Source organism: Panicum virgatum, chromosome 4K, assembly GCF_016808335.1.
Source record: "Panicum virgatum strain AP13 chromosome 4K, P.virgatum_v5, whole genome shotgun sequence".
NCBI lineage: Eukaryota > Viridiplantae > Streptophyta > Magnoliopsida > Poales > Poaceae > Panicum > Panicum virgatum.
Window position 1 is genome coordinate 21,379,222 of NC_053139.1, and position 72,089 is coordinate 21,451,310.

At 45.0% G+C, this 72,089-nt stretch overlaps 1 protein-coding gene and 2 long non-coding RNA genes across 15 annotated transcripts; 2 read left to right on the forward strand and 1 right to left on the reverse strand.

Moving 5' to 3' along the window:
• Positions 1 to 22,325: 22,325 nt before the first annotated feature.
• On the forward strand, positions 22,326 to 26,231 carry LOC120703473. Its single transcript, XM_039987578.1, has 3 exons — positions 22,326 to 22,583; positions 22,662 to 22,812; positions 25,826 to 26,231. Exons 1-3 carry the CDS (start codon positions 22,395 to 22,397, stop codon positions 25,882 to 25,884), a joined length of 399 nt encoding a protein of 132 aa, XP_039843512.1. The 5' UTR covers positions 22,326 to 22,394; the 3' UTR covers positions 25,885 to 26,231.
• Positions 26,232 to 26,793: 562 nt separating this feature from the next.
• LOC120703474 lies at positions 26,794 to 47,461 on the forward strand. 12 transcript variants are annotated; one of them, XR_005686983.1, is made up of 9 exons: positions 26,794 to 26,954; positions 27,217 to 27,352; positions 43,156 to 43,481; positions 43,553 to 43,941; positions 44,605 to 44,964; positions 45,640 to 45,878; positions 46,141 to 46,221; positions 46,324 to 47,104; positions 47,229 to 47,461. It is a non-coding gene; the product is annotated as an uncharacterized LOC120703474 (long non-coding RNA). The 12 variants fall into 12 exon arrangements; XR_005686982.1 differs by having other exon boundaries at positions 45,640 to 46,221; XR_005686979.1 differs by having other exon boundaries at positions 46,141 to 47,104.
• A 20,687-nt stretch (positions 47,462 to 68,148) lies between these two features.
• LOC120703475 lies at positions 68,149 to 70,454 on the reverse strand. 2 transcript variants are annotated; one of them, XR_005686988.1, is made up of 5 exons: positions 70,058 to 70,454; positions 69,581 to 69,615; positions 68,756 to 69,404; positions 68,556 to 68,644; positions 68,149 to 68,469 (listed from the first exon to the last, which is right to left on the reverse strand). It is a non-coding gene; the product is annotated as an uncharacterized LOC120703475 (long non-coding RNA). The 2 variants fall into 2 exon arrangements; XR_005686987.1 differs by having other exon boundaries at positions 69,482 to 69,615.
• Positions 70,455 to 72,089: the final 1,635 nt, after the last annotated feature.

Below are 72,089 nucleotides of genomic sequence, written 5' to 3' on the forward strand. Positions count from 1 at the left end.
CGTGCGCCCCTGACCCAAATCGACCGCCCCCAGTCACTACATCCCTCGCCCAGGAGTTCCTTGGCCTATAAAGACCCCCAGAACTCCACCGTCGCGCGCCTTCTCCTCCTTCTTCCTCCTCCCGCCGCTCCGCCATGACCGCCGAGATCCAGCTCGCGCGGACCGGCTAACCCAGTCCTGCATTGCCCCCTCCAACCACCGCAGCAGCTTCTCCACCTTCCATTAGAGCTCCACGCACGCGGAATCGAACCAAATCCTCCTCCCGACGCCGTTCCCCTTTTGCGCCGCCGCCGGCGAGCTCGGGCTCACCGCGGACCGGTCAGCTCCGAGGGAGACCGACCACGATAGCTACCCCAGAAGCATCCACAAGCTCACGCCGTGCTCGTGCGCGCCTTGTTCCCCTACCCCGAGCCCTCCTTCACCTCCAGCGCCGGCGAACCGAACAACCGACCCGCCATTGACGCCGACGAGCTCGAACCCGTGCACCAAACACTCGAACGTCGACCAGGGTAGGTGTTCCTCGATCCCTTCTCTCTCACGCGCCTCCCCGTGGCAGCCCCGGTAAGCCCTGCATCGCAGAACACCACCGGCAAGATGCCACGGCGGAGAAGGCCGGCGAATGACCCGGTTGTAATTTCTTTTTTTCGTTCAAGGGTGTTTCTGCAAGCTTTCCAGTGTATATCAGTGAAGTTCTAAAATGCGAAACAAATCACAGAAAAATCAGAAAAATGTAAACTCAACTGATTTGGAATCCTTGCAACAAAATCTATAAATTTTGTAACAGTCACATCGGCATAAACTCAACCGATTTTAATCTGAGAAAAAGAATAAGAAAACCACCTTATGCATGTTCATGAAGTTCTACTTAGAAAATGACTTTGATTTTTGGATATGTTATCACTAATGGAATTTTAAGATCACAAAAAAAAGATGACACCCAAGCAAAACAGTTATCATATTGGAACAATCAAGATTCTCTAATCTGTTGCTAACTTCCTCGATTTAATACTGGAGAATATGTACATGAACTTGCTATGGAATTTTTACTGCATACATGTATACCTTAAATCTTGTTAATCCATAAATTTCAGATTTATTAGAGTTCATTTGCTATATACCATGATTTATGCTTGTTTAATCAACTTAATTCTTCATATATAGTTCTTAGGCTCAGAAAAATCTATATTTAATTCTGAAGTCTCTTTTTAGCTCTGTGTTGTTGTCTAAAAATTTTGAGCTGCATTTACTGAGTTTTGCTTTGGTGAATAATCATGCTTAGTATCTTAGGGCTAGTTTTACTATTTTTGTTTTGAGTAATCTACATTGTTTCTGATCATGATTTTTGGGCATAATCTTGTTTAGAGTATGTTCTATCTGTAGTAAAAAGGTCATATGCAGTACTAGTTAAATGCACCTTGAGGAATTTATGCTAATTCATGTTAAATTAGATGCATAACTAATTTATCTGGTAGTTATAAAGCTCGATAATTTTTCTTGTGTATTTTTATCTCATGAATAGGCTCTGGTAAAAATTTGAGAACCATATCCCTAGTAAAACTTTCTGTAGATTTAATCTTTGTAAATGGTTTGCTGTTTTTGTTCTTTTTGTCACCCTTGTTGTATAAGTGTATAAAATCTGGAAAAATTTCAGTGCTGAGTATATGCTATGATGTTGCTCTCGTAAAATTTGTAGCACCAGAACCCATATTAAACGTTCTATACAAAAAGATGAAGCAACTAGAGTAATCCACTTGCATGAATAGTTATAGTTTTTGCTTTATGGTTAGATGCTGAAATTTATACCATGAATGTTTAAGTTTGGATCTGAGATACTTTAGTTTTTCATCAATAGCTCATTAGTAATTTTGTGGTTATGAAATAATGAAAGCATGCTATGTTCTAATGTTGGAAAAACAAACCAAACCCCCACTCATTCATGAAGAAACGTAGTTAGGTTTACTACTCTATAAATGACTGCCCATGAAATGAAAAGTAAAACCATCACTAAATCAACTTTGTTGAACTACAACTTTATCATGAAGGAAAGAAATTGTTATCCATGAATAACTCATAATCTTGCATTGCATATAGAAACGGTTAATCTCGCGGACGGTGACTACGAACTGGTGCCCGCGGACTCTCGTGCGGAGCAGGAGGTTAATCTGAATTGTTCTAACTTGTCTCAAGACCTGGGCCAAGCCCCAGAGGCTTTTCTGCCTGACAGTGCCCAAGAAGGCAAGCCCCGGAGCATCATCCCACTATTTTTCCGAATTATCTTTCCGCTATCTAATTATTGATGTATCGTAATATTTTGTTTTCCGCATTTAAGTTTTCTAGGCGTTGATCGAAAACCCTAGATGCATGATCCCTAGGAACCTATGTTTGTTACCGGATCTTTTATCGACTAGTTGCCATGCTAATAGGTACGGTAGAAGTCGAGTGGTTTCCTGCCTCTCGCGAGCAAATAGGAATTGTACTGACTTTAATTCCTGTTGAAATGTAAGGACAACGGGCGGGGTTGTGTAGTTGTGATACCCCGCTGGTACAGTCAAAAATGGCAAAGGTCGCGGTGTGTGGCTCATTTCGTTAAGCGTTTGAAAGTACTAGCCACATACCGAGAAATATGGTAATCGGTAAGCTTAAGTACCTGATTGGACCGGCGAGTGGAACGATCTCGCACCCTCCTGGTAGAAGTAGGGTTTATATTTTTGTCGTGACGTACGGGTACAGAGTGGTCGGACTCTGTAGTCGGGGAGGGTGTTCCGGATCCACGGACTGGAAAGAAAGGGGAAAAGTAGCGTGGGCGGGAGCGAAGTCGATCCCCATGCGTGTGGTCTAGGTTCCCCTGGCCAGGTTGAAATCCGATTCAGAATCGTCCGCCTCTCACGGCATGAGATTGCTTAATGCTTTCGGTCACACAGAGTAACAAGTGAAACATGATGATGATAATACTGCTGGATGACTAAATGGTTGTTCTACCATGTTTGTGTAAAGTTAGTTGCAAACTTAGAATGGTTAATCCAACTAGAATATGGCTAATTAAAACCTGAAAATAAGGATAAACTCTCAGTGGCATTTTTGGCAAACAAACCCCACCAACCAAAAAGCCTTGCATGTCTAGTTATCGGACTATGTTATATCCGGAGACGGGTCAGTCTTGCTGAGTATTAGTATACTCAGCCTTGCTTGTGGCACTATTTTTCAGGTACTAACTTTGAGGATCTGTTTGCAAGTCTTACTTGGCCTTGTACCTTGCCTCCGGGTTGGTCTGTTGAGTGGGATGGCCCTTCAGCTGGTGCTAATCACACTCCCGCTGAGTGACGCATTCGTACGGGCTTTATCGATGCGTTACGTTATTTCGCTAGTTATCTTTTACTGCTTCCGCTGAACAATGAAACTTGAATAATTGAGTAGATGGAACTCTATAGTACTTTACTATTCTGAACATGGTTTGTAATAAATTTCTTTTCCGCTGCAATCACTCTGAGATGTATGAAATGTTCTGTGTTGTAATCTCTGGGCTCACCTTCGTGTGAGTGTTGTCTGCTGATCCTGGAATAGCGTGGCTTTTATCGAGGCTTCACTCGAGGAACTACCGGTGAGTGCCAATTTGGGTCAGAGTTGCTTAGCAACAAAGATCAGTGCACCCGGGCCCAGTTAGTTTGGGTGGTTCCGCCACATATGGCAAGAACATTGGACGTTGCACGTTCTGAAATTCATCGAGACAGATTGCAGCGCTGGGATGAAATGGACATAACTCTCTTGTTCGGAATCAGTTTTGGGCGAATGAGAACTCGTTGGAAAGGAAAATTCGTGCACTTCGCAATGGAGGAATGTTTCGGTACATGTTTTGTTCTGGAAATTGAAAGAAAAAATTCGTGAAGATGAGGCAGCAATGGGACAACGAGGAATTGAAGGAGGCGACGACGATGTGAAGTAATAATTGGGACCATGACTTAGTACAAGAAGAAGTTGAAGGAAATTGAGGCAACAAAGGTGAAGACACATTGAAGATGATATTCATACACATGAGGGAAGGACTTCAAGAATTTCAAGATGGTCCATCTTCTCCTTCCGCACCTAGCATCATGCTAAGCATGGGGGAGGATTTCGTGGACAAGGGAGAAAGATCTCATGGGGTAAGATAATCACGGTTGCCACAAGATGCTCATGATTCTTCTTCCATGCTTAGCACAATGCTTAAGTATGGGGGAGGCCGTGCTACACTTCATTACGAGCATCGAGAAGGACGGTAATTCTTCCTCAACTCTCTCTTTTTCTAAATGCTTGTACATATATGCCTTCAATCATAGATGCAACCTTTGTATATATATCTCAACCTATCACATGGCTTCTAGGAGGACAACCTAGTTTTGTTTTTATTTTCAATAAGTGTAGGATCACCATCACTTTGTGCTCACAACATTGATATATTTTGGCAATGCCATATGCTTATGGAAAAATGATGAAATTTACTGCTTTGTTTTACCTACGCTATGTTGTATATGACTTGACCATTTGCTCTCAATTAAATGGAATTAAAATGATTAAATACCGACTCTTTTATTTGTGGAGGTTAAATGACTAAATTCTAAACCCACATATTCTATGTTGCTCTTTGATTTAAGTCTACCGATGACCTTACACCTTGTGTTGTTTAATTTGAAAACTTAATTCCTATGCTATCTATATTTGTGAATCTCTTGCAAAGTTCTACCTACCAAAGCCTATACATACATATTCTTTCAAGATGAAACCTTTAGTTTGCAAACTTATATTTTGATGTGTTGGATTAAGATCGATTTCTTTGGTATGAGACTAAGAAGCTGGTCATTCCGTTTTTTTTGTGTAACCTTCTTTTTGCTAGCCTATTTATCCATGCATTGTGAATTTCTACTTCGGGGAATTTTACAAACCTCACTGGATGTCCACCCTAAACCAAAAATATCTTTTTGCGATTACCTCCTTGACCACAACCCAATTTGAGTATGGATTATCATTTCGTCAGAATCAAAAGAATCAAGGGCACCATATAAAGAAAAGTCTTGGGAGACAAGGCTCCCCAGAGATTCAAGAGGTTCTACGAAGAAGAAGGTGAATTCGAGATACTTACCATAGCTAGTTGGTTCTCCCACTATTCATACTCGAGGACGAGCATTCGTTCAAGCATGGGGGGATGGCTGGGTATGTATTCTATGTTATCAAAAGTTCTAAGGAGCAAAAAGAAAGAAAAAAAAGAAAGAAAGAGAAAAGAAAAGAAAAATGAAAGAAAAAAAGAGAAGAATAAAATGCTCCTTAGCTCTTTTTGGCTTCATTAATTTTCCAAGTTACTTTGAAGAACTATTCCATACTCAAATCTTCCAACCATGTGCAATCCGATAACGAGAACTTCATTTGTGTCTCGGGATCATCCATTTGCCACTTGCAAATGTCCACCTATCTAAATATGTGTGTTTCATCTTTCTCCCTCTCCAATATTATTTTCCAATGGCCTTTTTGACTAGTCTCAGTAAATCTAATAGATCTCTCTCTTAGTTTGACAATATTTCAGATATAATGTTTTGCTAGGATTGTTTTTACCTACCAAGCTCCACATAAGCCTTCCACTTTTACATATGAGTAGAATAGGTTGAAGACAATCTAATGTAGGCTTGAGCGACTTGATGAGATGAGTGTTTACATGACCTTTTGCAAGAGAACCTCACTTATGTTTGATATGCATTCTTTTGAAAACTCTTCACGATGAAACAAGGTAAAAGTTTGAAGTTCGCTTAAGTTTGAGAGCATTGGATTTATTTATTATTGTGGCTTTTTCTTTAATTGCTAGTCTATCTTCCATAATGAAAAAGTAGCCGGTCACAATTTGAACTTCAATGCTAAATACTTGAGAGAGCAATATGTCTTGTTATGTATGACTAAGTGCAGAGAGGACATTGAGGGGCAACGCTGATTTTTTTATAAACAAAGCTCCTGGACTTACTCGAGGACGAGCAAGGTTTAAGCATGGGGGGAATGTTGGCGCTCCTTAAGTACCCCTTTTATCCCTTGTTTATCCTTGATAATGGCATGAATTTAATATCAAAATCACTAACCATCCTAACCCCGGCCTAATTATTGATCATTTTCACACTTGCACATATATTTTGGAGGAACTTTGTTTTTGCAGGTTTTTGGCCTATTTTGGAGCATGAAATGACGAGGTCCGTGATCGAGCGCTAACACGGAGAAAGACGAAGGCCAAAGCCCAAAGGAAGGACCAAAGCCCATGTTGATTCGAAGCCCATTCATGCACATCCATCCTCCAAGAGAGCCCAAAGGACCAAGCCCACAAAGATGAGATCAAGATACTTCGGGATTAAGCAAAGCAAATGAAGATTTAAGGAAGGATTCCCTATCCTATCCTTTCCTCGAAGATATCTCCAAGATAACGACGTCCAAAGGGGTGCAATCGTGAAGGACAGAAACTCTAGAAGATGTGAGGAGTCTACACGCGAAAGATGAGACCGAGGTGAGCCCGAAAAAGGGTAGGCCGGCCGGCCTAGGTCCATGGGGCCGGCCGGCCTAGCCCGTTTCTGAGGCGGTTCGGCCTCCCCTTCGACCGGTGGCTTCCTCGGCTTATAAATAGCTCGCACCTTATTCAACTCGAAGCATCCATCCACCCAAAACTCGACGAAAACCTAGGGTCAAGACCAGAGGGAGACGACAGCCGTCGCAAGTCTTCGAAGTTGTCTAGGAGATGGCTTAGGCCGCCCCTAGCTATCATGGCCTCCCTACGTGGTTGTGCAATGGTGGAGTTCATGAGCTAGTTGGAGTTGTCAATGGTATGTACTCGGTGGTGACGATCCAAACAAATCTATTATGTGAGTAATGATAATCATGTCTTCCGAATCTATTAGCGATCATGTTCTCTCTTTCGATTTCGTTCTTTTCTTTGGGTTTGCTTCATCCTAGATCTATTATCGAGATAGATCGCTTAGCATGATCTTGTGGTCATGGTGGCTAGAGGTTCATGGCGGAACTACCAAAGGGGGTTCGACTTGCTTCAGGGTATTTTGTTCAAAAGGTGGGCGTCGTGACAGGCCGTCTCCACAAAGTAGGCGGAGTATCGAGGGATCGGATTGGAGATTTTGAGTTTAAAGATGCTTTTGATTGAGATGCATGATTTATTTGCTCGTTAGCTTGAACTACAACTAGATGACGATAGGCCTAGTCATGTCTTTGGTTTTGCTATGATTAAGCCAATGTTCATGGATGAGATCAACCTTTACACATCACTCATATCTGTTAAAGGTTTACCCTTTATATGCAATCAATGCTTCATGTTAGGATAGATCCGTTAGATTAGATGGAAAACCTTAGGTAGTTCTTTGTCGATCCACGGATTGATAAACCTTGGGGGAATACTCTAAGGGAAAAGCTACACGAACCGTGCGCTTGCGGTATACAAATCGGGGCGCTAAGGAGCGTCAACATTGTTCAACATACACCAACTCGGATAGGGCGCCATTCAAAAATGCACTCTTCACATCCATTTGGTAAAGCTTGAAATCATGGTGAGTAGCATAGGCTAATAATATTCAAATTGACTCAAGCCTATCTACGGGTGCATAGGTTTCACCAAAATCTAAACCTTCAATTTGGGTGAAACCTTGTGCAACTAACCTCGCCTTGTTTCTTGTGACGACACCATGTTCATCTTGTTTGTTTCTAAAGACCCACTTGGTGCCAATCACGTTTTGCTTGGGGCGTTTCAAAAATTCTCAAAGTTCATTTCTTGTGAAGTTATTCAATTCTTCTTGCATTGCCACCACCCAATCCAAATCATCGAGTGCTTCGTCTACCTTAAGAGGTTCCAAATAGGAGACAAATGAGTAATGCTCACAAAATGTAGCTAAACGTGAACGAGTAGTTACCCCTCTTCGAATACTCCCAAGTATGTTGTCAACGGGATGGTCCCGTTGAATACTTTGATGGACTCTTGGGTGTGGCACATGAGATTGAGGTTGAATTGGTCCACCATCATCATCATTATCAACTCTAGGTGCATCTTCTTGAGTTGCTTCTACTTGAGCTCCCCCTTGATCATTGCCTTGATCTTGATTGTCACCAAGAGCTTGACTATGATCTTGAGGAACTTGAGAGCTTGGTGGTTCAACTCTTGTTGAGGATGATGGTTGATCCTTATTGCTTTGCTCATTTGGGGCTTGAGTGCTTGATTCACGTGGTCGCACTTCACCCAAGCCCATCCTCATGATTGATACACTTGGTGGTTCCTCCATATCTACAAGATTCTTATCAACTTGCTCTACTTGAGAGCCGTTGGATTCATCAAAATTCACGTCTACTGTGACCTCAACACAACCGATTGTTTTGTTGAAGACACGATAGGCATGTTCGTTAGTACCATAACCAAGTAGAAAATCTTCATCTATCTTTGGTGCAAACTTTGAGGTTTTGGTTTTATTGTTAAGTATGAAACACTTACAACCAAAAACTCGAAAGTAATGCACCTTAGGTTTGTTACTGGTGATTATCTCATATGGAGTCTTGCCCAAGTACTTGTGGATGTAGAGACGATTGATTGCATGGCAAGCGGTTTTGATTGCTTCGGCCCAAAAGCTATCCGGGGTCTTGTACTCATCAAGCATGGTTGTTGCGGCTTCAATCAAGGTTCTATTCTTCCTCTCCATAATGCCATTTTGTTGAGGAGTGTATGGAGCGGAGAATTCATGCTTGATTCCTTCTTCATCAAGAAATTTTTCAACATTTGTATTCTGAAATTTCGAGCCGTTGTCACTTCTAACATGCATGATCTTCAATTCATATTCATTTTGAGCTCTTCTAATGAATTTCTTGACTATTCCTTGAGCTTCACTCTTATCTTGTAAAAAGAACACCCAAGTGAAGCGGGAAAAATCATCAACAATTACAAGACCATATTTGTTACTGCCAATGCTTATATAAGTGATGGGTCCAAACAAATCCATGTGTAGAAGCTTTAGAGACCTTGTTGAAGTAAGGATGTTCTTGGCGGGATGTGGAGCACCGACTTGCTTCCCGGCTTGGCATGCGCTACACAACCTATCTTTCTCAAAAACAACATTTGTTAGTCCTAGGATGTGCCCTTCCTTTTGAAGCTTGGCCAAGTTCCTCATTCCAAAATGGGCTAGTCGGCGGTGCCATAGCCAACCCATGTCAGATTTTGCCACCATACAAGTCTTGGGCTCAACCTTTTCCGTTGAGAAGTCCACAATATAGATTTTGCCCTTTAATTGAACCGTAAAGGCAATAGAGGAAGTGTCCCTTCTAAAGACGGTCACACCCTCGTTAGTAAAGAGGCAACTATAGCACATTCCACAGAGTTGTGGGACAGACAACAAATTGTACCCCAAAGTTTCGACAAAGATAAACATTTATAATTGAATTGTCATGAGTTAAAGCAATCTCACCCAATCCAATTACCTCACCCTCGCTATTATCTCCAAAGACAATTGTTTTCTTTGGAATGTTGTCATATTCGATTGAGGTGAACAAATTCTTCTCTCCAGTCATATGATTTGAGCATCCACTATCAAGCAACCAAGCGGTGCCACCGGAGGAGTATTCCTACAAAACAAATTATGCTTGGAATTTAGCTACCCAAATTGATTTGGGTCCTTATAGGTTAGATGGATACATTTTTGGAACCCACACACTCATTAGGATCTTCTTCTTTGTGTAGGCACCAACATACTTGACCACGATTTTACCATTGTAGTCCATAGTCACCATGTAATCCGTAGTGTAGCTTGGTGAAGGCTCATGCATGGTGCTCTTGTGCTTGATGGGAGCTTTTACTTTCTTCTTGGCTAAAGTAGAGATCAAGGGGGTCACTCCATGTGCTATGTCCATCAATTTACCAAGATTACCACCCTTGGTAAAAGAGAGGACTTCCTTGCCTTTGACCACCTTTCTCTCATTTACCTTTGCTCCCTTGTAATGGCCTAGCCTGTATTTTATGGTAGGATATCTACCATCCTTGTAGATGACTTTGGGCTTGGGCTTCACATTACCTTTATAGCCATTCTTGACTATCATGTTGAGCCTCTTGATTTCACAATCTTTGGCTTTGTTCAACTCTTCTAGCTTTACCAAGTTAGCAACACAAGCTTGTATATCAAATTTATAGCATTTAGAGCAACCTTCACTTGTGGAGACTTTGGAGTTGGGAATTGCCTTGGAATGGGTTTTTGTGCATTCCAAAAGGGCATTATGGTCCACTTTAAGGTCTTTGTATTTGACCGTCAAGCTTGATAAGCTATCTTGAAGTTCACCATTAGTGGCCTTAAGGGAAGCTAGAGAATCACTAGCCATGGTGTTCTCCTTCATCAACCTCTTATTAGAGTCATTAGCCAAAGACAAGTCAATGGACAATTTCTCTACTTTAGCTCTTTCCTCAGCAAGGGACTTCTCTAATGCAAGGTTTCTCCCCTTTTCATGGATGAGCAAGTCTTCTTGCCTATTGAGTGTCTCTTTCTTTTTCTCCAATTTCTCCATAAGCTTTTTAATTTCTTTAAAACCTTTCTTACCAAATTCTTTGATCATATAAGCTTCATATTGTTTTTCCTCATCATCAAAATTATTTTGTACACTACTTGATGTGGAAGAAGGATGAGAAGTGGAGGAGGATGTTGCTAGTATCTTGTTGCCTCTTGCCATGAGACAAAAGTGAGTGTTATCCTCATCGTCGGAGATGTTGTTGAAGAGTCGTCTTGTGGTCTTGATTATGGCAAATGATGCCACACCTTCCTTGTCGGATTCTTCATGACTTGACTCCCACTGTTCACCAACATGAGCACGACCTTGATATCTTTTCTTGAAGTTCTTGCTCTTCTCCTTGTACTTCTTCTCTTCCTTTTCCTTGGTCCCGAGTCTAGGGCAATCAGCAATGTAATGCCCCAACTCTTTGCACTCATAGCATCTTCTATAATTTGGCTTCTTCTTGTCATAGCCATCTTTCTTGTGAAACTTCTTCTTCACGAACTTCTTGAAGTTTCTCATTGTAGCGTCCCGCCTCCCCGAGGCCAGACCCGCTTACATCTAGCAGCTTTACAAGACATAGACTACCACCACAGACCAATACAAGTCTTTTCTGCGCACTTTGTCCTCACTCGTGCGCATCCGGGAAAAACTTCCCGGTCGATCACCCATCCCCAAATTTCTCCGGGCCAAGCACGCTTAACCTCGAAGTTATTTGGAGATCGGATTCCGGAAAAGAAGTTGCAACTTGTTAGCATAAGTATTTTATCAATCCTATTAAGCCCTGGGCCGTTTGTCACATACTCACCCCCTTAAGAGACCGACGTCCTCGTCAATCAATCCTAAGCCAGAAACGTCCTCTCTTGGCCACCTCCCGAACATCCAGTGCAAACGGCTCATGTGCGACGTCCGTGTGTCCAGTGCCAACGGTCCCTGTGCCACGTCCGTACATCCAGTGCCAACGGCGCATCCCAGATGCCCGCAGACTGACCCGCCGCGCGCCCGTCCACCTGCCGCTGGCATCTGCGCCCCCACACGCCCGTGCTCATGCCCATGCACTTATGCCCGCACGTGCCCATAAAACTGTGAGAGTTGGCTCTGATACCATTCTGTAGGCATAGACTACCCTCATAGACCAACACAAGTCTTTTCGGCGCACTTTGTCCTCACTCGTGCGCATCCGGGAAGAATTTCCCGGTCGGTCACCCATCCCTAAATTTTTCCGGGCCAAGCACGCTTAACCTCGGAGTTCTTTGGAGATCGGCTTCCGAAAAAAAAATTGCAACTTGTTAGCATGTGTATTCTATCAATCCTATTAAGCCCTGGGCCGGGATGTCACACTCATGACAAGTGTCATCTCCTCATCGGTTGATCCTTCATCACTTGAATCTTCTTTGGTTGACTTGATTGCTTTGGAGCTTGATTCAACCGGGATGCTTGGAGTTGCATTGAGTGCAACACTCTTGGCCATTTTGTGGCTTAGTGATTTTGTCACATCCCACTCAACCAATTCTTGATGAAGAATTTCACCAAGAAGTTGATTTGGTGTCTTGGTCTTAAACTTGGGATCTCTTCTTATCATTGTTGCAAGTGTAGAATTTCTTGGAGTGAAAGCTCTAAGCAACTTCTTTGTAACTTTATGGCCATCCCACTCGGTGCTTCCAAGAGCGGCAATATCTGACACAAGAACCATGAGCCTCTCATACATTTGTGTCACGGTCTCATCATCATTCATAACAAAGTGCTCAAGTTCTCCTTGCAACAAATCCATTTTTCCTTCGTGGACTTGATCCGTTCCCTCATGAGCTTCCTTCAATGTATCCCAAATTTTCTTTGCAATCTCGACATTGCGGACCTTGTTGAACTCTTAGATACATTGGGAGCCAGTGATGACTCTTACGGCTTGCGCATTGCGGAAGTAGTCTTGTGCTTGTTCGGCCGTAGGCACACCATTGACGGGTGGAGTCACACCTACACACACAACCTCCCATACCGAAGGGTGAAGCCCGTAGAGGTGCATTTTCATATCAAAAGCCCACTTGGGATAGTCCGTACCATCAAAGTACAGAGCACGCCCCAAGTTGATGGATTGAAATTAAGAAGAGGAATACGCTTGTTGTTCGTAGTTGTGAGGCACTTGATGCATCCTGAAGAAGGGGTGCTTCTCCTTCTCTTTCTTGATTCTTTGGTTCATCAACTTTCTCGCCTTCTTCTGAATCTTCTCCTTCATCTTCTCTTTTCTTCTTCTCCTTGCTTCTGACATCTCGCCTTCATCTTCACTTGAACTTGATTCATCTCTTGATGCCGCATCATGAATGAAGGGAGGCCGGCTTTCGGAGAAGGGGTTGTAGGAGCTTCCGGCAGCTCCGACATTGACAACCGGCGAAACGGTTACCACATCTTGCGCAACTACAATGTTGGCATCGGCGCCATCCCCGCTTTGAGACATTGTTATCCCTTAGCGGTTAAGCCTAAATCAAAAAATTAGGCTCTGATATCAATTGAAAAGATCTTGGTGATGCCTAGAGGGGGGTGAATAGGGGAACCTACAAAACTTGAAAATTTCTTCGCAGCAATTAGTCCTGTCGGAACTTCCGACCCAGTGTAGGAAGTTCCGACCCTATACTACGGTTTGAACAAAATTCAAAACTAAATATGAAATTGTAAAAACTATTTGAATCAAAAGTTCACCAGTGCGTAGGAGAGCAATCTGCAAGTGATCTTGTGCACTAGAACAACTCAAGAGAGTAAATCGAGTCAAATTAAGTTCTAGGTCAACAAGAACAAGTAAGAACAAGCAAAGTAATGACACAATGAATTTGTTCTTGAAGTTCACACCCACAAAGGATGCTACGTCTCCGTTGAGGAGCTCACAAAGAGCCGGGTTGCCCTATAACCCTTTTCCTCACCCAATCCACCACTTAGGAGGATTGAGTACTCACTAGCTCTTGTCCACTAAGGACGGGGTAATACAAACTTCCTGGGGCGCTCACACACGAGAGGGCGCTCCACGGGCGATGCCAAACCATCTAGGAGCAAGCTCCAAGAGTAAGAAACACGAATCACCGGATGGAGATGCTTCTAGCGCCTTGAGAAGAACGTGGCTGCTCACTCTAGGTCAAGGACTCAAGCTCACTTCTCGTTGCTTATGCAATCATTATTCAGCATGTAGGCACACTATTTGATGACATTATTCATGCTTGCTTTCTATTGTTAGGAGGGCAGCAGAGCGTGCGAGCGGGTAGCGGCGGCGCGCGGCTGGATCACCGAGTTGAGTCCGCATTTTTTATTGGTAGGCAACTTATGCTAAATCAACTAGCATTTCGGTACAAATTATATGCATTTATAGGTAGAAATTAGGCAACAATATGATTATATATGGGCAATAATAGGGTTCCCAATAAGCATTTTCCCCATATGTAACAACAAAAATATCAACAATAGCTAAACATTTAGGCAACTTGTATGTAGGTATTAGGCAATAATAATATTATAGATGGGCAGTAATTTGATTCCCAATAAGCATTTTTCATGTAGGCAACTACATCATTTATTGGATTTCATGTAGGGCAACTTATGCTAAATGAACATGAAAATTATTCATTTTAGTTTAGCAGTTTTTATATTCTGAACATCTCACCTTGGTACTTGGATTGTAATCTTGCTAACTGTTAGCATATTCCGTTTATCTCCTATTTTCGTAGGTTTTAAGTTTCTATCATCATAGTTTGGTATTCTTTGTAGAGCTTAAATAAAATCTAGGGGCATTCGTTTTCTGGGCATGACAACAAGAGCCTATTTTTCTTTTCAGGTTTGGTTCCTCCTTGTTCCTTTATCTATGATAGATGATTTCTTTTATTTTTCTACATTTTGCTAAATCATTAAGCAATTTATTTGTATTAATTTAACATTTTTGCATTCTGATTCTAGCATTTTCTCCATGTTTCTACTGATCATTTTTTATTTCATATATGCAACTTATGCTTAATCAACAAGCAAATTAATCATACTAGCTAGACATTCTTATACCTTGATTTTTAGCATTTTCACATATTTTGACAATTTGCATGTTTTTTGTTGTTTATACTGATTACTGCGTGCAATTATATATGTACGCCATCTATGCTAAATGAGCAAATAAATTATTCATTTCAGTTCAACATTATTTTGTTCTGGTTGCACAAGTGCATATTAAGATGGTAACATCCTTAAGTTTGCAGGTGAATTAAAAGAAATGCAGATTACTCAAGCTAAATAAATCCATTCCAAAGATACAAAGGATCTTTTTTAGGAGAGGTACTGAGTAAATTATATTTCTTGATTATACCTTAAAATTAGTGCATGGAGTTACTATAATGACTAAATTAGTGTTGGTGCTTCACTACTTTATAAATATTATGATCAGCACCTGCTCACATGAATATTGGATGATGCTTGTCCTTTAAGAGTAATAAATGCGGCAACATGTTTTTCACTAGGCAATAATATTATTTTTCACTAGGCAATAATATCATTTTCATTAGGCAATAATATGGTTTTCATTAGGTAATAATATTATTTTCTATTATTTAATGATGTTACTTCTAGCTAGGCAAAAGTATTGCTCTCATTTTAGGCAAAGTGACATTATATGGTCATTTTTAAAATAAAGCACAAGGCACCAAATAGGGCAGGAAGCTTAGTCACCAACAGCTAACAAGATGCAGCGCATGGACTCAAGGTCTAGGCAGCAAGGAATTCCCCATGTCTGCAGCAGAGGATGCTTCTATTTTAGCTCATCATAGTCTGTCGACTTGCTTCTAGTTCCTTCTCTATTTGTTCATCTCATCTCCTCCCGGACCAAATCACTATCGCACCTCCTTACTGTGTTTAGCAATATTTTAGTCTACTATATTCCATTTTTACAATAATATTTTGGCACTATAACATTTTCTGTAATGATTTAGCATCACTAGGGATCTGTTTATCATGTCTTAGCATTTTTAAATTACATATAAGCAACTTAAGCTAAATCAACAAACAAGTTATTCATAATAGCTAAGCATTTTTTGTGCTTCTGTTAGTAGTATTTTCCCTGTTTCTATGGATTGGCCATTGGTTCTACAGGAATTCATTTTTAGGCAACTTATAACAAATAAATAGGTAATTTATTCATTTTTAGTTTAGCATTTGTGTGTTCTGACTTCAGCATTTTTTTCATATATGACGTTTAGCCCTTTGGATATGCTTGTGAAGCAAATGATCATATTTAGTTTAGTAAATTTATGTTCTAATGTAGCATCTTTTATGTTCTGATTATTTGGCATCTTTTGTTTTCTACTGATTCAAAGTCTTGTATGGTTCTAGGTTCCGAAGGAGGTGTGAACACTTATTTTTTATATGTTTAGATGACATTCACTTCATGGTTCGAAATGCTTTATGATGTCTAGCTCTAGCATTATGTGTTCTTTTCAAGGGAGGTGGGGGGTGAAACTGGAATAAACTGATGTGGTGAATGACGGTACTGTATTCTAAGGGTGGCTCATCATGTATGTTTTTTGCTTGATATTTGTGTTCTAAAATACCTGGTGGTATTTGATGTATCCTTTTAGCCTAAAATGATGTCGCACCCAAATGATACCTAATGAATGTTTTTATATTTGATTCTTAATTGTTTGGATAAAAAAGATTAAATTTGCTGTTAGAAAATTATGCAGTTTTGTGCAGGATCAGCAAATTAGATGGCGATGGTAGAAAAATGTGCACGGGGGACGGGGCGGAGTGGCACCATGGGCAGTGGGAAAAGTGCGCGGGAGAAAAACATGAAAAAAATTAGAATAGGAAAGAATGTGGATCAACTTTCCTGATTGGGGCAGCCCTGCTGCCGGCCTAATTTACGGCCGGCCATACATTAGCCGGTCCGAATCTTATTTATTAGATTCTTCATAAATATGTGTGATCTGCTCGAGCCTCTCTCCACAGGTTTATTATAAATATGATTTACTGTTTAATAGATTTTATAAATGCAGAGGCCTTGTTTGGATACTTTCTACAACTAGTGGTTATGCACGCGCCTGGGCACGTGTTTATTTAGTGATTTTGCACATTTCGAGTCTCATATTCTAAAATAATTATATATAACTCTACGGAGCTACATAATATACTCTATGACGTAAGAGTTCCACCAAGTAGACAAATCAATCAATCAAGAATATATAAATAAAAAAATTCAACTTCAACAAAATAAAATTAATAATTAATAACAATAATAATGTAGTATAAGACCTTGTCTCAATCCACTAATGTTGATTATTGATTGACATGGAAAATTAAAATATTATGTTGGTGAACAATAAAATTTGGAAAATAAAGAAGAAAAAGACTGAAGTGACCCTCAGCCTGATTCTGCGATTCAACCTAAGGCTCGGGGGGCTACTCCATATGTAGCGCGAGTACTTTGCGCACCATCTATGATCAAAATTTTGGGGCTTGAGCACCTCACAGCCTCGAAGCAAATGGAAGTACTTGAAGGACTACTCGACGTATCTGGAGGAAGGCCCAGTAGCAACCAGAAGGATGTTCTGACTACTTGAAGAACTCGAAGACGCCCAGCCAAGTACTCGATGCCTGCAGGACTCGGCTACGAAGAGCTCGGGGGCTTGTCAGACCCGGGGCAGCGGGACTACTTATTGGCATAGAATGTTCTAGAGTAAGGGATAGCTCATGGATGTACCTTATTGTTGGAGTTTCTTATGCCCGATTAGAATAGATATTCTGCAAGCGCACTGAATCACCGTTGTAGCACTTCACCTTGGAGTATTCCAGGGTATCATATTTTTCCTCAGGGAAGCACTATGGTAAAGAGTATCGTAAATCGATTGATAACCGTACTAGTTTAATCGACCGACTAACTAGACGGGGGGTAAGCCAGATAGGTAATGAGATAAATGGCTAGGCAATGACCGAGTGACACACGGAGATTCTAAACCTTAGAGAGATAGAGCTGGGAGGACAACGAGCGAGAAAAGACACCTGATACACTTTTGAACTATCGAGCTAGCCTCTCTAGATCAGACTAAGCACCTAACTAGCTCTCGGGAAAGCAAAGCTTACTTCGGCGGCTGGAAGAGGAAGGACTTCAGAAATGGATGAGAGGGGAGTCCAATGACAACCTGCACTACTGCTATGAAAACACCCGAATGTGGTGGACTACAAAGGACGGATAGGGCTGTCACCACCTACCAACTACCACAACGGTTCCGTGGGGTGGGACACACTTTCTAGCTAACACTAAGGTCAGACACCACGTCTGCACTCGGTGTTAGGATTTCTCTCGAGGCCTTCGAGAGAAATCCCCCTCAACCTAGAGCACTAACTTGAGATACTCTAGTCTGGGCAAGAAAACCCGTAAGATAAGTTCCCGATTACTAAGAGAGATAACTTAGCCTAAGCTAAAGGACAACTTCCGTGCTGAAGAAGTAAATAAAAGACTACGGAAAGTAAAGCTAAACTCGGAAAAGTAAAGAAGATAACTTATATTAATAAAGTCAAAAGAAAGCTACAAGAGCTATACCAGACTTCCGACGACTCCGAAGTCCCGAGCAAGCTCGACTCGACTCTAACTCCCAAGCTACTAACCTACTCTAGAAAGTACAAGTGGAAGAGAAGAGCTCCAATGGTGTGTGTCTTGAGTGATGGATGGTGCCTCCTTTTATAGCCTCCAAAGGTAAGTAGTTTGGCCGGTATTGCAGGTAGCGTCGGTTGAAAGCAGGTATGACGGTTGTGCTTAGCTTCCACGCCAAGTCCCAGCCTGAGAGGGGGATCTTGCCACGTGGCCACCGACCTTCAGACAGTGGCTCTGATCACTTCCTGGAGGCGGTTGGCAGTTGGCCTCGTGTCGGTTTTGCAGTTGCTAGGCCGGCCGGCCTGGGGGAGGCCGGTCGGCCTCCCTCTGGCCCATCTCGGCCTCTAACTTGGCCGAGGCCTTGCTCTGCTCTTGAACATTCTCCAGGGAAGTGGGTTCCTACAATCTTTGTGATCTTGGGCTGCCTTGTGGATCTTTGGATGAGTGATGAGGACTTTCGGTGTTTCCAGTTGAACCAAGGCCTAACCCTCGACTTAGAGCCTCTTGATTGCGTCACATTGTCACTGGTTCGAAGCTGGGGCCTTGCCTGTGGAAGTGCCAGGCCGGCCGGCCTAGGAGAGGCCGGTCGGCCTGGGATTTTGCCCAATTCTGCTCAATTTTGGTATACTTATTCCTGAAATCAAAACTCATCCAAAACTCGTGGAACTCGTTAGAATTAAACAAAATATGAATGGAACATAGTGCAAAGCTCATGTTATTTCCGAGAAGTTGACGGCTTAGAATGTGAAATTATGGCCGTCAACACTTACCTCTCTTGTAAACTACCCAAATAGGCATAGAACTAGCTGAAGTACAAAGGAAACTACCCGATCGAGCTGTAGTAGGACTCCATCTATACTCGGCTAGGACTTTCCATGTAACCCTGTCCCCCCCCCCCCCCCCCGCATATATAAGGGCGGGCAGGGAACCCCTCGAAACACATCAACTCCTAAGGCAATACAAACCACCACACAGGACGTAGGGTATTACGCAACTCGTGGCCCTAACCTGTCTAAATCCTTGTGTTCCTTGCACCATCGAGTTCTAGAGCCGTCGATCCCTACCTACAAACCCTACTGCTAAGGGTATCCCTGAGCAGGCTTGGCGGTAAACACCGATAGCCGGTGCCAGTTATGATTCATTTTGAGTGATGATTCAGGGATTTTTTGGAGAGGGTTATATGATTAATCATTTTTTCTAGAATTATGTCCAGAAAAAAGAGGTTTTAGAATCCAAACTCAGTTATTCCGTCTCTACCATCAAAATGAAATTTCTATATTACATACCACAACTTTAGATCCTTAATTCCATATTTTTGAGATTTGGCTCTATGGCTCGGGAGCTATGAGATATGTGTCATAAGCGGCATGTTTTCCAACATTGATTTGAAAGACCATAAGAAGATTTGGAAGATAAATTTTGGAAGACTAATTAGACCCTCAGCCTAATTATTTGATTCAACCTAAGGCTCGGAGGCTACTCCATATGGAGCGCGAGTTCATCACGCATCATATAAAAGATGATTCGGGGCTTGAGCACCTCATAGCCTTGATGCAGCCAATGAATTATTCGGTAGACTACTCGAAGTACTCGATGGGGGCATTGGAGGATTCCAGAAGCACACGAAGCATTCAGAAATGTCTTTAGATGTACTGGATGCCTGCAGGACTCAGCTAGAAGAGATCGGGAGCTTGTCAGACCTGGGGTAACGGGACTGCTCATAGTTGTGGAATATTCTAGAGTAAGGGATAGCGCATAAAATGTACCTTATCCTTTTGTAACTACTCAATTAGGCGTAGGATTAGTCAACATACAAAAAGGAAACTACTCGATCGTGTTCGAGTAGGACTCTGTGCTAGTATTCGGCTATGATTTCCATGTAACCCTGTCCCCCAGGACTATATAAGGGCGGGTAGTGACCCCTTCAAAACATCTCTACCCCTAAGGTAATACAAACCAACAAATAGGACGTAGGGTATTATGCTCTCGGCGGCCCGAACCTGTCTAAAACTTTGTGTTCCTTGCACCTTCGAGTTCAAATCTCGGCGAGTCCCTGCCTACAACCTACCACCTCGGGGGTATCCCTCGGTGGGCTTGGCGGTAAAAGACCGACAGCGTATGCTTGATGATGGGGTCAAGGAGGCAAGAAGAAAAAAGCAAAGGCAATGGCGCCAGAATGTTAAAAAAAAGGAAGTAAGAAAAACCCTAAGATAGCCACGAGGTTAACTAACCTAGTGAGTGACAATTTTGTGAATATTATTGAAGTCGAAACGGTTTCCTACTAGATAAGACCTATACCAAATAGTGCTCTATGAAGATCTTTTGGGAAGTTATTTATTTAGTTAATTTTTCAGGGATTCTTTCCCGAAAAAAGGATCCAAATCAGTATGTCATGATGTTTTGGATCCTTTTTTTTTCAAATTTTTGGAATTTGGACTCAAGGATCAAGAGCTATTGGGTAATGGCCACTAAAGATTTGTATTTCAGAATTATTTTAAAGACAAAAGATTGAATTCGAGATTCAAGATGTACGGGCAGCCTAAATTCTTCAATTTAAGCTAAGGCTCGGGGGCTACTCCAAATGGAGTGCGATTGTTCATCGCCCCACGTATAAGAGGATTATTTCTGAAGGCTACAAAACTACTCGAGCAAAAGCACCATGCAGCCTCGGTGCAGCCAATGAAGTACTCGGAAGGCAAGTTCTAGCTGAAGTTTGGGAGACTTGATGACGGCTTCAGAAGTACTCAGAAGTCTGCACTACTCGGCTACGAAGAGCTTGGAGCTTGTCAGACCCGCAGCCACGGGATCCCTGACATGGCACAGATCCGTACGAGATATGGAATGTGGCATGTACCGTACCCATATGTCATGTAACGACTCGTGTAGATTAGGAACTTGTAGGTATAAAAGGAAACTACTGGAGTAGTAACTCGAGAAAGACTCCTAAGCTCATAACGATATAGGGTTTCATGTAACCATACCCCCCCCCCCCAAAAGAGTACTGCAGTGTAGAAGTAGGATCTGCTTCTAGATGTCTACGAGGATTTGCCTGTCAAGTTGTTAGTGTACGGAGATGATGTTACTCCACACCAAAGTATCAGGGAAGTAGAAAAATTAAATGTCTTAGCAGAAGCCAACGATTGAGGTGGAAGCAGCGGTCCCGGACGATCGACGGTCGATCGACGGCACGATTCTTGGTCGTCGGCGCGGTGGGCCATGGACCTCGCACGGAGAGCCATGGAGCGCGGACAGGGATCCCTCCAAAGAGTACGCATCATATGCAACCCTTAGGCAATACAAAACACCAAACAGGACGTAGGGTATTATGCAACTTGCGGTCCGAACCTGTCTAAACCTTGTGTTGCTTGCACTATCGTGTTCTTGGTCTCGGCGATTCTCTACGAGCAATCCTATACCTTAAGGTATCCCAAGGTAGGCTTGTCGGTAAAATAATTACAAAGAACATGCTCTTGTCGCCGCCGACAGTGCCGGCGCCGCCGGTTCTACCAAGGCCACCGCTGGTATGGAGGATGCGGATGTGGCATGTGGTCAATGGAGTCTAGGGTTTCAACATCGGTCTCTACTCTGAACTCTGATTTTAATGATCTTGTACTCTATGGAAAGCTTGTAAGATGCTCTACAATATTATCTAGAAGTCCATCACATTAGATCACATTTGGGTACTAGTTAAGTGTGTCGGTTCAGCCGGTCGCTCACACAGACAGCTTCTTCATCTTTTGATCATAACTTTTTACTCGAAACTCTGATTTTGATGATCTTGGACTTTATGGGAAGCTTGTAAAATTCTCTACAAGATTGTCTGGAAGTCCATCTCATTATATCACATTTTGAGTACCGGTTAAATGATGGAACACCGACACTGCATCAGTTGAGCCGGTCACCTCTTTTCTCTTTTTGTATCATTTATGTTTTGATCATAACTTTTTCCTCAGGACTTCGATTTTGATGGTCTTGGACTCTACGGAAAGCTTGTGAAATGCTTTACAAGATTATCCAGAAATATATCCTATTTGATCAGTCAAAATATAAATATGCATGAGATATTTCCAATTCATTCCTCTCATTTTTCGCAGCATTGGATTTCAACAGGTTAGTCACTCGTTGTCAAGGGCGTTGGGCCCGAGGGTAGCTGGGCAACGACTATGTAGCTCATAGTCGTGATCGATAATGGTCCCCGGGACACCCCCGAGACGCGGGGCTCTTGCTGCCCTGCCGCCGCGCCACAAACCCAGACGCGCGAGGTGGAAGATCCATGCCAGGAGGCTCCTCCGTCCTCCCCCTCGCTCTCCGTCCTCCAAGATCCGGGCGCCTCTGGCCTCCCCCGTGCTCCATGGCTCTCCGTGCGAGGTCCACAGCCCACCGCGCCGACGACCAAGAATCGTGCCGTCGATCGACCGTCGATCGTCCAGACCGCTGCTTCCACCTCAATCGTTGGCTTCTGGTAAGACATTTAATTTTTCTACTTCCCTGATACTTCGGTGTGGAGTAACATCATCGCCGCACACTAACAACTTGACAGGCAGATCCTCGTAGACATCTAGAAGCAGATCCTACTGCTACACTGCAGTACCCAACGTTGAAGGAACTGAGCATCATCGACAGGCTTGGCATTTGTCCTCGGCTGTCACCAGATTGCCCACCCGCGCTTAGGATTTCTGCTCTGCTCCAAGGTTACCGCTTCTTACTACTGATCTCCTGCTATTCGTGTCATTGTGATTATTTGTTAGAGTGCTTCCCTATGGCCTATACAGTTTGGTTTTTGTTTGGCGTTGGACATGGGATTGAGGCAAAGATGTTATTAGGATTTTATTTAGATATAAGTATAGTCTGGAAGCTCAAGAGAAAATGTCAACTCTATTCCGTTCAGTAAATCCTACTAATTCAGTAGTCCTAATGGCAGGTTTTATATCATGTAGGCGTCCCTTTCTGTCTAAATTAAACCATAAGAAATATCAATGCAATGCCTTGATATTTAGACAGCATGTGCATGCTATGAAATATCAATTCACTGTGAAGGGGAGGAGCGCATGTGCATGGTCAGCCTGTGTGCAGTTGGTCAATATCAATGAAATATGCTATGAAATATCAATTCACTGTGTGCAGTTGGTCAATAAACTTAAACTTGGATTAGAGGCAGGAACTGAAGCACAAAATGTTTATCATGTTGGGCAAGTCGTCAAATGTAGAATTATCATTGTGTTCCCTGCTTCAAGGAGAATAAATGTTAGTTTCATCGTATCTCATTTGTATGTGGTGGGCTTTATTCAAACGAGGGTATGAAATAGGGAATAAGTTTAAAATGATGCAGGCTTAAAGCTTCCGGCTGGCAGCCATGCTAGGGAATAAGTTTAAAATGATGCAGGCTTAAAGCTTCCGGCTGGCAGCCATGCTTGAATGTTCTTAATTCATCTCCACAATACTTTAAGTTAGCCAACTGGTGTTGCACAAGTGCTACCCTCTGTTGCAATAGTCTCAAAATCAATACATGATCTCTAAATCACTTTCTCTGCACAGCAAGGAACATGGCATTGCATCTCATACTTGGGAAATGGAAGATCAGATCTAAAGTGTGGTTATCTCATTCTCATATCATGCTCAGGCACTAGCAAGGGGAATTGTTCTTGTCGGTGCCGAGCTGCTGATGGGGAGATCCTCGCACCTATTCTGCCACTGCACCAATGAGCACTTCCCTACATTGTAGAGAGGTAGAGAGTCGGGCAAACACCACACACCCTAATCGGGGGGGGTGACCTTTCATTATATAGAGCCAATGGCTTGGAGTACAAGAAGTACACGCCCAATATGGGCCTATACAAATACACAAGCCTATACAATGCCTAATACCCGCCCGCAGTCGAAGTGTCAGGCAGTCGAACGCAAAGACTGGACCTGAAATCCTGAAACAGCTGGACAGGTAACCCCTTTGTCATAATATCCGCGAACTGATACTGTGACGGCACATGAAGAACACGAACTTCGCCAAGAGCCACCTTCTCGCGGACGAAGTGGATGTCGATCTCGATGTGCTTGGTACGACGGTGGTGGACCGGGTTGGCTGTCATGTAGACAGCGCTACAATTGTCGCAGTAAACAACTGTAGCAACCTTCAGCAGGATGTGGAGCTCCTGAAGAAGTTGCCGCAACCAGCAGCACTCGGCGACAACGTGAGCAACCGCCCAGTACTCGGCCTCCGCATTGGACCGGGATACCGTGGTCTGCCGTTTGGACGACCAAGACACCAGATTGTCTCCCAAGAAGACACAAAAACCTGATGTAGAGAGACGGGAGTCTGGGCAGCCTGCCCAGTCAGCGTCAGAGTAGGCGACCAGTCGGTCGACCGGTCCAGTGCCGATGTAGAGACCGGCCGAAAGAGTACCCTTCACGTACCGGAGGATGCGCTTGACAAGCGCAAGGTGGGGCTCGCGCGGATCATGCATGAACAGGCAGACTTGCTGCACTGCATATGTGAGATCAGGCCGAGTCAGCGTAAGGTACTGAAGGGCGCCGGCAAGACTACGGTACTCGGTGGGGTCGGCGACTGGAGAGCCCTCGGTGGCAGAGAGCTTGGCACGAGCGTCAACTGGTGTCAAAGTAGAGTGACACTCGGCCATGCCTGCACGCTGGAGAAGATCCAATGCGTACTGGCGCTGGGAGAGGACGAGCTCGTCGGAGGAGCGCGTGACGGAGATCCCCAGGAAGTGGTGTAGATCACCAAGGTCCATCATGGCAAACTCCGAGTGCAGATGCTCGGTGATGCGCTGCAGAAGAGTCAGAGTCGAGGCCATCAGGACGATGTCGTCGACGTAGAGGAGCAGGTACGCCGTAGCGCCCCCCTCTTGGAGCACAAAGAGGGAGGTGTCGGACGTCGAGGCGGAGAAGCCGAGCTGTCGAAGGTAGTGGCGAACCGCTGGTACCACGCTCAAGGCGCCTGCTTGAGGCCGTAGAGGGATCGCTGCAGAAGACACACATGATCGGGGCGAGCAGGGTCAACAAAGCCCGGAGGCTGCTGACAGTAGACGGTCTCCTCCAGGTGGCCGTGAAGAAAGGCGTTCTTCACATCCAGCTGGTGGATCGGCCAGCGACGGGAGGTCACGATGCTAAGGACGACGCGTATCATCGCCGGCTTGGCGACGGGGCTGAAGGTCTCATCGTAGTCGATGCCGTGACGCTGAGTGAAGCCACGAACGACCCAGCGAGCCTTAATAATTTCAGGTAGTCTAATGGATATGTATGGAAATGACAAACAGTATAGATACTACTTGGTTATATCTAGTGTACTTAAGAATGCGAGTTGGTTTTCGACTACCTTGTTTGGTTAACATTTTATAATAGAGGAAATGCAGTAATACTATTATGGTTGTACTCAAAACTTTGATGCATTTTGCTTTGCCACCAGGGCTGGGCTTTGGGTGGAGAACAAGCTCAGACAGGACGTAGATATTCACATGAATGAATGCTCATCTTCGGTGATGGTGGTTTCATTTTACCACGATAAACATACCATAAAAATCTGGATGTTATAGAGTAATAGCTAGCTTGACAATGTTTATGAAATAGCTAGAGTGAAAGTGTTTATGTCATTATTTAAAATCTATATATTGGTTAATTTGTTTATAGTTAATGCAGATAGATGTTTTTTTCTGGTTATATATATCTTATTACGGAATCTTAAAATAATTTCAGGTAGTCTAATGGATACGTATGGAAACATCAATAAGCTTTGTGCAGGATCATGTTCCTGAAGATTGCATGGTGGTGTTGAACCAGGGTCAGAGGACCCGGTTTGGCAAGGTACGGTGGCCGCCATACCTTCATTTTGTAACAAGTAACTCAGGTCTTTGACTGTTTGTCGCTGGCGCATGGGAGCTCCAACTCCAACATTCTGAGCAGAGAAACAGGGTGCAGGGAGGAAGAAAAACAGTATTGGACTATGTGAACCGTTGTGTGCGCTGAACTAAGCTGACGAATGAGCTCTTTTTTGTTCTGTACATCTATGTTCTGTACCTCTAAGCTCTGTGCTTGATGGATTATTACATTTTGAAATGTATATTACATACTACTTTTAATTTGAATCTTAATCTTTCGACAATGCCCTACCATGAATTTTTTCCGTCCTCCATCATTGTGTTGAACCAATTAAACAATCAATTTAATTTTGCATCAACAATGAATTAAAGACAAGTTCGTCTCGATATGCTATTTGGGTTGGTTAATATATTATTAATATTGTTAGTTGTTGATCTATCATTTAATGCTCATGAACACGTGTGGTACATATTCTTGATGTTTTGTCCATTGCCTATATTCTTGATGAAATTCTTATAACATGTACTGTTGTAGTGTGATATATGATATTGGTGTGGAACCCTTGTAATTATTGATAAACAAATCCTTTTAATTATTGATATTACTTTTAAATACATGCCGGGCGCGTGCATCCCCATTAGTCTATACTATAAAGAATGAAAAAAATTGAATACAATTCTTACCTACTCGAAACCACCTACCTCCCTCACAAAGTATCTCTTTTAGGCCCATATGGAAAATCTTAGTGTTTGACCAAACTTCACAACACCATCAAAGAAAATATTTCTGCCACAAATCCCTATTTTTTCTCACCATGTCGTCGCGCTTACCCGCCCGACCCCGCCTCCCATCTCTCCGCAAAATCAGCCAATCAAACCCATCAATCAAGCTATTCAATCCCCGTTTCCAGCCTGCCCGGCCTCCACCCCCCGGCCGGCTGCCACCGCCGCCTCCTCCCGTGATCCCGTCAGCGGCGCACCCCCGACCGCGCGGCCGCATCCGCAAGGTGAGCTCCGCACCGGAAGGCAGGAGCGACGCCGCCCCGAAGGCAAGAGCGACGCCGTTGGGCCACCCTCTGCTCCGCACCTCGCGGCGTCGGAGGAGGCCGCCGCCTTTGCGAGGGTCCCTGGGCGCTGCTATTGAGCGGCCGTTTCTCAGCGGCGCATTTGCTCTGCTCGTTCGCGAATGGTCCCACAGCTGCTGCTTCGGTCGACCATCCTGCTGGCTCATCTAACGAGAGGTCGTTGTTTGTGTTTCCGTGCACACAGGCCTCTGCATCGCCGTTGCTGGCGAGCATCCTCGAGCGCCACCTGCACAAGGACAGGGAGAGTGGCAAGGCTGGCCGGCCTGTTGATCCGCGGCGCCACCGACAACGCAGCTCGTCCGCCTCCTTGACGCCAGCAGGTACCGCCCGCCCCCTCCCTCCCTGCAATCTGATTCGATGTTCCTAGCCTACAGGCAGTGCCATGTTTGAGAACTTGATATCAGATTTTGTAGCGATGGCAGCTTCTGTTGCCCGACCCTGAGGAGATCTATTATCTATTTGAAATTCTTAATTTTGGGAGTGTTGACAGAATCGCGCCAACACACTCGAATGTGCTAGAACGCGCAACGATCGTCAAAACGATCAACACAGCGAAAAACCTTGGGCGGACCGGTCTGACCGGTCCAAGCAGGGAGCTCGCAAAGACCTAGAACAGCGAGCTCGGGAGGGACCTCGTCGGAGCTCGTGAACGTAGGGTTGCTCTGAGGTCGGCAGGCCACTCAGAACATCTTCAAACGCCGTCGAGACGAAGGAAGAAAGCAATCTAGGGTTGAAAAAGGCTAGGGTTTGAGAGATAAAAAGTAATGCGATTTTTGTATTGATTCGATTGGGAATAACCTCAATTAGCCTTAGACTTTATATTTATAGGCCGGGGAAGACGTACCCCTTCACGAGTAGGATTATATGAGGACTCTTTACAAAAAACCTAATTCTACTCGGACTGTACAGAACAGACCAGTCTAATCAGTTGACCCGACCGGTCAGACCGGTCGGCCTCGGCAGGTGCCAAATTTGGCTGTCAACATATGCCCCCCTGCTTTTTAGTGAGTTTACAAGCTAAAAAGCAAAACAGAAGTATTCTATACAATACTAGGGCCTAAAAAATACTACTAAGGACGATTCTCATAAACCGGCCATCTTTTTTCATGCATCTTGCCACACGCTTGGGTAGAATTTCTTCAAGTACTTCCCATTGATAGCTCTAGGTAGTCGATCTCCTTGCAGCGTCTCCATCATGTAGGAATTCCCGAAGATAACTTTAACAACTCTATACGGACCCTCCCAACTTGGCGACCACTTATCAAACTTATTGCTTTTCATCCCAAGAGGTAATATTGTCTTCCAAACTAAATCCCCAACCTGAAAAGATTTATCTTTTACCTTCTTATTGTAAGCTCTAGCAACCCGAAGTTTGTTTTCATACGCTTGTCGGTCACCTCATCAATGTTCTCAATCATTGAATTATAATAATCAACAGCAGAAAGATCATTTTGCTTAGCCAATCTATAAGCGTCCAGATTTACCTCAACGAGTAAAACGGCTCTTGACTATACACAAGCTCAAAAGGAGTAACCTTGGTAGCACCATGACGAGATATACGATGAGCCCACAATGCTTCGGATAACACTTCATGCCACCTCTTAGGATTTTCTTCTATTTTCTTCTTAATAAGCTTGATCAAAATCTTGTTACTTGACTTGGCCTGTCCATTGGCCTGAGCATAATATGGAGATGAATTGAGCAACTTGATCTTGTAAGACTCGATAAATGCGCGTACCTCCTTTGATATAAATGATGAGCCTTGATCCATAGTCAAAATTTGAGGAATACCGAATCTATGAATAATATGCTCAATTATAAACTCAATCACCTCTCTATGTGTCATATTTTTCAAAGGAACCGCTTCGGTCCACTTAGTAAAATAATCCGTAGCAATCAACACGAAGCGATGCCCCTTTGAAGATGGATGATTAATTTGTCCAATAAAATCCAACCCCCATCCTCGGAATGGCCATGGTTTAATGATAGGATGTAACGATGCAGCAGGTACCAATTGCAAATCCCCAAACCGTTGACATTCTTCACATCCCTTATAATACTTGAAACAATCTGAAATCATGGAAGGCCAATAAAAACCGACTCTCCTAAGCAACCACTTCATTTTAGGAGCTGATTGATGAGTACCACAGATGCCTTCATGAACTTCTCCCATAGCAACCTTGGCCTGATCCGAGTCCAAACACTTGAGAAGTAAATCTTCGGCGGTTCGACGATAAAGCTCATCATCAATTAAAATATACTTGAACGCTGCACGCCGAATATTTCTCTTTGCACCACGACCAGGATCTTTAAGATAGGAGATTATAGGAACTCTCCAATCCTGATCTTCGGCTTTTTTCATAGCCGAATCAGTGTTTTTTGCTGTCTGATCGGTTAGACCGGTCTCTGGACCGGTCAGACCTGTCGGGGCGGTTAGACCGGTCGCGTCAACCGGCTTGACCGGTTCGTCCAGAAACTGCAACTCGGCTATCATTTGCATCGGTCTTCTAATGTTAAATTTTCCTTTTCTAATATTATAACCAGATGCTTGCTGAGCCAGAGCGTTAGTCTGTCCATTTTCTTCTCTTGGCAAATGTCTTATAACGAATTCATCAAAATAAGAAATAATTTCGAGGCACTTATCAAGATATGCATTTAATGAACCATTATAATATTGGCATACCTTGGATACTTGCTGCACAACGAGAAGCGAATCACCAAAAACTTCAGCATGCTTCACGCCCATGGATTGTAAAATTTCCAAGCCGAATAATAATGCTTCATACTCAACTTGATTATTTGTGCAATATTCTTCTATCGGTTTGAGAATTCAAAAACACCACCACTTGGAGATATAAGGACAGCACCAATTCCTCTCTCATCATCACAAACCGATCCATCAAAATAAAGCTTCCATGGTGTGCAAAAAATATGGCCAATTTCTAAATCATGCTCATCATTAATCCGATGCTCAACAATGAAATCCGCTACAATTTGGCCTTTTATAGACTTCAAAGGTTCACAAGCCAAATCATATTTTTATCAAAGCATATGCCCACTTGCCGATTCTACCATTTAAAATCGGCTTTTGCAACATATATTTTATCACATCGGTTTGACATACTACTATGCATGTACTAGATAGTAGATAGTGTCGCAATTTAGTACAAGCATGATATAAAGACAAGCACAACTTTTCAATAAAAGTATACCTTGTTTTCACATCAATAAGTCGTCAGCCTATATAAGTAACAACATACTCCTTTTCTTCGGTCTCTTGAGTCAAAACAACTCCAATAACTTTATCTTCGGTCGCTATATAAACTTTAAAAGGAACACCTCTCCTAGGTGTTCTAAGAACCGGCGGCGAAGACAAATAATATTTAATTTTCTCAAATGCCTCTTGCTGTTTTGCCCCCAAGTAAATTCGGCTTCATTCTTTAACCGAAGAATAGGAGTAAAAGCATCAATCTTTCCGGACAAATTAGAAATAAATCTTCTCAAATAATTTACCATGCCCAGAAACTTTTACAAGTCTTTCATGCAAGTAGTAGCCTCAACTTTCCTCATAGCTTCAATTCTTTTAGAATCAATCTCTATGCCCTTCTCATGAATGATGAAACCAAGGAATTTTCCCGCCGATACTCCAAAAGCACATTTGAGTGGATTCATCTTCAAACCATACCAACGCATCCTTTCAAGAGCAAGTCTTAAATCGGCTAAATGAGAATCCAAACTGGCCGATTTAATAACAATATCATCAATGTACACTTCCAAGATAACACCAAGCAAATCATGGAAGATCAAATTCATAGCCCCCTAATAACTAATAACACGATGTTATGTCATAACCACCCACTCAAACAAACCAACAAATCCGGGACACAAAAATGCCGTTTTAGACGTATCTTCCTCGGCCATGAATATTTGATTACAACCCGCGTTACCATCAAGAAAGCTAATAACACGATGTCCCGATGCTTCATTAATTAGCATATCGGCTATAGGCATAGGATATTCATCCTTGGGAGTAGCTTTATTGAGATTTCTAAAATCAATGCAAACATGAATCTTGCCCGAATCTTTCTTTTCAACGGGCATAATATTAGAGATCCAATCCGCATAATGGCAAGACCGAATAAAACCAGCATCTAATAATCGATTAATCTCCTCTTTAATTCGGTCATAAATACTAGGATTGAAACGTCTAGCCGGTTGTTTATAAGGTTTAAAACCAGCTTTGATTGGTAAGCGATGTTCAACAAGATCACGACTCAATCCCGGCATTTCAGAATACTCCCAAGCAAAACAATCGATATATTCTTTTAATAACTTTATCAAATCGGCATTAAACTCAATCGATAAATTCTTGTTTACAAAAGTCGGTCTAGGAATAGTACCATCACCTAAATCTACCTTTTCTAAAGAATCAGCCGACGTAAAACCTTGGCCTAGCTTGTCCATGTCTTCTGATTCTTTAATAGTTTCGCACATATCGTTTGTACGCGCCCGATAGTGATCAATGCGTTGCTGGAGCCACTCTGCGTTGGACCGGTCTGACCGATCTGACCTACCGGTTTGACCGGTCGGCTCTGATGGCCGATCCGAAGAGGACCAGTCTGACCGGTCGTGGGACCCGGTCTGACCGGTTGCATCTGAGTCGCCTGCTGGACTCATCTTTACAGCATTAAGTGATTTAGCCGATTTTCCATCGGCTTTAGAGTTGAAAGAACGAAACCCTCCTTGGTGCAACTGATAAGTTCATAATCGGACAGATCCAAACCCGATAAGCACTTGATGTTGTCATTGGCACCAATGGAATTGGAATCGGCGATAGCTATGAAGGAAGAAATGTCACCAGGCACTATCTCAACCTCATCACAGATCCACTGAATAAGAAATTGATGCAAAGTAGACGGAACACATTGATTGGCATGAATCCAATCACGACCAAGTATTAAACTGAAGTTACCTTGCACTTCCGAAATGAAGAAGGCTGTGGCAAGCGTCTTACTTCCAACGGTCAACTTCGTGTACGCAACTCTCTTGGCACCAATGGGATCACTGCTAACCGTCATGTTGGTCTTGATCAGCTCCTCTTCCTTCCCGCCAAGCTTCTTATACAATGAGTAGGGCATAAGATTTACAATAGCCCCACCAGCCACTAACATGCGAGAAATCGGCTTTCCATTAAGATGTCCCCTCATGCAGAGAGCTTTCAAGTGGTTATCCGATTCCTTGGGCTTCTGGAACACAGCATCACGAGGCCCAAATTGAAGATGAACCACCTCCTCTTCAGGAATTATGAGATAATCTGAAGACATATGCACAACGTTAATCTCCAAATTGTTGCGCTCCGGAAACGCCTCATAATCCACCAATTATTCCTCTTCCGTCGTTGGAGGAGCTGGTTCTACTCCATCAACTCGAGAAACCAAAACAGGCACCGCTAATTTGGTTGTACTCTCTGCACTGGGCTCAACCGGTCTAACCGGTGGCTCAGGGCGGTCTGACCATTCAGAAGCACCGATTTGACCGGTCGCCGGGGTCGGTTCGACCGGTCCTTCTGCTGGCTGGTCAACTGTCTTGACCTGCCACACCTTGCCTTGAGAGATCATGGGTCTGTATTTGTTGAAGTACTCATCCCTCGCCTTCTCTGCCTCTTGCTCCCTCTTTTCCTTATTGCGAAGACGTTGGAGCTTCCTCTTCTGGGTATGCGTCAATCCCTCGGGACACCAACGAGGTTGATGGTATTTGTCCGCCACTTTACTACCACCGGCCTCATGATTGTTAGCAGTAAAAGGTTTCTGGATAGGAGCTGTAAGGATCGATGGACCAAGAGGGGGTGAATTGGGCTTTTTTCAAATTTCTAAAACAAAATAAAGCAATCTTAACCTATGCAATGCTATTAAGACTTAATTCACCAACCGGCTAACTAAGCAACCTACACAAGCTATAAAGGAAACAACAAGATATAAATCTAAGCAAGGTAGAGCTAAGTTATGATCTCTAGGGTCAAGCACATGAATAAATCTCTAGGGTCAAGCACATGAATAAATTGCATGAAAGTAAGTGCTTGAAAGTAAAGAGTTGGCAAGAGACGACCGGATTTTTTCTCGTGGTGTCGATGTGTTGGCACACATCCCTAATCCACGTTGTGACACTCACTAAGAGTCTTGTCACCTCCCATGTTACCAAGACAAGGGTGCTCACTAAGAGTCTCCGTTCACCATCCCGGCGTGGTGGAGCTCAAGCCACGTATAATCTTCTTCGGGCTCCCACAATCAACTTGGCAAGCTCCGCAAGAAGCACCTCAATCAACAAGATCGCCTAGGTGATGCCAATCATCAAGAGTAATAAGCTAGGGCATTCACTTGAGAAAGAACCGATCACCAAGAATGGATGCACACAAGTTTCTCTCTACTCAAGTCCTTAGCCTTGCTTCTTGGATGATTGAATGATCAAATGAGTGGAATGTGAAGCTCAAGGTGGCTCTCAACAAGAGAATGAGTGTATGAGTGTTGCCTGGTGTCAAGAGAGTTCAAAATGACCCATTGGAGGGGTATATATATGCAGCTCACATGAATAGAGCCGTTGGAGAAAAGCTACCAGAAAAGTACGCAACGCGATTAATCCGACGGCCCTCCAAAAGTCATCGTCGGTTTAACCGATGAATGTAAACTGCCCATTTGAAATACTAGCCGTTACAGCTCGGGCAATTTAACCGACGTATCATCGGTTTAATTGGTGAGTGTAGTTGTCCACTGATTTACTGAAAAACCAACTCTCTGGATAACTGCACCGACGCTAACTAAAAATCCTTCGTCGGTTTAACCGGTGAGTGTAAGCCTGAAAACCCCTGAAAAACCGACTCTCTGGACAACTGAACCGACGTTAATTTTAAACATCGTCGGTTAATCTGGTGAACACTGTGTCCAGACTTCAGCAACTGCGTTTAACCGACGTATAGAAAATTGATGTCGTCGGTTAAACTGGTGATAAGACTTTTTCTTGATTTTGCTTTTTCTAATCTGAGTCTTGAATGAAATCCAAATATTCTTGAGATATGAACTGAATAGCACTTGTTTGAGCTTCCAAGAACCTGAGTGACCAATGTGTGCATCCATTTTTGATTGACCATGTCCATGCTCAAGTTACTTGGCCTTAACCCCTCTTAATAGTGCGACCTCTACAAAACTATAAAATCTATACTAACCTAAGTGTCCTTCTCAACCTTGCGACACTTAGGACTAGAAAGATCCTTAGTCTTGTTATAAACTTGAGTTGAATACCGAGATCGCCTTTTTGAATAATGAAATTTATGGGCCTCTTTAACATATGATCCAATGAGCGATAAGATTTCATTAAGCTGCATAAACTCATTAGTCACAATAATGGTTGTCATTAATCACCAAAACATACCTTGAAGGACTAGATGCTTTCTGGAGCAGAAGAAGTAGCCGATTTATCAATCACCATCGGCTCTTTACCCTTATCTTGCATAACCACTTTAATCTCGCCGATCTGAACAACAGTATCGGCTTGAGCCTTCTCTGGAGTAGCTTCTGATTGCACCTCTAACTTCTTTTCCTTCACGCGGTATTCAACCTGCGTAGAAACAAATCGCGCCGGTCTCTGCTAAGACCGGTCTGATCGGTCATAGGGGACCGGTCTGGCTGGTGGCGCCTGCTGAGCTGGACCAGATTGGTGTGCTCCCAATCGGTCGTGTACTGGCGTCCTTGATCTTTCCTCCCTCTGATATGGTGGTGGATATGGCATTGGAAAGCACTGGAGCCAAATCCCCTCATGTTCCCACACTGAATTAACTGCATTTGACGCCGGTGGGGACCAAGGCATAGTAGCATACACCTTCTGTGGAGGAAACTGAGGATAATTACTCTTGCGCCTGATGAATTCCCTCCTTGGAGGCGAAGCATTGCCCCGACGTGGTGGTGAATGAGGCCTCTTTTTTAATGGCTGATCTTGTTGAACGGCCTTAGTGTACTTGTTCAATAACTGCCCAAAGGTAGGTCCCTGATTTGTACGCCTACATTGCAGTTTTGGCACATTTATTTTCCAAGTACCTTCTTCCGGACGTTTCGGCTTGAAAGTTCGGAGCTGCTCCCTGGGCCGGTCTGACCGGTCGTTGTACCCGGTCTGACCGGTTGATGCTACATGTTTGATCGGTTGCGCCTGGACAGCAGGCTGACTGGAGGAACTTGCTTGCCCCCCGGGCTTAGGAGCATTAACAAAAATCCTCAAAGTCGGTTTCCCATCAGGAGTCTTCTCAGCAACGACTTCTCGGGCCAGAATCTTATCATTTGCATTTATCGGCCTTGGATCTCCAATCACCACATTCTTTTTTTTCTCGAACACGCAGGAGAGCTGCGTATCATTATATTGATAGAAGAAGAAAAGAGTCATACATAGACCCAAAACACACCCCACACACCTCTTAAGACCTTTGCTAATAATCACCTGTTAACTAAAAACACTACGACCAACCCACACCTCTAGCCCTCACCCTGGATAGCAAGTAGGGTAAGGCCCCTGGCTCCTGCCAAGCTCCACAGGTGCGCTTCTTCAAAGGCCAGTGCGATGGCCGCAGCGACACTCGGGCTGGCCCCGTTAAAAACACAGTTGTTTCAGGTGTCTCCAAATGCTCCATGTTCCAAGAATGACTAGAGAGTTCAGACCTTGCCTTAAATCCCTCGCGACCGATGCTTCCACTTTCTCCCACCAATCATCAAAACAAATGTCTTGAGGCTGAGGGGCAAGTGCGGTGAGGCCAAACCGCTGGAAGAGAGAGAACCAGAATTGTCTTGAAAACACACACCCGACAAGTAGATGTTGGATATTTTCTTCCTCTTGATCGCACAACAAACAACTGATTGGATGAGGGAGGCCTCGTCGAGCTAGCCTGTCGGCTGTCCAGCAGCGATTGTGGGCGACCAGCCACATGAAAAAACGACATTTGGGAGGAGCGTGAGACTTCCATATTCTCTCTGCAGGTCTGAAGTAAACAGCACCCTGGAATAGGACCTCATAGGCTGATTTTGCAGAATATTCTCCTGAGTTAGATAATCTCCAAATGTGTTTATCAGGAGTCCCAACTTGCAGTTCAACCAAACTGATTAGGTCCCAAACCTCAAGGAATTCCAATAATCCTTCCACCAAAATTGCACCCTGGATATCTTCTAACCATTTTTCATTGGTTAGAGCCTCCCGCACCGTTCGCTTATTAGCCCTTCTATTGGAAACTAAAGCAAACACCCTGGGTGCAAGCTCTTGTATGCTATGGCCGTCTAACCACCTGTCCTTCCAGAACAAAGTATTTGTCCCATCTCCTACTTCAGTAATGACAGCCATGGAAATGAGACACTCCACATCTTTGCTGACCTGGATAGGCAGATTTGCCCAAGGCTTGTTTGGTTCCGTTTTCCTGAGCCATGGCCAACGTGCTCTCAAAGCACAGTTCAGTCTTTTCAGATCCGAGATACCCAGCCCCCCAAGCTCCAGATGTCTGCAGACTTTTGGCCAGGAAATTAAACAATGTCCACCTCGTGCTTCTTTCCTTCCTCGCCAGAGAAAACCTCTTCTGATCTTATCGATGGCTTTTATTGCCCAGTTCGGCAGTTCCATCGCCATAGCCACATAAACCAGCATTGCTGTCAGGACAAACTGAACCTGTACCACTCTCCCTGCCCGGGTCATGAGGTCCGCCTTCCACCCCGGCAATTGGTCTGCTATTCGGTCAATTATTGGCTGAAGTTGCTCCTTAGTCAACTTCTTGATAGTAAGTGGCAGTCCTAAATATTTGCATGGGAAATCTTGCACTTCACATGGCAGCAGGTTTTGTATGATGGCCATGTCCTCTTCAGCACACTGTATTGGCAGCACGTTACTCTTCTGCACATTAGTTTTCAGCCCCGACGCATCCCCAAACAGCTGAAGCAATTGTAGAGTTAGATTAATATCAGCTGCTGCCGGCCGGAGAAAAATAGCCACATCATCTGCATACAAAGAAATTCGATGCTGAATTGGTCGTGAAGAGAGTGGCTGTAATAGCCCAGCTTCAGATGCTCTTGTGACCAGCCAGTTCAGCACGTCCATCACTAGGATGAACAACATCGGTGAAAGAGGATCACCTTGACGAAGCCCTCTCTTGTGCTGAATAAAATCTCCTGGTGTGCCATTCAGAAGGACTTGAGTAGAGGAAGAAGTCAGGAGAGCACACACCAAGTCCCGCCATCTAGACCCAAAGCCGAGTTTCCTTAGCACCTCCAAAAGAAAAGCCCAGGAAACCGAATCAAATGCTTTTGTGATGTCCAATTTAAGAAGGATCCTTGGTTGTTTTTGATTGTGTAGGAATTTCACTGTTTGTTGCACCATCATAAAATTGTCTTGGATAAACCGCTTTTTAATGAAAGCGCTTTGGTTGGGCGAGACCATTTCATCAAGGCAGGCCGGCAAGTCTGTTAGCCAGGACTTTAGTCACCAACTTAGCAAAGCTGTGCACCAGACTTATGGGTCTAAAATCTTTCACCAGATCTGCATCAGGTTTCTTTGGGAGTAAAGTGATGTATGCTGAGTTCAGCAGCCACAAGTTCCTGCAATTCCTTCCCCAAATTCTATGTAGGGCTGCCATAATATCTTCCTTAATTATCGGCCAGCAAGCCTTATAGAACCTGCCAGTGAACCCATCCGGTCCAGGAGCTTTGTCAGACGGTAAATCCTTGATGGTCTGCCACACTTCATTCTCATCAAAAGGAATATCCAGGGCTTCTAGATTATGGTTTGGGATGTCTAGGTGATCCAAGTTGATTGTCCTGTCCCTGTCGCTTTCAGCACCAATCAGATTTGAGTAAAATTCCAATATTGCTGCAGCCTTTTCCTCATGCGAAGTTAAGATCTGATCGCCCTCCCTCAAGGAGGCTATGAAATTCTTCCTTTTTCTATGCCTAGCATGCCTGTGGAACAGCCTGGTATTAGCATCACCATCCTGCAGCCAATTAATTCGAGATCTGACCCTGGCTACTGTTCTCAGAAGGGAGGCCAGCACCAACGTATGTTTCTTCAGATTATTACGTAACCACATCTCATTTGAATTTAGAGTTTTACTATCCTGAGCAATATCCAGCTGGTGCAGAATTTCCTTTGCTAGGAGGAGTTGGGAATTGAGATGGCCCACCGTCTTTTGGCTCCAACTTTGCAAGCTCCTTGCTGTTGCCTTGAACTTCAGCGACAGTGTTTCCAGTGGGCACGGACGGGCTGGTACAACAGTCCAGGCAGCCTCAACTGTTTCCATGAAACCATCCAAACTTGGCCAAAAGGCTTCGAAATGAAAACGTCTTTTGCTGGTTGGGCTGTCCTGCAGGCCAAGCAAGAGGGGACAGTGATTTGAATCTCCAGAAGCACAACTTTGTAAGAGGCAGTCAGGAAACATCTCTTCCCACTCCAGAGAACAGAAGACCCTATCTAGTCTTACAAGTGTTGGGGAAGCACTGGTTGAGGAGCTGGACCAGGTGTACTTGCGACCATGGAGAGGTAATTCAGTGACTGCCATGTCATTCACCCACCTTCTGAATCTTCCCATCATTGCTCTATTCAGATTGCTATTGTTCTTGTCTTCGTCTTTGTAGATTAGGTTGAAATCACCTGCTACCAGCCATGGGCCCGTACACACTGTCCTAATATCCCGAAGTTCTTGCAGAAATTGAATTTTCTCTTGATTCCCCTGCGGGCCGTACACACAAGTCAGCCACCAAGAGGTTCCATCAGAAGAGCTGAACTGCACAGAGGAAGAGAAGGTGTCCACTCGACTTGAATTGACAACACCCAGACGCGCTCTCCATGCAATCAAGATACCACCACTAGCTCCGAGGGAAGGTAGGAAGGTAAAGTTGTTATCGAACTCGACACCAAGCATGGAGAGAATACAATGCCTAGAAACATCAGGTATTTTTGTCTCTTGTAGACACACCACATCAACTTTATATGAGTCCACAATTACTCTGACTGCATCCCGTCTTGCCTGTGAGTTAAGCCCTCTTACATTCCAAACTAAGATACGTGATGGATCCATTAACCATACAAAAAATAGTCACGACCACCAATTCAGTACAATCTGCTCTCCTCAGATTAGGCATTCCACCGGCTCTGCTGCGATGTCATCGTCAGGGGGTGTCCAACCAAACAGGGCCGCCAACGCCCTTGTGTGTGGGTCGGCCAAGAACGATTGGAACCTTTGCGCATAATCTTCCAAAATCTGCTGGCTAAGTTGTTCCCTTTCCTCTTCAACATCCAAATCCAAAGCCCGCATGACCCTTTTCTTCAAATGCACCGGACATACCTCATTCACATCGGCCCCCAACCCAGCCAGGCGTCGACTGCGGCGGGGTGCCTCACTGGGAGGCAGCGTCGTCTTCTTTCTCCATCTTTTGTTGACGTGTGGAATTGGAAGGATCCCACCCGGTGTCCTGGATAACTTCCGAATGAACTCTGCCGCCGGACTGAATAGTCCCGCAGCCTCAGCAGGGACACGAGCAGAATCCCCATCAAGAGCCGGCGTCACAAGGGTGTCACCCGGGGCAGCAGAGCCCGGCTCCCCTTCCCTGGCGCTCAACCTGGGGCGACGGGAGTAGACCAGGAGAGGGGGCGGCGTCCTTACAGGCGCGTCGGCCGGCGGCGTTCCTGGCGCGCCGGCCGTCAGCGTCGCGAGCGGCGATGACGGGGTCACCGTCGTTGCCCCGGCCACTGGCGACTGAGGCAGCCGCGGCGGGCATCCGGCCGGCCCTCCGTCCATAGTCAGTCCGGGCGGTGGCGTCAGCGCATGGTCTTCTGTGCGACGGCATACCACCGGCGGCAGGGGCGGCATCGGCACCAACCAGTTCGTGGCGATGGTTTGCTGGGTGGAGTTGCCGAGAGGTGGACTCTGATGGGCTCCAGGATTGGCTGATATCTCCTCAAGGAAACATTCCAGGTCCGGCCCGGAGTGAATGTGGGCCGCGCCGGTTACATCAGGCCCGCCATGCAGATCGGGCATGGGGGATACCATTGCAACCAGGGAGCCCACGGGCCCAGTGTGATCGTGGCTAGTAGAGGCCAGGAATTGGAGGGGAGCCCAAACGCAGCATCCCCTGCTGGCTTCCGTTAGTCAGTGCCCTCGCCGCCTCGACCCCTCGCACCTCCGCCTGTGAAAGAGATGGGCACGCCTCCCGGGGCCATGCACCGGAATCCGCCTCTTCGCTAGGCACAACGGTCTCCCCGCACCTCGCCAGTTCCCCAGGCAGCGTCGCCTCGGGCGTCACCCGCCCTGTTGGGGCCAGCGCTGCATGAGCCAGCGGTGTGCATGCAGGGCCATCAATGGCAGGCGGCGTGGATGAGGCACCGCCCGAGGCTGCATTCGGGGTGTCGCGCGTGGCGGGAAAAGGGGAGGACGGTCGCCCAACCTCGTCCGCCTGGCCTCCGCGTGAGCCTAGCCGCGCATGCACCGGCGGACGGCCCCCCGGAACGGACTGACGACAGCGCCACTGCCCTTGGCCCCACCTGGGCCGGAGATCCCTCGGCAGACCGACGACCTTGCTGCCGGCGGCGTCGGCGTCCATTGCCGGGCAGCGAAGAAGGTGGTGGGGAGTCCTCCCTTGAATCCTCGAATGGTGTAACCGAAACTGAGATAGGGTATGTCAGCGTACGCACACCCAGTTCGGAGCCCGCCAATGGAGGTTCCACAATCTCCAACTCCATCTCCGCCGGAATGTTGCCATGGCACGAACGCCAAGCCTTCAATCTGACCACATCACGCCTCTGTGATGCTGGGATGAAGCCCATCAATCCAGCACCATTCGTCAAGAAGAAGCTCGGCTGTAGACAGCTCCCAAGCATGTGCAGGGATACCCCTAACCTCCACCTCGATGGCAGAGGGCAAGTTGGAAGCTGTTGAATTGAGAAATCTCGTCCACCTCATGAAGTGCAGGCGGACAGAGGCGGTGATGAGTGGCCGCCCCCCATTGTAGATCCGATCCACCAACTCATCACTAGGCAAGGTCAAGAGAAAGCTAGCCGGCCCCCAACGATGGATGCGCAGCAGTTCTTCCTCAACCTCAAACCTGATAGCGATGGACGAACGGACGAGCTCAGCTGCTCTTGAGCCCCTTCGGCTTGCTCCGGCCGAAAGAGAACCTTTGGATTATTCAGTTCTAAAGTATGGACACCAACAGCTCGCATTTGCAAATGATTAACCGTAATGAAATCAAAACCTTCTAGTTTCTCTTTCAAATAAGAACGCAAGCCATTAAATGCCAAATCCGCCAAATCTTTTTTCGAAAGAGACGAATTGAAACAACGGTTTTTTAAAGCTTTAAATCTCTGGAAATAATCCAAAACCGATTCATCTCGGTTTTATTTAACCGATGTTAAGTCTAGCAATCTAACTTCGGCTTCCCCACTAAAGAAGTGATCATGAAATTTGCGCTCTAATTGATTCCAATTTAAAATCGATCCGGGCGCAAGCGAGGAAAACCAAGAGAAAGCGGTTCTGGTCAAAGATAAAGAAAATAAGTGAACGCGCAAAGCATCGTTAAGACCCGCTTCTCCCAATTGCAAGACATATTGGCTAACATGCTCCCAAGTCGTATGAGAATCTTCACTATTAAATTTCACAAACTCGGGAATGCGCCAACCAGCAGGATATGAAACGAAATCAAACTCTGGAGGATATGGCTTTTGATATAAATGCGACCCACCCATATCAATCCCAAGTTTAGATTTAAGCACACCGGCCAAATCCTCTTTAAACCTGTTGAAATCGGCCTGATAAGTACCGCTGGCCGATGTATGCGAAGAGGCCGAAACACGTTGCGTGGTAGGACCGGTGTAAGTCATGTTTGTATTAGGAATCGGCCCCCGGTGAGGTCCAGATCCCTGTTGTGATGTAGTATGAGGCCCGGCATGCATCACTATCTCATTGGTTCGGCTAGGAACGGCTGAACCGGGAGTAGAAGCGTGCGGTGCAGAGGGCACTGGACACTGTCCCGTTGGACCGGTCTGACCGGTCATGTAACCGGTCTGACCGCCCGCACTGGTCTGACCGCCCGCACCGGTCTGACCGGTCGAGGAGACCGATGGGACCGGCGGCGCGTGGACAGTATTTGCCCTGGAAACGAGATCGGCGGCATCCCAAAGAATTGATCCTGGGTAGCAGATGTGCCAGCCAAATTCGCGTCTGGAATATAAGTGCCACCCTCGACACTTTTGCTCTTTTTAAGTGCCTCAATCTGATCATTAAGTCCAGCAAAACTCTCTCCCGCGACTACTTGTGCAGCAGATATTTTCGAATCTACCATAAGAGAAATGCTTAACTAATTCAGAGGGATCATTAGGAAGTACCTCGACCTTGTCTTGATTCAGCTTGAACGATGACATCACGAACTCCCCGACCCTCTTGAATAGGCCTCCTCGTTCCTTCTCGAATCCCTGAAGGAAGTGCTCCCTCAGGTGCTCTTCAGCGAAGAGGTAGGCCTTGCGCTCATCTTCAGTGAGCTCCTCCATGGTCGCCTTGATGACGTTGTCGTTGTGGATTTCACCATGAGTACCCATCTTTCCGGAGAAGTTAGATTAGATCGGTTTTAAAAACCAGATTAATCTGTTCCCCAGCAGAGTCGCCAAAAAGTATGTTGACACAGAATCGCGCCAACACACTCGGATGCGCTAGAACGCACAACGATCGTCAAAACGACCAACACAGCGAAAACCCTGGGCGGACCGGTCTGACCGGTTTCGCCGACCGGTCTGACCGGTGCAAGCAGGGAGCTCGCGAAGACCTAGAACAGCGAGCTCGGGAGGGACCCCGTCGGAGCTCGTGAACGTAGGGTTGCTCTGAGGTTGGTAGGCCACTCAGAATGTCTTCAAACGCCGTCGAGACGAAGGAAGAAAGCAATCTAGGGTTGGAAAAGGCTAGGGTTTGAGAGATAAAAAGTAATGCGATTTTTGTATTGATTTGATTGGGAATAACCTCAATCAGCCTTAGCCTTTATATTTATAGGCCGGGGAAGACGTACCCCTTCACGAGTAGAATTACATGAGGACTCTTTACAAAAAACCTAATTCTACTCGGACTGTACAGACCAGACCGGTCTAACCGGTCGACCCGACCGGTCAGACCGATCGGCCTCGGCAGGTGCCAAATTTGGCTGTCAACAGGGAGCTGCTTGTGGCCGATGGTTCTGGGCTCTCTGCCCTTCCTGTCATCAGCAGCTCAGTGGGCACCTCCGCTGCCATCCGGTATAGATCAATAAGGTATGCAGACATCAGATTTGGAATTGACATAATTTTGTGGCTGATCTGATTTGGATTAATGGCGTTCGTGAGTTTCCCTTGGATCTCTGTAGGTTAGATTAATGGTGTTGTCTGTGTTCTCTCTACAATGGCCATTATAGCTCGTGTATAAAGGTTAGCTTCAAATGTCTCTTTAGTTGTGCCATTTTTTCATTAGTTATTATACCCATGTACAACATTTACAGCTCTTGACAGGTTTGAGAAAGCACATCACAAGCAAATTTGAGGTGCTAATATTGTAAGTTGCCTCCCTGGTTGTGTAAACACTTTTGTATAAGCTCCCTGGATCATGCCAGCATTGGTTGTTTGCAGCCATATGTTCGAGACAAACAACTCAGTTTGTTTAACTTCTTGCATTTCCTTCATGAATAAATTTGTCCAAGGTAGTAGGAGCTTACTGCAAACTCTATGTCTCCACCGTAGGCCTGAGTTAAATATATGGTCTTGATTCTTGATACAATAGAGAAAGGCTCAACCATATATTTGCGAGATACAAAAGGCACCAGATGGCAATGACAACAACTAGATTTGCGAGGATTTCAGTGGCCTTCTCGACCACCCTCAATGCATGCAGGTACACCTTGTACTCTTGGATTAGCTTGGGTGGAATTTAATTACAACGAACCATCAAGAACATTATAGGTGCTCTGCAGTTTGTCTTTTGGTTGCCTCCACTCTGATATGATTGCTTTGTGGGCACAAAATGAGCCTATAATGGGTGCATAAATTTTTTTTTAAGAATCCAACCAAAGTGTGTTGAGCAGTACGCGACCATCACAGTCTTTCTGCCAGCTTATATTTTGATAATATGCTGATGTATGTACTCTTTAGCTTCAAATATTAAAGTTATGCTCAAGGAGAACACTAGGGCTAATTATAAAGCCTTCCTGCTCTGTGATCAACATCATATTTTTTCCCTCACAAAATGGGAGACGCTTGTGAAATGAAATCTCCTGCACCCTGGTCTGCTAGGTTCACTCTGCAGTGTAACGTTGTTTCAGGTTATGAAGTATGAGAGATGCTAGCTACTCTTTAGCTTCAAATATTAAAGATTTTCTCGATCGCAACTTCAAATATTAAAGTTATGCTCAAGGAGAACACTAGGGCTAATTATAAAGCTTTCCTGCTCTCTGATCAACATCATATTTTTTTTCTCACAAACTGGGAGGCGCTTGTGAAATGAAATCTCCTGCACCCTGGCCTATTAGGTTCATTCTGTAGAGTAACGTTGTTTCAGGTTATCAAGTATGGGAGATGCTAGCTAGGAAGCCATTTGGTGTCCTGTCCAATGTCCACAAACAAGGTATTGCTGAATCTCATCACCGTGTGTGCAAACTCCAGGTTCATATGTGCAGTTAGTTCAAGAAGCGCCCATGGCAAAAATTGTATTACACAAATCCAAACTATATAACCAGCGATTTGTGGGTTTTCTTTGCAGAAGTTAAGGCAATACCAGGAGAAACACCTGGTTCCTCAATATTTCCATTCATTGTTTCAATTAACTGATATTTAATCAGATTGGAGCAATTGGATTAGAGTAGGCATATAGGAGGTTGATCAGCTAGCAAGAAATACCTTATCTGATCCACTATTCAAGGTACTTTGTCCTGCTTATGGTTTCGAATAGATTTGTCTGATCCTTTTCTAATGTACAGTTATTTTCTATGCTCTGATCCTTTTCTAATGTATCTTGTGCTAGAGTGACATGGATTTTTTTTTCATGAGTTGTATATACTGTCCCTGAAATTTTCACATGACTAGAAAGATAGCAAACATATGAAGCATCAGGCTCACCTTCTGCATTCGATTGTCATGATGTATATTCTTTTTTATCAGTGTTATAAGTAGAAAACTATCAACAGGAAGGGTTACTCGTGGTGGGTAATAGTGATGCTTCGATTTATACTTCCTGGGGAAAGGATGATTAATGTTAAGGGCCATTTGGTTTTGTTCTCTTCAAGACCACTTGGAGTATGGATGCGAGTGCAGCGCACTCTTAACCAAGTGATTGACTCTTTCTGGAGGCGTTGTGACGATAGAGGGTTGTGTGCTCATCGATGGGCGAGAATAGATGGATGGCGGCGGGTGGCACTGGTGGAGAGAGGCACCGTTATGTGTTGCAAATAATAGCTGATCTGTTTTTTTTTAATTATTCAACCAATCATATGACACTGAATCTCTTTTGTGCTCTGCAAATTGACCAAGACTAGGAAGAGATTGTGATTGCTTATACCACGAATTTGTTACAACTGGTGTCTTTGTTGTTTTTCAGGTTAGCATGGCGCTGAACATCTCAGGCACGTGCCTGTGATCTGTAGCACGTGCACATCCACGTGCCATCATAAATCCATTATAATATATAATGTCTCTTTGCTTTTTATTGTTTCAAGTTAAAGCATGTGCTAGCACGCACACTTTGCTGTACAAAGGGGGAATAAAGGCACCTGCAATTGGTGTAAAAGGGGGAAGACCCTGCAATCAAAGGATGAGAGCATAGCTTAAGAAGAAAAGGTATATCCCTGGCCAAAATTTATAGCTTTATTTGCTACATTGGATAATCGATTTAGACTGAAGCATGTTGACACATAGATTAATTAGGCCGGATCTATTTCTCTTGGAGCTGTCTGGTTGAATTCACACAATAAATTGTAATTCCATCATCAGTGTTCAGGCTGAAATAACATTGTAGGTTTGATGGATCTTTATGAGATTGTGTGTATGCTAATCAATAAGGATCTAACACTGTTTGTCTACATACAATGCTTCTTCACAGTTTGTTTACGAGGAGCCACATGAAGACCTTTTTTTAATATGTCGCTGTGGAAAAAAGAATTTTTCGCTCTTCAAACAAGAGGTGTTTCAATAGGACATACAAAAATTAATTCATTTACCCAATGATTCCTGCCAACTAAACTAAAGAAAATCAGTTCATTTGTGGTGTGATAATTATTTGCAGTGAGTTCCCGTTCAAATCTCTAGGAGAAATTGATTTCAATGTGGCATCAAATTCTGAAGGTCAAAGAGCATTATTAGAAGATATTGATATGAATCTAGAACTATAAGAAGTGGATGCTGAATTTTCTATCAGTAATATTTTCATTAGATGTATCATTAGAGAGCATTGTACAATTATTTGATTCTTGTTATGTTGAATGCTTTTAAAATATCAGTAGAGAGTCTGTCTATAAGTAGGATCCTTTTTACATCTCCAAGCATTCATTGATGTTTTTGAATAGTAGTCATGTGAGGGAAGTAGAAGCTCTACTATTTGATTTACTTTCGGTCTGCTCACCTCCCCAGCGATAGTCGTTCCAGTTGCCGATTTGTATAATGTATATACTTCTAGATGCATTTTTTTTCATTTGCAAAGCTAATAAGTGTACATATACTCATTCTCCTTCTCCCATGCATGTGCATTTCTTCTCTTTTTTTTTTTCCTTCAAGGGATTCTGAAGATTTTAATCCCCACAGATATGCTTCCAGTTTACCTCACCAAATTACCTGTCTAGATTGTTTTTGCAGGAAAAGAGTATTCCTTCCATTCGATGCATGCTGAATGCTGTCACTAATTATGAATTTACTTTATGAAGATTCCTATCAATTTCAGATATCTGATTCCTTTGTTGATGCCCAAGTAACTCAACAGTTTCAACTTTTGAAATTTGATGGCTCCCAAATGTAGGGGCTGAATCTGAGAAGAATGGCAGCTAACTGAATGTCCAAGCAAACTTCCATATGTATGTTTCTATTATGACTTGTATAATTTAGTTGTTCTGTTACAGAAAACAAACTCATATATTTCTGATAGTTCAATGTATCAATGTATCTTAGTGTCATAAATTTTCTTGAGTTCCGTATTAGGCCTCCAACGGTAGCGGCGCCGCCGGTACTTTGGTCTACGTGGAGGAGAGAGCAAGGCAAAAGGCAGCTCGCGAACTGCGAGGGAAGCTATAGTCACAAACACAAACCGATTTAAGTTATGTGACAGTTGAAAAAACTTCTGATCTGTGAATATAAATTGATTTTTTCCTAATGTTCAAATGCGTGTAAAAGAGGTTTCATATGTTTCTTGCATATTTCTCTCTGTTAGAGTATATTAGGCAACGTATTATACGCATCCTACTTTCTTACACTCTCCACTAATATCCATGAATATAAGAAGGAGGCAGCCATGTCATGCACTCTACTAGGAATATTGTTTAATATAATTGTTCTTTAAACACGAGCTACAGACACTCTACTAGGAATATTGTTTAATATAATTGTTCTTTAAACACATTGTTGTGGCACGTGGAAAAAAATTGGGTACAGCAGGGCTGTAAACCAGCCCCTGTACAGCCCCACCTAGATACCTGCCACGTGGAGGAAAAACCATTAGGGTGCGTTTGGATGTCGATATTGGAGAGCTTGGCATTGAATTGGGTTCAATACCAATTCAGCCATGGTATTAAAATGACCACAATTCGAATTCTATTGTTTGGATGGCTATTGCATTCCCTTTTGGAATCATTAGAAGGAGAGAGGCGGTCAGGCCCTCTGCTCGGTCAGGCCCAAGCTCGACGCGCTGCTCATTCTTGAGCTCCTACCTCCGCCCATGGAGAGAGGCAGCGTCTGCTGCTGGCGGAGGAACGGCGCGGCCCCTGCTAATCCTTGCCACTGCCGTGCTCGAGCTCTCTGCCCCGAAGCTCCTCCAAGCCATCCAGATCCGCCATGCATGGAGCAGAGGGAGGGCGTGGCCCACCGGCGGAGGGAAGGAGGAGGGGGAGGGCGGCGTGGCCCGCCGGCGTAGGAAGGGAGGGGGAGGGTGGCACGCCTCACCGGCGGAGGGAGGGAGGAAAGGGCGGCGCGGCCTCACCGGCGGAGGGAGGAGAGGGTGGCGCGGCTCAGGGCGGAGGGAGGGGAGGACGCCGTGGCCTCGCCGATGGAGGGAGAGGGGACGGCGACGGCGGAACTCACGGGAAGGAAGGGACGCGAGAGAGACGTGAGGGAGAGGGAACCAATACCAGCGAATACGGAGGGGTCCGGCTCGGCATCGGGGACAAGGGGGAAAGGGTGAGACGAATGCCGGTTGGTATTGGTATTGGTGTTGATTTCCAATTCCAAATTCCAGGACATCCAAACAGTTGCATTCGAAGCTGCCAATACCAATTCCGAATTCCATGCCTCAATATCTGTAACACCCGGTTTATAAAAGGACATAAACCGAGTAATCATATACGTGCCAGGATCAAGTCACACGTATATACAACAGAATGAACAGTATATCACAGCACATATCACATAAAAAGATATAATAAAGCGAATACGAATGTTATTTATTACATTAATGACAAAAATGTCTGATACAGCGGAAGCGAAGTACAAATACGATAAAAACTCTCCGAAGCTGAGCAGGGCGCCACAGGGACGTCGAGTGGGAGACAAACGCCTAGAAGTCCTCGTAGTCCTGGTAGCGCTGAGCGAACTCCCTCGCGTCGGCAGGAACTGAGCAGCAGTAGAGTGTCCCAAGAGGAAAAAGAGTAGAGTAGGCAAGAGTGAGTACACAACTTGTACTCAACAAGTATAACACAAACTATGAGGCTCTAAGGTTGGCTGACTCAACTGCATTAGCTTTTAAGTCTTGGCAAAATTTTATTAAAGCTATTTACTACAAGTTGATGAATTACCATAAACCCAGTTACATAGTAATTAATCAAATTTAATCATGTTACTATTGAGAACCAAACCGAAACCACCAAGGTAACCCCAAGAGACACCCCCTCGTCGGAAGGAGATAACCCCACTAATCAAAAGGAGGATCTGGGCCGCTCATAACCGTGAGCACGGCTAGTATACCAGTTTTACACTCTGCAGAGGTTGCACATCTTTACCCACAAGTCGTGAGCTACGCTAGTTGTTCATCACACTTCCTCAGGTGAGATGACTAGCAAACTCACTACGAGGCCGTTACAAAGGACACATTGGTAAGGTGTAACCGCTAAGGAATCAGGCTCCGCAACGATGGTACCCAGCTCGAGGGGTACGCAGACCAAGCCTCGTAGCCTGGGCACCATTGAAGCTCACCACCCCCATGCCCCGTCAGTAAGTTACTCCCGAACCAAAATGACCTAATTAGTAAGCCAAGACCGTCCCATTCCAGTCTTGTGGTAGCGCTGTTGTCCCAGGTTGTCGCTCTATGAACCGGTCCTTATGGAGAGTGGCCAACCAGGCAGTAAGCACCGTGCTGGCCCCCTAAACCATGTTTCTAACAAAACCAAATTTTAACGAGACGTGAGCCCCTCAAACGGGCCACTCTCAAAAATTAAGTTGCATATACCATTAATCAAATTAATTAAAAAGGACCAAGTGTGTTATAGCGCGGTACCTAGCACAACTAACCAAAATGCAACCCAAAGGATATATATATAAAGGATATAAAGTGGCTAGGAAATCCTTATAGGCATACAGTATTAAAATGCAGTATGAAAATGTATTTAAAGTGATAGGTGTTGTTCATGTTATACTTGCCTTTCTCAAAGTTCTCCTGCTGCTCAAACTGCTGTGAAGACGGTGGCTGCTCTGGGTACTAGTACTCTTCCGAAGGATCAACGTCTACTCACGATCGCAACGCTAAAACAAGTCCAGCACATACACATACATGCAAACAAAGACAAACACAAAGAAACAGTACAACAATACATGAAAACAGCACACAAAACTAGGCTAGAACTATTCTACGCATTACAACGATCGCGTGGATATAAAGAACACCTAAAACGGAGTTAAAACGCGAAAACTAGAGCAAAAATAAGATCCAGGGGCTTAACTGTAAGAAAAACAGAGTTTTTGGGGGTTTTCTGCAAAAACCGAGGGCTTAAACGTAATTACCGGGTAGATCTAGGGTCTAACTCGCAAAACTGCATTGACTGGACTGCGGGTCCTATTTCTAGGAAGCTCAGGGGGGTCCTTGTAAAGTTTTGGGCCCATCTGTAATTACTTTTGAACACAGCTGGACCGCGGGTTGATTCTAGGAAAGATGGGGGGTCTTTAGCAAAAGAACCAGGGAGAAAGGGTACGGGAGGATCTCAGCCGTTGGATCACAATCCGGTGGCTCAGATCTGATCAGCTCACGTTCTAATCCTGGGCGTTGCTTCCAGATCGGGCGCCCAGGGGCAAAGGGCGCACGGGGCGGCGGCGGAAAGCCGCCGGCGACGGCTTCCCGCGGCGGAGCAGCGCCGGAGAAAGCCAATCCGGCGCTCCAGGGGTCCGTTCGGGCTACTGCTTGGCCGTGGATGGAGTGTGAGGCATGCTTAATCCACCTGGGGGGTTATTTGGATTCGGGAAGGCTCGGAGTTGCGCTCGCGTGCGCGGCGGCGGCTCTGCGTGGTGTTCTTGCGACGGCGGTGGGGGGTCAGCGTGGCCGGAGCGGCACCGGCGGCGAGCAATTGCTCGGATCAGAGTTACCTGCGGCGGCGGAATCCGGGGAAAATCCGGCACAGGCAAAGGTCGAGGTTGGGGTTGGTGGCCGCAGTGCTGCTCCTGGTGCTCGGGCGAAGCTCCTGCAAGGTTGGCCGGGGTTGTGGCACGGCGGAGCGGCGAGTTCGCGGCGGCGCAGGGGCGGAGCTGAGGCGGGCGAGCGGCTAGGGTTTGGAGCGGCGGCTGCGATGGAGGTGAGGTGCAGGGGGTGCGGCTGCGGGCTAAAAAGAAGGGGGCCCGAGATCTGGGCGTGCGGGATGGGCAGGGGAATCACGGCGAGGATCACGGCCGTGATTCGGGAGGCCGTTGAGCGCGGGCGCGTCGGGGAAGGAGGACCTGGCAAGCGGGCCCGGATGGTCAGCGGGTGCTGGCGTGGGCGCGCTACTGCGGCTGACTAGCGGGGGCCACTAGGCAGAGAGGGGGAAGGTGTGCGGGGCGCTCGGGTCGGGCTGAAGGCGAGCGCTGCAGGTGGGGCCACGCAGCATGAGTTGTGGCGACGCGCGAGCGGCGTGCAGGTGGAGCCGCTGACGCTGACGTGTGGGCCGTCCATGTCAGTGTAAAGGCGCGCGCGGGCGGTGAACGGAAGCGCTGGGGCAGGTTGCGGGAGCGGCTGATTGCTGGGCCAAGCTGGGCCGGACGGTCTGGGTCGGGCCGAGCGGGAAAAGGTGGGGAGCGGGTTGGGCCAGTTCTTGGAGTTGGGCTGGGTTTTGGTTTTGGGTTTCTTTCTCATTTCTATTTCCTTTCCTCTATTCTTTTTCCTATTTCAAACCAAACTAACACTATTTGAATTCAAGTTTGAATTTGAATTCAAACCACACTCAATCAAATAACACTATGCACCAGCATGAATGCACAAACACGTTAGCCCTAAAAGAAATTTTAATTACTTTATGAAGACAAAATAAATTATAAATGCAAGGCTAAGCAAATTAAATCCTAGAAAATTAAATAAAGCCAATTAAATTTATTATTAAATTCTGAAATTTAATTTAGGGCGTTACAAATCCTACCCCTTACAGGAATCTCGTCCCGAGATTTTGGGCTGGCTAGCAAAGAGATCAGGATATGTCTGAAATTTAAAAACGGGGTGTTACAATATCTACATCCAAACACTACCTTAGATGGAATGGGCTCTGCTGGCTCGCCCAACGCACGCGGGCTCCGCTCGGCTCGTCCTTCCAGCGCACGCGCAGCTCAGCTCGTTATCTTGCTCGGCTCATTAGCTTCTAATCTTGACGAACGCAACAGCCATCGCCATCGTTGCCGGCCGCTGCGAGTTGCCGCCTCCGGCCATCGCTGCCGCCAGCCGCCGCTGCCGCGAGTTGTCGCCGCCGCCGGCCGCCGCGAGTTGTCGCCGCCGCCGGGCATCATGGTCAGCTGCGGCCTGATGGAGGTGATTTCCGTAAAGATGAATGGAACCATTGACTCAGTAATGAACTTTGCAAAGCTCCATCTCCGACCCAACATGCAAAGGTGCATTATCGGATCCAACAGGACCTAGACTAGACTATAGTGTAAGTTGCCACATGCTCGCACGTTAACATAGAGTAAATAAATTTATTATATTGTCTCCTTCCTTTTTGATAAAAGAATGAGATTGTTTCACCTATATCGAACTTATCTGTAAAACTCAGTGTTGTAAATTAATTTGGTTTTGTTGTATGCTTGTATCACCTGTGCTCGTCTTTGTACGGGTCAACTAGTGCAATTGTGATCCTGGAGTATATTAGTTTAATCGGGATTTACCCGGCAGCCTGTCATATTACACCATTTTAAGTGCACAGTATACTTGATTAAGTATTAAGATGATGGTTAGTGCACTTAAGCCGGTTTAATTTAGACGGTGCTGCTACAGCTGGCATCAAAGCTAAATTGCACTAGGGGTGATTACTTGCGTGCTTAATTAAGTTAAGCAACTTTTGTGTTCCAAAAAAAAACTTTCGGATTTTTCGAAAAGTTGACGCTAGATGCGCTAAGGAATAGGATAGATAGTTCGTATGCTCTAATTATGTGTTACAAGTTAGGTAGCATCTAAGTATCTATTTTATTCCAGCACTTCCAGCATTTACTTTCCGTTAAACCTTATTTTTGTGCACAACTACTATTCTGTAACGACGCACCTATGCTGAGGCAAGGTAAGCATTCTGGTAGTCCTTAGAATAGTCCACGTGTTTCATACGTGCGTGGGTCCTGTATGATGAGCATACGAGGAGGTGATAAGGCTCAATTCAAACGAGCCTGTCGCTATCTACCGTCTGATATGGAGCGCGGATTTCCTACCGTGTGATTGTAATCACGGTCATCTTGTAAGGCAATGTTATGAGATGTAAACCTGTCATGCGGTTGGCCATGACCATGACCCTTGGGACACATCTACCCTTGGATGTCCCGTAAGGCGAGTGTACGGGAAGTGAATACGTTATTATGACGTATGCAGCGTTGCCCATTCAGCGTTGAACGTTTGGGTGCCATCTCTATAGTGGATGGTAATGTATGTGTGAATATGTGGGAAATTGCATATGCGTTACCCATGTGGCGTAGGACACATGGGGGCCGTTCGTGAGTGATGGCACGAAGGGTCCAGAAGTGGTTTTATATCTGTCTTTTGTGTTCTGCTGCAGGTAAACTAACCACGTCAAGCGCGTTATGAAATCCTTGATCGTAGGAACGACTAGTATATATATAGGGAGAGTACGTATTTGTTCCACTAGTCGTCTTCGTATACCATAATTGGTAATTGTTTGGGTGAGAACGATAGAACGTGCATGCATCTTGAATATTCGAGTTGGTTGGTCGCTTCGTAGTTAACAGTTGTGCAACCTTAGGACTACAACTTTGAGGCTAGCCGAGTTACTAACTGGCTGTTCAAATCCGAATAGATGCGGTTTCCAATTGAAACAAGCCATTTTGTTCTCTTGGTGAACCGTATCGCGAAGGGAACGATTCATGTTGTGTGTTCATATTAATTATGCACATTCGTTATTTGCATGGATTAGTCCCGATAGCGGAATGTCTAACCAAGAGATGGTGCTTTTGCAGATGGGCAATAACAACGCTGCTAACCGTGGAAATGGGGGTCAAGGAGCACAGCCACCGCCACCTCCCTCCTTGGCTCAGGCTATTGCGGCCCTTATCACCGACCGCAATGAGCAGACCGAATTGTTGAGGCGACTGGTGCAAAGCAATGCTGACAGAGGCCGACAAGCACCACCAGCAGAAACTGACTACGTCGGTTTTCTAGCCACCCAACCACCTCTGTTCCACAAGGCAGATGATCCCCTTGAAGCCGATGCCTGGATTCGTACCATTGAGGACAAGTTCAGTATCCTCAATTGCATAGAAGTAGACAAGGCCGCCTTTGCAGCGCAACAACTGAGAGGCCCAGTGAAGATATGGTGGGTTAATCACCAGGCTCTACTTCCCGCTGGTACGCGTTTCACCTAGAATGAGTTCGTGGCAGCTTTTAAAGCCCACCATATCCCTACTAGCTTGATGAGAAGAAAGATGGCAGAATTCCTAGCACTGAAGCAGGGAAGTCAAACTGTTCCTCAATACGCCCAAACTTTCAATCAGTTAGCTCAATATGGTGGTTATCATGTGGATACTGATGAAAAGAAGCAAGATTGCTTCAGGAGGGGACTCAATACAAAGTTTCAGGATAAGCTAGCTCTCACTACTTGTGACAATTTTACTGAGCTAGTTAATAAGGCCATCATTCAGGAAGATGCCACGCTAGCACACAAGGCTGACAAGAAAAGAAAGGCACCTGTGGGGTCCTCTAGCAATGCACCCCAGAGGTACAAGCTGGTTCAGACAGGGATTCAGCAGGCTCCAAACCGCCCTCCGCAGCAAGATCATTGGATCGTTAGGCCACCATAGAACCAGCAGCAGTGGGCACCACGTCTTCTACCACCGCAGCAGGGGCAGCGGCCTCTAGTGCCACAAGTTACACGCCCCAACAACTACCCCTGTTACAACTGTGGTAATCTGGAGCACTTCGCACGTGACTGCCCTATGCCACCTAGGCAGAATAACTACAAGACTCTCGCATTGGGTCAAGGTTCCAGTCAACAAGATCAAAAGAAAAAGATCGTACCTGCTAAAACCGGACGTGTGAACTACACCACACTGGAGGATGTTCCTGAGGGTACTCAAGTGACGGCGGATATGTTTTCCATTGTTCACTGCCCTGCTACTGTGTTATTTGATTCTGGAGCATCCCATACCTTTATCAGTGAAGCATGTGTTGCTCGACATCAATTACGAGTAACATACTTAGAAAGACCTGACATTATTCAGACACCGGGCACACGGTTAACTACCGATAGGGTAGTTCGGAATGTGACTCTTAACCTGGGTAAGAAAAATTTCCCGATCACTCCCATTGTCCTTCCAAATCAAGGGATAGATGTCATACTTGGAATGAGTTGGATGAAAAAGCACGGTGCTATCATTAATACCACTTCTCGCATCATTCGGTTAAACTCTTCTACATATGGTCTGATGGATGTTCATCTTTCTCGTTACGAGATCCCAGAAAGTACAGTCTATCATGTGGAAGGGAAACATTTAGAAGGAATTCCTGTGGTTTGTGAATACTCCGATGTGTTTCTGGAGGAATTGCCAGGCATGCCTCCAGATCGAGATGTTGAGTTTGTTATTGAATTACAACCTGGTACCGCACTAATATCTCGAAGGCCCTACAGAATGACTCCAAGTGAGTTGGCTGAATTGAAAATCCAGTTGCAAGAGCTGCAGGATAAAGGTTTTATCCGACCAAGTACGTCACCTTGGGGATGCCCAGCTCTATTCGTCAAGAAGAAAGACCAAGGGTTGAGGTTATGTGTGGATTATCGACCCCTGAATGCGGTCACCATCAAGAACAAATACCCACTCCCTCGTATTGACCTTCTCTTTGATCAGTTAGCCGGAGCTAAAGTATTCTCAAAAATAGATCTTCGGTCTGGCTATCATCAAATCAAAATCAGGCCATCTGATATACCAAAAACAGCTTTCTCCACTCGTTATGGTCTATATGAGTATTTGGTTATGTCTTTTGGATTAACCAATGCTCCAGCTTACTTCATGTACCTCATGAATTCGGTATTCATGCCGGAGTTAGACAAGTTCGTCGTGGTATTCATTGATGATATTTTAATCTATTCCAAGAATGAGGAAGAACATGCTCAACACCTTCATATTGTACTTCAGTGTCTCAGAGAGCATCAGCTATATGCCAAATTCAGCAAGTGTGATTTTTGGCTGAAAGAAGTTCCATTTCTAGGTCATGTCATATCCGCTGAAGGTATTTCTGTTGATCCTAGCAAAGTACAAGATGTACTGGATTGGGAAGCTCCAACTCCAGTTCCTCAAATCCGCAGTTTCCTAGGTTTAGCTAGTTATTATCGTCGGTTTATTCCGGAATTCTCCAGAATAGCTAAACCAATGACTGAACTTCTAAAAAAGGGTGACAAGTTCTATTGGAGTAATCAATGTGAGGAAGCCTTCCAGAAATTGAAAACACTTCTCACTTCGGCTCCAATTTTGGCCCAACCTAATACTGCAAAGCCATTTGATGTCTACTGTGGTGCCTCAGGCACAGGACTTGGCTGTGTTCTGATGCAGGAAAAGTCGGGTGATTGCTTATGCTTCTCGATCACTCAAGCGTCATGAAGAGAACTATCCTACACATGATCTTGAATTAGCAGCTGTGGTTCATGCTCTGAAGATCTGGCGACACTATCTTCTGGGTACATTATGCAACATCTATATTGATCACAAGAGTCTCAAGTATCTTTTCACTCAAGCTGATTTAAACATGCGGCAAAGACGATGGCTTGAGTTGATTAAAGATTATGAGCTTGAAGTGCATTATCATCTGGGCAAGGCAAATGTGGTTGCAGATGCGCTAAGTCGCAAAGCTCACTGCCATTGCATCTCAGCTATACCATTAAGCGAGTCTCTTTGCTTTGAAATGGAAAAGCTGAACTTGAGTATTGTACCACATGGCACATTGACCCATCTAGAACTCACTCCTACCCTACGTGATCTAATCATCGTGGCACAGAAGAGAGATAAAGGGGTGAAATAAATTCAGAGGAGGATATCAGAAGGAGATCCCAAAGTAGGTTGTTTCCACCAAGATAGTGAGAATGTGTTATGGTTCAAAACCTGACTAGTGGTGCCTAAAGATTTTGAGCTCAGAAAGCAGATTCTTGATGAAGCTCATACCTCACGACTATCCATCCATCCTGGTAGCAACAAAATGTATCAAGACCTGAAACAACAATTTTGGTGGACCTGGATGAAAAGGGAAATAGCCAAATATGTGTCAGAATGCGACATATGCCGGAGAGTCAAAGCTAGTCATCTCAGGCCGGCTGGAACTCTACAGCCTTTTAAGTATACCTGAATGGAAATGGGAAGATATCAGCATGGATTTCATAGTCAGTTTACCTCGAACTCAAAAGGGTTATGATTCGATCTGGGTCATTGTAGACCGCCTTACCAAATCAGCACATTTTCTTCCAATTAAAACTATCTATCGAGCAAACAAGTATGCTGAGTTGTACATGGATCGCATATTGTGTTTACATGGTGTGCCAAAGACCATCATATCAGATCGAGGGACCCAGTTCGTTGCTCACTTTTGGGAGCAACTACATGCTTGTTTGGGGACGCATCTTATTCGCAATTCAGCCTATCATCCTCAAACAGATGGTCAAACGGAGAGAGTAAATCAGATTGTAGAAGATATGTTCCGTGCCTGTGTCTTAGCTTACCCGCAGAAATGGGATGAATGCTTGCCATTAGCTGAATTTTCTTATAACAATAGTTATCAAGAAAGCATCAAAATGGTACCATTTGAAGCACTATATGGTCTTCGATGTCGAACACCTCTGAATTGGTCTGAAGCGGGTGAAAGAACTATCTTTGGACCCGACATAGTTCAAGAAGCCGAAGAACAAGTCCGTCTTATCCAAGAGAACTTGAAGATCGCGCAGTCTCGGCAGAAGAGCTACGCGGATAAAAGGAGTAGTCCACTCGCCTTTGAAGTCGGTGACCATGTCTATTTAAAAGTATCACCTTGGAAAGGCGTGCAAAGGTTTGGAATAAAAGGAAAGTTAGCTCCCCGCTACATTGGTCCATATCCAATTGTGGAAAAATGTGGTCCTGTGGCTTACTGCTTGGATCTGCCAGCGAATTTTTCTGCAATTCATGACATCTTTCATGTATCACAACTCCTAAAGTGCCTTAGAGTTCCGACTGAAGCTGTTGAAAGCGACTCAATTCAACTCGAGTCTGATCTCACTTATCCTGAGCATCCTATCAAGATTATTGATCGCAAGGATTGAGTTACTTGTCGCACAACCAACCGATTCTACAAAGTGCAATGGAGCAATCACTCTGAAGATGAAGCTACTTGGGAGAAAGAGGAATTTCTGAAATCCAAGTATCCGGACTTTTTAAACGCTCATTCAGGTATTTCACCTTTGAACCTTCTGACCTTATGCATTCTATCGTGGGTGAATCTCGGGACGAGATTCTTTTAAGGGGGAAGGGCTGTAACACCCCTGTGTTAATTGTGCTCGCTAATCCCATGTTTAATCACTAATCATGGCTTAAACGAGTCATTAGCATAAATCGTGTTTGCATAGTAAACATCGTTTTAGCCATGTTTGACCCCATTTTTCTCGATGATCCGAACCTCAAATCAACTTTCGCCCAAAACGAAAGTTGTAGATCTTTTTTTCCTCTACAACTTTTATTTTGGCCAAATTTCAAGTTCCTATATCAAATTTTGAGTTTCGAACGGTCAAACGCGAGTCAATTTCGATCCAAACGAACATAGTTCTTCTCCTGTGCACCACTATGCAGTCCCAACGCCCATACGGCGTTGTGGCCGCCTGCGATCTTCGCCCTATGCGCACATCGTTCTTATCCGTTCACGGGCGCTGAATGCTTCTCGTCCGTTCTGTTCCCCTTCCTCGAGCTCGCGCGAACAGAGCCTAGCGAAGATGCCGTCCCTCGTCGCGCCGGCCGTAGGTCGCCACCCCACCTCGATCCCTCGCGCCAGAGCCTCCCTCACCTCACCCCGCAGCTACGCCGCCCCATCTCGTGCCCGTTTGAGCCGCTCCCCGGCCAAATCAACGTCTAGACCGCCGGCCGCCATTGCCAACCTTGCCGGAGCTCTGCCCCTCGCGTCGATCTCTACCCTCCTGCTCTCTTTCACCCAAATCGAGCCCACGGTGAGCTCGGACGCGACCCCCTCACCCTCCCCGACCTCTTTCCTGCCCGAATCCGGTGCCGCAGCTGCCGGAGCGCCGCCGCGCCACCGTGGCTGCACCGCCACCGCCGCGCGCACGCCGCGGAGCCTCCCTGCGCGCGCTCGCGGAGCGCCACTGCGCGCCCCAGGTCCGCCTGGGCCCCCTGGCCGTGGCGCACCCCGCCTCCGCCGCCGGCTGGCCACGGCTGGGCCGGAACACTACACTGCCGCGAGCCCCGCCTTGCGCCGCCGCGGGCCGCCGCGCGAGCCCCCTTGCACCTCCCTGCGACCGCCCCTACTCCGCCCTATGCCGGCCCCGCCGAGCTGCCCTCGCTGCGGGCGGGCCAGGCCGCGCCGCCAGCGAGCCGCAGGCCGGCGGGAGCGCGCCGCCGCGCCGGCCGGAGCCCTAGCACGCGCGGGCGGGCGAAGTAGAGGAGGGGCTGGGCCGGCTCCCACTGGCATGTGGGGCCCGGCTGTCAGCCCCCTTTAATGTTTTCTTTATTGTTTTTTTATGGTTGAAATCTTCAAAATTCATAGAAAATCCTAGAAAAAGGCTAAAAAGGCAAAACCAGTTGCATTAGCTTCGTAATTTCATGCTCTATCTGATAGAACCATGAAATGGAGAGTTTGTTTACTTTTGCTAGATGGTTTTGCTGGTTCTTGTTTAAGAGCAATTAAAGCCTGGAACTACATTTTTCTAGTTGGAATTGAGCTTGTTTTGCTCAAAGGCACCCTCGTCTTTCTTGTTGGAGACACTTCAGGCTAAAGAGAATTTGGAGCCAAAATCCCATCTCAGCACTACACCATTTCTTTGAGCCATAGTTTTGATAGTCCTGTTTACTGGTCTTGCCTACGCTTCTATTTATGAGTACTGCATTGTAGTGCATCATTTCCTGAGTTTCATGCATGGCATATTCTTATTCGTATAGACGCTGAAACCGAAGTCGCCTACGACTTGATTGCTGAGCTGGTCCCGGAGCCTTCCGTAGGAGAACCGCAGCCAGGAGAAGTCGTTGATCAAGCTCCCGAAGAAGTCACTAACCCTACTGACCTGCAAGGCAAGCCCCGGAGCATAACCCCTACTTTCAGTATTCAATGTTATTATTTAAGTATTGTGCATTAAGTTTTCTAGGAATTGAATGAAACCCTAGTATGCATGTCTCTCCCTAGGTACCTATGAGTCTCTACTAGTGTACATGACGTTAGTACTGCAATGCTTAATCAGGATTCGGTAGAAGTCGAGTGATTCCTGTCACTCGCGAGATATAGGTCCTTGTTACTTATGAAAGGGTTACTAGAGAATGAATCATTGGGAAAGAAAGGAAAAATGGAGACCGGGTGGAGATGAATTTGGTTATGGATATGGAAGGTATGGAAATTGACTCTCCGCCTATGTCGATTGAGGACCGTACCATTGTTGGCACTGCTGATCGAGGATTGAACAGTACTAACCACATGCCAGAAGTAGGAGGTAGTCGAAACCGGTAAGCTGTGTACCGCTTTACAACGATACTTTGAATCCCTACCTGCTATGCTGGGCGTGGGAGTTGGCGGGTGTTGGATGGATGCCACCTTCGGGTTCTCTGGGAGTTCACCGTGAGGGGCCCAACACCTGGGTTTTAGCAGGCGCGATTTAGATGTCATGGTAACGATGGAAACAATTGATGCGTGTGGCCCGATGGGGTTTACATGTGTCGTGTTGGTTAGGTCTACCTTGCAAGGTTAAATAGAATCGATTCGCCGTGACTCGTGGATATGAGAACCTTGATCTCTCTGTCACATCGTAGTAAATGATGGAATTGGAAATGGAAAGTTGAGAATATGAGGTATGGCTGTGGTACTCTGAAAAGATAATGTGATCAACCATGCGTGCTCTAGGTGTTCAGGCAAATCTAGTCGGTATTTGTATAATAAACTTGAGCTAAAATGCTGAAAGTAAGGATCCACTATTAGTAGCTTTTCAGCAAAACAACTCGAGCTAAACAGCTTTGCATGTCTAGGAGTCGGCTAAGTATGTACCATAGTCGGGTAAGACTTGCTGAGTATTAGTATACTCAGGGTTGTTGTTGTAACCCCTTTGAGCAGGTTGTGTCTCCGCTGACTTCGAGGAGGTCTATGCGTCCTGGATTGGACAACCACTTCCTCTTGGGTGGATTGTCGAGTGAGTCCCGTCTTCTCCGTGAAGGTCGGGCAGATCGGCATCACATCGGTGGGCAGGATGTGGAGTTCACCTTGTATCGTCGTTTGCTTCTACCGTATTGTATTTGAAACCTCGTTTTAAACATCCGTTGTACGTTTAAAAACACCGTATTTGATATATCGAACTTATCTGTAAAACTCAGTGTTGTAAATTAATTTGGTTTTGTTGTATGCTTGTATGACCTGTGCTCGTCTTCGTACGGGTCTACTAGTGCAATTGTGATCCTGGAGTACAGTAGTTTAATCGGGATTTATCCGACAGCCTGTTAGATTACACCATTTTAAGTGCACAGTAACTTGATTAAGTATTAAGATGATGGTTAGTGCACTTAAGCCGGTTTAATTTAGACGGTGCTGCTACACATGGTCCCAATTGTAACAGTACAAATGAAAATAAAATTCAGTGTAACACATCAAGGTTACATGTTTTCTTAATTTGTCGCTCATCAAAATTTAATTTCTTAACAGCCTGTTGTGATGTGGCAGCTGGATCAACTCGTAGTAAGAGATTTGTATATCCTCCTTGGATATAAGGGGCGCCCATGATAGAAGAATTGCCATACATATTTATATATGGCATTACAGTATTAGCATATCCACTTTGGATCGATGGAGCAGCCATGAACGAAGATTGCACATGCACATCATTTGCAAAGTCGTCTGATATTGTATTGTTAGCATCCATGCTACCATCATGAAGATCCTACGTAGAAGAATATGATTCTAAATATAAAATGTTGCATGTAAGAAAATCAAATATGAGAAGTTAATGTAGTCTAAGTCATATGGCTTACGGTAAATTGCTCTAGATCTGCATCCTCATGTCGTCCTTCAAATCTATTTTGTGCTGCATTTGTTGTATCTTGTCCTATTTTCTAACATATAAAATTAAGTATCATAGACAAGAACAAGGAAAACATGATAGAATTGATAGGATCAGTACCTTTCTTTTTACCACTTTTCTTTTTCTTTCCTTTATTCTTTCCAAAGGAGATGGTCCCTCGTTTGTTTTTCGGACCCTTTACCACCTTAGGAATTCTAAATGATATTTTGCCATTGAATGTGTCTATAGCACAGCTAGCCAAAACTAGAGGAACCTCATCATTTTTTTTCTTGCATCTTGCTTATAGAATTATCTGCTTCGAAGTTGAACTTATCTATGGCATTCTCCAAATCATAAAGTAGTTCTTTTGACAATGAACACTTCAATGCAAGAGATGTTGCCTTTCGTGAGATATGCGCAGCACGAGTGTTCAAACTTTCCTTGTCAGATTCTTGTTTCTCAATACAGAACCCTCTCTTTGCATATTTTGTCCATCTATTCAATATATATTGTGACGGCAATATGAAAACATCATTCACATTGATGACTTTGAGGGCATGCTTGCACAATATACCTATAAAATATGAATGTCATACTTCATCAATTTGTATTAGAAACTATACTATTGCAGTTGAAACTTTGACGATACATACCTATGGATTCGTACTTTCGGCACGCACATGTAATGGTAATATCCTCTTTATTGAATACGACCGTTGCTCCATAATTAGAGTACATATGTGTAACCATATATATTAAGATTGACCCATCAATGTGTAACAATTTACAAGAAAATAAAAGTTGTTCTTTAAATTCTTCCTCAAACTCTTTATACATCCTACCTGTATATGACTCAGCCGCAGTCTTCAATAGAGGACAATTTGGGATGTAAGTAACTGGGCTCTTTCGACGTGATTCAAAGTCTTTATCCAACTCATTTTTACGAAGACTACTGGAAACCTTGTCACACTCTTCAAGGAGTTCTGAAATATCCAGTTTTCTACAAAATCTTTTCTTAAATACATTATTCATACCTTCACTTCTTTGAGTAGAGTTCATATCAGCTGTATATGAGTCCCGATACACAGCAGCCCACTTGGTTCTTAAGTTGTATAGGTTTAACATCCATTCATTGTCCTCAAGATGGTAGTCACACAACAATTCATCCCACTTCTTGTTGAAGTAAAACTCTGATCTGTCTTCATAGACACATCTCTTAAAATCGGGAAGAACTTCTAAGGATGCTTCTGAATTACACGGCCCAGATGTTTAGTGGCATTTAGATAAATATGCCACAAACAAAGACGATGGCTTGTGTTCGGGAATACATAAGCAATTGCTCCTGCCATTGCTGCATCTTGATCAGTGAAAATTGTGCTAGGATGTTTGCCTGACATTGCTGTTAGAAAGGTTTCAAACAGCCAAACAAATGACTCAATAGTCTCATTAAACAATAGAGCGGCCCCAAAAATTATGGTCTGCTTGTGATGGTTCCTTCCCAGGAGAGGAGCAAAAGGCATTTCAAACTTATTAGTCTGAAATGTGGTGTCAAAAGAAACAGCATCACCGAAACATGCATAGTCCATGATAGATTGACCATCTGCCCAAAAGAAATTAGCCATCCTTCCATCTTCCTGGTCTATTTGAATGACATAAAAAAATGATGGATCCTCTATTTGTTTATTTTTCAAGTATTCCAACAGTGTTTGTGCATCATTGGACTCTAAATACTTCTTGCGTTGTCGACCAATCTCATTATTGCAATCAATTTTTGAGAATGGCACTTTGTCAGCTCCACCATAAAATTGCACCATAAACTCATACACCTGGGATGGCTTCATCCTGCCCTCCCTCATCTGGCCAATTAGCTTCCTGTCTGCTTCTTCAACACTTCGTTGGGATCTCATTTTCTGCCTTTTGTTTGGACTAGCAAGGTAGTGGTTGTGATCAAGTACAACCTTTTGCACTATCTAAACCCCCTCCCTGCTGACACTAAACTGAACACGAGCATTGCAACCAGTCCTTGTAGTAGTCTTGGATGACTTGGTTTTTGGATAACCTTGGCTACTGCAAACTATATGCTTGTTATAGATAGTTCCATCTTCTCGTTTCTTTACATCACTCTTTTTAATATTGAACCCAACCTTGCCCGCATAGGTGTTGTACATAGTCCAAGCAGCTTTTTCTGATTCAAAAGACATTCCAACTTCAGGAACGATCAGAGTTTGTGTAACTTTATCAGCCACCTTTTGTATAAATTAAACAAAGGAGAATTAAAAGTGCCCAACCATATGAAATATTATGATATATATTTTTTGAATTTGTCATTAAGTTGCTTCAATTACCTCATCTGTTGTTTCATTCGGTATTGCTTCTGCGGTGATGGACTCGGTGTTTTGTATGACCTAGCATGTGCTCATAGATTAGTACTAGGCGGAGAGTTCATATATCATCAAATTACAGAAGAAAAATAAACAACTATACCTGTGTTATCTGTTGGCCTTCAGTTCCAATATCCCCGACGAAATCGCCATGGTCATGCACAACAGGGACCAACAACGGTATCGGATGAGATGAGGGCACTGCAAATATGGTTGTCTCATCTTCCTGGGATCCTCCTGCCATGGTGTGGCCCTGCGTCGTGCCGTCCAGAGTGATGGGATCGGAGTAGAGGCGCCCGGCGGCAGCGGCAACTCGCGGCAGCGGTCACTACTACAAAACAGGCCTTTGTTCCTGGCCATTTGTCCCGGCAGCCTTTGGGCCCGGGACAATAGGTGGCTTTTGTCCCGGGTCCAAAGGCTAGCCGGGCCGGCGGGGGGACGGGGGCCTTTTGTCCCGGTGGGAGACACCAACCGGGACAAAATGGGAGCCTTTTGTCCCGGTTGGTGGCTCCAACCGGGACAAAAAGCTATACGGACCTTTTGTCCCGGTTGATAACTCCACCCGGGATTAAAAGTGACTTTTTATCCCGGGTGAAGTCTCCACCCGGGACAAAAACTGCATCCAGCATTTATTAATCTCCACCGTCACTTCCTCTCTCTCTCATCAGTCTCTTCTTCTCCCTCCCAGATCTCTCCGCCTGCTTCATTCCTCTCCGTGATCCATCCCCTTCCTCTCTCCCGCTCCCTCATCCCCTTCCTCCCTCCTCCTCCCTCCCTCCCTTAGCTTTCACGGGCACTGCCGCCAGTGCGGCCGAGACGGCATCCCGGGACCAGGTGATCCGAGCCCGCCTTGTTTCTTGGCTTCTTGCTTCGCTCTTCTTGCAGTTTTGAAGCTCTGGTTTTTCTTCTCGTTTTGCAGGGAACCTTGGCCAGGAGCCAGGAGTCCAGGACGCCCCCGCTCCTCGTCAACTAGCCGCACGGCCACCTGATGGGGCCGCAGTCTCCGGCGTCGCTCCTGGAGCGAGCATTTCCGGGCTTCCGGCCGGTTGGACAGTGCGGTGTAGCACCAACTCGGGCAGGCCGCGGCCTTAGCCGGGACAGCAGGCACGTCCAGTGCTCCCCGCCGACCAGCCGGTGGGACTCCGTCGCCAGACCGCACCCCCTCGTCCTCATAACACCCGCGACCTCCTCCACCTGGCCGGCGAGCCGCCGCTGGCGCGGGCTAGTGCGTCGCCGCGCGGGCGCGGGCCGGTGCGCCGCCACCAGGCACCGGCGCAGGCGGGGCCTGCGGCGCGGGCGGGCTCGGCCTCGGCGGGTGCTGGCGGGAGCAGTGCGTCCAGGCCGGCGGGGGCAGCTCCGCCAGGAGACGGCGGCCGGCGGCGCAGCGCTAAGCTTTGTTCTCTTTTTTTTTCCCCAAATATGTATATGTGAGGAAATTGATTTGTGCATGATTTGTTCGTTGTTGTGATTGACTCGTAGTTGTGATTGATTTTGATATTATAATTGTCATTAAATTTTTGTGCATCAATCTGGCTCCCGCTCCGAGCTCCGGAAGGCGGGAGCTAGCTAGTTTTTTTTTGTTTGCCAAAATTTACATTGTTCCCGGTTCGGAAGGTGCCGGGACAAAAGGTTGAGACCTATTTGTCCCGGATGGTTTGTCCCGGTTGAAAAACCGGGACTAAAAGAGGTTGTAAACCGGGATAAATGAGCTATTTTGTAGTAGTGGGTCGGCGGCGGCGGCGGCAACTCGCGACAGCGGTCAGCGGCAGCGGCGACTCGGAGCGGCGGCCGGCGGCAGCGACAACTCGCGGCAGCGGCAACCGGCAACGATGGCGATGACTTGTAGCGGTGGCTTACACGACGGCGTGATCGTGCTTGCGTCGGTGTAGTGCCGGCCCTAGCAGATGCGTTCGTCAAGATCAGAAGCTAATGGAGCAAGATAACGAGCTGAGCTGCGCGTGCGCTGGAATGACGAGCCGAGCGGAGCCCGTGTGCGTTGGGCGAGCCAGCAGAGCCCATTCCATCTGATGGTTTTTCCTCCACGTGGCAGGTATCTAGGTGGGGCTGTACAGGGCTGGTTTACAGCCCTGCTGTACCCAAATTTTTTCCCACGTGCATCTCCACTAGTTACCAAATAACAGGTGGAGCAATTCAGTAACAAATTAGATTCCAATGCAACAAAAGACAATGATGATAGTTTGTTTTACGGGTCATGCAAGTTTCCTTTCTCTCTCTATTTCTACATTCCATTTGCAGCAAACGCCTGCCTCTCTCTATTTCTTCGGCCATGCGTATTTCCTTGGAAGTTTCCTTTCTCTCCACTTATTTTCCATTCCATTTGAAGGGCACGCCTACATCTCTCTATCTATTTGGCCATGCATGTTTCCTTGTATGGAAATCAATCATCAAGCAAAGCATGGCCATATATAACTAATTCCCTCCGTCTATTTTCCATTCAATGCAAATTAATTTTTATTTCGCATCCATGCCATATATAACCATACACTATTTATATGGTCAGGGTTGATTACAAGACCTGGTCTTCTGATCCAGTATTTCTTCTCTTCCATCCTGCAAAGCTGCCGCCCGCGTGCCGAAGCCCCCGCGTGCCGAAGCTCTCGCCGGGCTCGCGCACCGCAGCCCCAGAGTTTTATTATATTAAAGCCGCGTCATCGCATTTTGGGTCCATATTTGATCACAATTTTCTACCTTTATTAGCTAGTATGGATTTCACTTTCTTCCCTTAATTTAGCTTTATTTTTTAGCATAAATACATATTTAAATTTGGTTATTTATATTTCCTTAAAATAGGGAACATATTTCGCACCATAGCCTCCAAATCCTTGGTGCGGCCCTGCCAATATACATGGAGTACAATATATATAACAGTTTTTGCATACTCTTAAATTCAAATAGACCCGCCCAGCTAGTCATTCTGGTTTAGTGAGGCATTACGTCGAACCGGTGGTGTGTGCGGCGGGGATGAAGCGCCCTTCACCTCTGCATAATAAGAGCCCGTTTAGGAGAGCTCTGCTGAAAACGGCTTCAGCTCCGCACTAAAGTGAACAGCACTTAGCAGCTCTAGGCCCTCTTTGGCATGGCTCCGCCCCGAGGGGCTTCAGCTCCGTGGTATCAGATACTGTGCTACACTGTAGCACGGAGCTGAAACAAACCGCTTCGTGCTACAGCCCACTGCACAAATGGAGGAGCCGGTGGAGCTGGGAATTCATGGCTCCTCAGCTCTGCGCTACAGTGCGCTACAGGAGTCTACAGTGGATGGAGCCGGAGCCGGGGAGCCCGGCCAAACAGGCCCCTGTTTTGCGCTGGTCAGCACTGTAGCACGCGTAGCTCCACCGGCTTGGGCTTTGGGGTGCTACAGCAGCGCAGTGCATGGAGGCGAAGGCTCGAAGCACCCCGGAGCTCTGGGTCAGTCTGAATCCGTCAGCACCTCCGCAGGCCTGGTCGGCCTTCGCCTAAAGCTCTGGGACCCTTTCTGTCTGCACTTGTGTTGCAATCGTAGCTACCACGCCAGAAGGGCTCACCCACGAGTCAGCGTCATGATGTAAAACCCATATCATAATTAATAAAAAAATCTCGTAATGAAAGTTAAATTAAATATAGAATGAAAACAAAAATTGAGGGTCTAACACAAAGGCCAAGCAGAAGTCTCCAGTCAATTCCAACCAGCATTTTATTGTTGGTATGTATACCTACAAATACAAATACATAAGCACAACAGTTTTTTTTTTGTGTCTACATAAGCACAACAGTTTCAGCTGTACTTTTGGGTTTGCTATATCTCCTCTGAATTACAGACACAAGCGGCAGGCAAGAAATTAGATTATTTGAACTACATTGTAGCACCAATATGCAAAGAAACAGCTTGCAAAAAAAAAATCACGAATTTGATGTGTGATTGGCTCAAACAGCTTCTCCAATAAGACACGCAGCTTCAGTAGCAGCATTCATAGCATTGATCTGGAAAAAAAATGCAATCATTAGGCAACCAATGTAAGAATTAGAATGTGATTTACGCCAAAAAGTTAAAGGCAAAGCACATATACCTTCACAACTACAGGTTCCCACACAAAGTTAGAAAAGGAATCGGCAATTCCACCAGTGTTGATGTCCACACCATAGTTAGCACCTTCACCTGATAAAAGTGGATTACAAAAGTTGGAAAAATAATAGATCCTCAGTTCATGAAGAAGTTCAGAAATTGTGGTGACACTTAAATATTGAAACAAAGTTAAATGTAACCTACCATATGCTTCTGTCTGAGCTTATTTAGCACATCCGTTGCATCAAATCCAGTATTGTCACAAAGCTGTCTTGGAATAACCTGCAGGAAGATGTATTTCATCTAAGGAGCTTGCATTCTATGTATTTGAAAACTGTGAACAAACATCAAGCAAAAGTGAGTGAGTCATCAACATAATATGACATTCTAATGTTATTCACAAGTCATAGTGATCAGACAAAACAATGACATGCATATTTTCCTTATTTCAGAGAAACTTCAACCAACCAGTAGCCTATCAAAGCTCAAGGACACTTCAAGGCCAAGTGGTTGGCACAAACTATTGATATATGTGAATTCTAATGTTGTATGTATTTCTGCCAATCACACAATTGTCACCCATTCAAGATGCTCGAATCTTGAACTATGAGGGTTAAGTAGTTTAATCCACCCTTGGTCTGAGATCTAAAATCTAAGCAACCCTTGATGACACATCTTAAAAGCTCCTCCATCAAGTATGATTACAAAAGTATAGGAGAATATACATTGGATGGAAAAGAATAGGCCAGGAAGATAATACCTCAAGACCTTTAGCAAATTAATTAACAAAAAAAAACTGAGACTTCCCAGCTATGGTCCGTGCATGCTGCCTGAGATACTTGCTTACTTCCATCTAACATAAAAGGAACAGGTTAGGATACTGATATTTGTGAAAGATCACATCATTTAGCTTAAGTTGACAGTACATACATCAATAGCACCACCACCAGACACAACTTTTGAATTCTTGAGCGCTCTCCTAACTGGGTAGGCAAATAATCTAACTGAGATCAGAATTCGAATAGTTACCTGAAGGCAAGCACTTCAACAAATTCTGCATCAATCTGAGATTCAGAAAAGAAAAACAAAATGAGTATGAGCAACCATGACAGGATTTTACCAGACAAAGTTGCTGATACTACAATAGATGTGCCACACCCAGAAAGAGCTGTTGTATACAATATTATCAGAATTCAGAAAGATAAATAACACAATTCACATTACCATTTTTATTTTACATTTTCTCTGCCAATGCTGCTCATACTTTATCATGGTAATGAAAATTCCAAACAAGTCTAACCATTGGGGCAAAAATTCCAAACGAGTCTAACCATTGGGGCAATTAGCTTAGCTTATCCAATTAGCTTAGCCATCGAAGGACGCATATTCAGAATCAGTCAGAGGGGCAAGGGAGAAATTGTTGGGGTCTAGCAAAAATTTTACCAGGGACCGGAGCAATGGACACAAATTTTACCCAACACTCAACATCACAGGTTGCGGCACTACCTCTCCGGTGTTGCAGGTTGCGGCGACGTCGGAGGCAGGTGCCACGTCTGAGGGAGGCGCGACGTCGGGCAGCCCCAGAAACGGCAGAACGTGCGGCGACCGGCCCGTCCCTGAGAGCGAGTACTCCACAGCCGGATCACGGGGTCGCCGTCGGAGCGGGACATCCGCCGGAACGAACGCCACGACCCAGCAGCAGTAGAGTTCAGGGAGCCGAATCAAGCAAGCGCGGCCGGCCGTGGCGTGGCGAGTCGACCGAGCCACCGCGCTCGCCTGATCTTCTCGGGAGCGGGATGGGCGGCCCAAAGCAAAGATGCATTTTTTGGGGAGGCGGCGTCGCGAGGATGAATTAGCGCCGGGGAGGCGGCGGATTTAGCTCTTTGGGTGCAGGCGGACGGGTAAGCCCGCGCGTGGTGAAAAAAAATAAAGGGATTTGGGCAGAAATATTTTCTTTGATGCTGTTTTTTTTCCTTCCACCAATTCCTGTCAAGCACCAAATTTTTTCATGTGGGCTTAAAAGAGATATTTTGCGAGAGGGGTAGATAGGTTAGAGTTGGTGACAATTGTATTAAATTCTTTCATCTTTTATCTATTACTAGTGGAGATGCACGTGCCATAAGCACGTATTTAAAACACATCACATATTTTTAAAAATAATTATATTTAAAAATAACTGAAATTTAAAATTGATATAACAAAGCAAACAGATTGTGATACACTTGAAATGTTGATATTTGTACTCTCTTCAAATAAGATTAAAATTAGTTTAAGAAAAAGGCAAATCGTGTTTTCCTTGAGTCCAAATATCGTGGTCGAACTGGGGTCTCAGTCATCACTGTGCCCACAAGCATTTCATATGCCACCATATCTTCACAATACAAATACAATTATATATATAATAAATTAACCATAAATACAAAGTAAAACGTCTAACTCATAAAGCAGGAGCCCACTTGAGCTTCAGACAGCTCACATGAGCTTCACAACACATATATTCAAAATTGCATAGGATGTTTTAACACCATTGGCTGTCACAGAAATAACACAATGAAGTTCTTTCAAAATTGTTAATCATGCAAGCAAACATGATCCACAACCAAGAAATGAAATCTATCGCTCGCAGCAGCAGCTGGCCAAGCATTCCGTGCTTTTTTTTTTGCAAATGCAGGCTAACATGAACTCCACATGTCTATAATGTTGAAATATAAGTGAATTGCCCGCCTCTCCCCATCAGCTTAAGCTTTTGGATTGAATTAGCCGGTGCATGCAACTCAATATGGTATCAAAGCCAGAGGTCTCGAGTTCGAATCCTAGTTAGCGCAATTAAAAAATAATTGCTGCTCGCTCCTATTCCACGTTCGATGCCTGAGGGAGCCTCCACGTGAGGGGGAGTGTTGAAATATAAGTGAATTGCCCACCTCTCCCCATCAGCTTAAACTTTTGGGTTGAATTGGTCGGGACATGCAACTCAATATGTAACACAGAACAAATACAAAGTAATAGTGCCACTTAAGCATTTCTACAATTTTCAAATTATCTAGACTTGTAATCAGGGCCTGTTGAGGGTTGAGGGACAGAATCTCCGTGTTGAGGCTCTTGGTGCTGGGTATAATGCTAGACAAGCCATTTGTTACAAGACGATATCTTCTGCTCCAGCCCAAGACCTCAGCCGTGAGCCTGTTAGTATGCTCAATTAGGCGATTTGCAATGTCAACCCTGCGAATCAAAGAAAACCAAGGAGGTATATGAATCAGAAAACTAATGCAAAATTGCTTTCCTAGGATAGACCTTCACCTTAAGCTGTTCTCACAAAACTTAAGAAGACATTAAAAAAAGTGATTCAGGATTCGTTAGAAGAAAATATAAGAGAATAAGAGAAAATTAGGTTTGTTCCCAGGGTATGACGAACAATTCACTACCAATAAGAGTAATTTATGGAGCAACAGTGTCATAAATCATTATAGGCATTTGCCATGTATGAGATGGTTCATTTAGACAACTTCTAGACATAAAAAACTGATGAAACTTTTTTTTT

Excerpts from the sequence above, each read along its gene's own strand:
- LOC120703473 (XM_039987578.1), top strand. The coding sequence starts at position 22,395 with ATGCCAGGAGGCTCCTCCGTCCTCCCCCTCGCTCTCCGTCCTCCAAGA. Across the intron at positions 22,584-22,661 it reads ACCTCAATCGTTGGCTTCTG|GCAGATCCTCGTAGACATCT; the intron begins GTAAGACATTTA and ends ACAACTTGACAG. Across the intron at positions 22,813-25,825 it reads GATTTCTGCTCTGCTCCAAG|GTAGTCTAATGGATACGTAT; the intron begins GTTACCGCTTCT and ends AAATAATTTCAG.